This window comes from Silene latifolia, chromosome 10 (genome assembly GCF_048544455.1).
Source record: "Silene latifolia isolate original U9 population chromosome 10, ASM4854445v1, whole genome shotgun sequence".
NCBI lineage: Eukaryota > Viridiplantae > Streptophyta > Magnoliopsida > Caryophyllales > Caryophyllaceae > Silene > Silene latifolia.
Genome location: NC_133535.1, coordinates 125,583,538 through 125,655,626, shown reverse-complemented (window position 1 = coordinate 125,655,626; position 72,089 = coordinate 125,583,538). Strand labels below are relative to the sequence as shown.

At 36.3% G+C, this 72,089-nt stretch overlaps 2 protein-coding genes across 2 annotated transcripts; both read left to right on the top strand.

The window, feature by feature from the left end:
* The first annotated feature begins 25,054 nt into the window (after positions 1 to 25,054).
* On the top strand, positions 25,055 to 25,987 carry LOC141608165 (F-box protein CPR1-like). Its single transcript, XM_074427528.1, has one exon. The coding sequence runs from the start codon at positions 25,055 to 25,057 to the stop codon at positions 25,985 to 25,987; it is 933 nt and encodes a 310-aa protein (XP_074283629.1).
* A 5,580-nt stretch (positions 25,988 to 31,567) lies between these two features.
* LOC141605909 (auxin-responsive protein IAA27-like) lies at positions 31,568 to 35,176 on the top strand. Its single transcript, XM_074424837.1, has 5 exons — positions 31,568 to 32,342; positions 33,166 to 33,395; positions 34,008 to 34,149; positions 34,404 to 34,465; positions 34,808 to 35,176. Exons 1-5 carry the CDS (start codon positions 31,942 to 31,944, stop codon positions 34,828 to 34,830), a joined length of 858 nt encoding a protein of 285 aa, XP_074280938.1. The 5' UTR covers positions 31,568 to 31,941; the 3' UTR covers positions 34,831 to 35,176.
* The last annotated feature ends 36,913 nt before the right edge of the window (positions 35,177 to 72,089 follow it).

Here is a 72,089-nt window from a genome sequence, read left to right as displayed (position 1 = left end):
AAGCCGGGAAGAAGTTCAACTTGCGCAGAATACGCTCAACACGGCATCGAAGGTCCATACCACGGCATAGACTACGCTGGGGGCAAATTGATGGGGCATATTCTGCACCCGCTGACCGAGTCAACATATTGAGCAAGGTCAAAGATATCCACAACAAGTCAACATATCTGACAGACTAACCGACGCAGCCTGTCGGCCTGTCACTTGGGTCTCGGCTAGGCAAACCAGCCAGCCGGGAGACAAATCCGCGTACTCACATCCAGTCCCCTCGGCATGGAGTCAACCAGGCCAGCCGGCCTGCCATGGGTCCCTCGGCCGAGGGTAGAACAGCCTTTCCACCTGCTCTGCCACTTGGTCACTTGGCCACTACGTGACAAAAGGTGAAAGTCTATAAATACTCCACTTCTCTCATTGAGAAAAGGATCCAAAATATCATCCAATAATCCGCAATTCATCTCACAATACACTAATCTGGTATAAACTCCCTTATCTCTCTACAATATACTTCGCCAAGTAACACACAACTTAATCTCTTTAAGTTTACTGACTTGAGCGTCGGAGTGAGTACGCTCGGTACCAAGCCGAGCCCTCAGTTTGTTCATCTTAAACAGGAAAGAGCGAAAGGAAGAAACAAGTCAAAGACATCATTCAACAAGCTTATGTGGTCACAATAACTGCTTCGGAATTACACCCGGAACAAGAACTCTTGGTCGATAAAATTACATTAATATTTTATCTCTAGCCCGAAACACATCCGGAAATACGTCGTGAATACTTTCGTTGAGTTCAACCCAAATTTCGAATAAATGTGTCCGTAATCCAAACCCATATCAACTTAGGGCACGGTGTGCCGAAATACCCCTTATTAATATAAATTCGGTGGATAGACATTTATCACCCACTTCCCCTACGTAACTAGGTTTGTACCCCGGTGTGGCCGAGTGCACTCCCTCACGAAATAGGTTTTCATGGTTTCTACTATTTGGTAAGGCTATGTCTCAATTGATTGTTTTAGCGAGAGGTCATATCAATTTATTATTTATCACGTTTTAAGTGAACTAAAGCGGTGAACTACGATAATTGTAATTGACACGGTCGATAAACTCGATTAGATATGGATGCATGTTTTAGTTATGGCGATTTAGCGATGCATGCGACATATAAATAAAATGCAAAGCATAAAATAAATCCTAGTATGGCCTTCCTAAATTAGAAAAACTATTTAACTATTACATATTCGGAAACCAACTCCATTGGTCCCTTGAACTTCGGTTGTGGCACGCATCTCGAGGTAACACCGTCTTTTATGTATCACCATTCTTGAAGAAATCCGTCTTTGGGAACTTCGAGATAAATAAAATTACATAACAAATTACATAATTTCCTATTATACATTTGTAACTAAAATAAAATAATCTATTAAATTACAAAACGGTGATACGAGATCACAAAAAAAATTACAACCGAATCGATATTCCCATACATTTCGGGTAATACCAATTAAAAAACTAAGGCCATACTATATAAAATTACATAATTCAAAAATTACATAAATAAAATTATGACAATCATAAATAAAATGCAGCATTATAATATGTATGAACATGCTCAATTTTATGCTAAATCGCCTTTAAATAGCCAATATCGTATATTACTCGGTTTTTACGGATTTGCGTGATTTCAACATTTTATAATCACAAAATTACATAAATTCATATTTATGCATAAGTTAATTACCCTAACCTCTTAGGACTCAAAATTTAGTCTTCACTAATTATTTGACCATAATTAACTCATATTCAAAAATTGTTCATTAATGGACTTAAAATTATAAAAATAAGCTATATACTCCAAATAAATCACAAAATTTCAAATAAATTTGAAATTTGAAATTTAAACTCATGAACATTCTGGAAAAATACCATGACACTCATAATGTTCAAAAAAAAACTTAGGTTAAAAATTTCGAAATTTTTCCGGAAAAACAATGTTGCGGTTTATCGGTTTTTAACTAAAATAATCATAAAAACATGTGGAAAAATTATATTCATCAACTTTTCAACTTTAGATCCGAAAAAGATAATAAAATGCAACATATGATGTTTTTCCTTAGTCATAGATTATGTTTTATCAATATTTCACTAATAATGACACTATTTATGCTATTTTTCTTCAAAAAAATCATAAATCATGCACAAAGACTTCAATATAGCCTATTATTTTACACACATCTTGTAAAATTGCATGTGACAACATACTAAATTTCTATGACCAGATTCGAAATTTATCTCATATTAACCTATTTTTCACCTAAATCCGAATTTAATAATGAAAAAACCATTTTTCGAGCATAACATGTCCAAACATTATGAAAATTTACAGGTCATCTCAAAATAATATATGTGATAACATATCCAAAAATCACTGGAAAATTCAAAGTTTAGCTAATTTTAGTCCGAAAATGACATTTTTACTCATAAAATCATATTTAAATGCCATTATTGTATAATATGAACAATAAAAATCCGTAAATTAACCAAAATATCCTAAAAACATTTTAGGATCAGAAATTTTAACATGCATGGATTAATTTCGTGATATATCATAATAACACAAATTACACAAGTTTTATATGTTAATCTTTATAACTCGGAAAAACTTTTAACCGATTTGCATGCAAACAACCATGGCTCTTGATACCGATTGAAGGAAAAGTAGATCTATATACTAACATATTCATATATGTTCCATTTTAATTTGTCATAAAATTAACAAATGATCTTATGCATGCAAACTATTTAACAAAATAAAGAAGAAACATTCATCCTTACATTGGAATTTCGGTTCATATGGGCACAAAAGAGATCTCCTTCTCTTTTGTTCTTGAGCTTTCCTTTTGGATGAACAAAGACCCAAGTGTAGGATCTCTCCCAAGGATTTATACTCAAAGCACACTCTTAATTAAAATCAATATCATAAATACTAGTACAATATTAATTTTGTAAAGAAAAATGACCCAAAATAATTTGGTCTTAGCTCCTAAAACCGGGTAGGAGAAAGAGGAAGGAAGGAGAAAAATATTTTTATCTCTCTAAAAATATTTTGGTAAGATAATGAATGAAAATTTTCACACACACATGCATATGGTGAATGATCAATTTTTAAGCAAAAGAACCTTTGTTCTTTCCTAGGGGAAACCGGGTAGGAGGGTGTGGGATGGCCAATGCATGGGCTTGGTGCTCTTCCACAAAAGACACTAGGTATGCATGCCTATTATAGAGAAATAATCATGTATTCCACTAGTCTTAATTAACATTATATAAATTGTTAATCACACCCAATATTTCGGTCCATTTGAGGATAAAATGGATTCCATTTTATCTTTGTCAATTTGTCAATATGTCACATGTCACATAAAATTGCTATGTATTTTTAACATATTAAAAATCAACGTATTAATAAAAATACGTCATGTACAAAATCGACTTTAGTAATTCATAATTACTTGTACCAAAATATTTTACAAATCACAACAAATTGTATTTATAATAATTTGGGCAAAGGATGGTTCGTTCATCATCATCGGGAACATTTCTTCCAAAGATTTGGACACGCTCTATGAGATATCCATTGATGGTTTTGAGCTCAGCAACCTACTTCTTAAGGGTCTCATTATTGACAGCAAGCTTAGTCACAATGGTCAAAAGCTTGTCTAACTTCGCATTTACCGGACCCATTGCAACAGTTGATCCAACTGTCGCACCAGACTTAAGCTTCTTGGCCGCTTTGGGATTTGATCCTCATTTTCTTTTGGTAATGGGTTTGGGTTTTAAGTTTGGTTTTAGATGAGATTCAACAAGTGGTTCATCACCATTACCAAAAAATTCAGTGATTTTTTTTTTGGATTTGTGGGTTTCGGTAAAGAGGGGATCAAGACCTTCATCAAGTACCTTGTCATCATTGTTTGGTTCATCAATTTGTTCATCATTTAGGATGAACTCATCTTCATGCATGACCTCCTTTTCTGATTTTTCGACTGGAGTATCCATATTTTCAGCAACATCATCATTTTTCACACCTTCGGTTTCCTTTTTCGTTTTCAACTCCTTTTTTTTTACTCACTCCATCTTTCTCCTTTCCTTTTTCTTTTTCGACAACAACTTTCTTTTTAACAATACTTTCAGCTTCTTTTTCTTTCTCAACATCATCAACATTCTCCTTTTCTTTTCCTTTTTCGACAACAACCACTTCTTCAAAAACATCTTCAACGATCACTTTCTCTTTATTGATTTCACTTGCCAATTCATTAAGTGTAAGCTTATCTTTCTCAGAATCAATATCGACATTAGAATCCAACATCATTAAAATTGGGGGACTCCTCTTTAATCCACCACGACCTCGCTCTTTACATGTTATGGTTTTCTTTCATGCAACAGTGGCCTTGACTGTTGCAGGCTTGGTAGGGGACGGTTGGGTTTTGTCGGATTTTTCGATATATGCAGCGGATTGGGTGGCCATTTTTAATTTGGCAATGTATTCTGGGTTAAAGGAGTTAATAAGAGGGTCGTTTGGTTTAGTGAGGGTGTGGGTAATGAGTGGTAGTTGAGTGTAAGAGTGAAGAATTGATGCTCAAAAAGTGGGCTAGATGGAGGGATTATCTTGATTTGAAATAAGGTGAAGTTGAGAGGCTCAATGAAATAATTCACATGCAAGTGCAAGATTTTAATTGAAATTCTCGGTCCATTTTGCATGTTGGAGATTTTGACATTTTAAACTTTAGACATGTACATCCCTTTTTCTAGTCAATCATATAGGAAAAATAAATTCATTAGAGTCACATATCACCCAACAAACCAATTTCCAACCGAAGTTTTACGAATTGTTCTCTTTCCAACGATTTCGTAAAAATGTCCGCAATTTGATTTTCCGTTTTACAGAAATTAAGACTAATTGTTCCTTTTTAGACTTGATCACATAAGAAATGATGCCTAATCTCAATATGTTTAGTACGTGAATATTGTACTGGGTTCTTTGAAATGCTAATTGCACTAGTATTATCGCAAAATATCGGAGTTGTTTCGAAGATCATATCATAGTCGTGCAATTGTTGACGAACCCAAATGATTTGTGTGCAACAGAGCGCTGCACTGATGCAGTCACTTTCAGCCGTGGAGAATGATACCGTGTTTTGCTTCTTGGATGCCCAAGTGATTAAACAAGGGCCATGAATGTAGCAATTCCGGATGTGCTTTTTCTGTCCACCGTGCTTCCCGCGTAATCCGCATCAGAGAATCCTATAAGATCAAGTTCGTAATGAGATGGATACCAAAGATGCAAGTCTTGTGTTCCAAAAAAATACTTAAAAATCCGTTTGACAGTTTTAAAGTGTGATTCCTTAGGATTTGATTAGAAACGGGCACACAAACATACGCTAAATTGAATGTCGGGTCGACTAGCGGTTAAATAAAGCAATGAAGCAATCATACCTCGATACACCGTTTCACTAACGCTCTTACCATTTTGGTCTTGATCAAGTTTAATGTTAGATACCAATGGTGTAGCAACGGGTTTGGCATTAGTCAACCCAAACTTACTTAGCATTTCCTTCAAATACTTTTGTTGATGGATCATGGTGCCTTGTTCACTTTGTTTGATTTGGAGACCAAGGAAAAATTCTAGTTCTCCCATCATACTTATTTCAAATTCAGATTTCATCAGATCCAAAAAGTAATTGTAAAGAACTTCACTTGTTGTACTAAGAATAATGTCATCGACATACACTTGCACAAGCAACAGTTCATCGCACTGTGACTTGATAAATAATGTTTTATCAACCGACCCACGATTAAATCCATTTTTCAATAAAAACTTTGAAAGCCTATCATACCAAGCTCTAGGAGCCTGTTTTAAACCATAAAGTGCTTTATCAAGTTTATATACGTGGTTAGGAAAAACATATCTATGAAGCCCGATGGTTGTTCAACAAAAACTTCTTCATTTAGATAACCATTTAGGAAAGCGGTTTTTACATCCATTTGAAAAAGTTTAATACCATGATGTGGTGCAAAAGCTATGAGCATTCGTATGGCCTCAAACCTAGCTACCGGTGCAAATGTTTCATCATAATCGATTCCCTATTGTTGGTTATAACCTTGCACCACTAGTCTAGCTTTATTCCTTACGATTTCTCCATTATCATCAAGCTTATTGCGAAAGACCCATCTAGTAGAAATTACAGTACGATTAGACGGTCTAGAGACAAGATGTAATACCTCATTCCTCTTGAATTGATATAGATCCTCTTGCATAGCCATCACCCAACATGAGTCATTAAGAGCAATGGTGATGTGGCTAGGTTCGATTTGTGAGAGGTAGGCATTGTAGGCCTAAATGTTGTGGAGGGATGACCTGGTTTTTACTCCTGATTCAAGGTCACTAGTCAGATTTGTGAGAGGATGGGAGCTTTGGTGTTTCCATTTTCTTGGAACAATGATGTTGGAGGCTTCATTTGTTTCGTTTGGTTCTGATGCAACAGTTGCAGTGACTGTTGCATGAGGGTGATTTTGTGAGGGTGTTTGTGGATCAGTTTCTGTTTGAGTAATGAATGGTTCACTACCATCCGCATTCCCCCTGGATGAGTTAGGTCTATTTTGAGATGAGGAAGGGTTAGTTCCCCCTGAATTTTGGCCAGCTTCTTCATGCAACAGAGACTATGACTGTTGCACAGCTTCCTCAGCCTCTTCCACCATGTCCATGTCATGATGAATCATTCCAATCTCGAAATCATCATCCTCCTCTTCATCATCAGCCTGTTCATTGGACATAAAAAGACTAGATTCGTCAAATATTACATGAACGCTTTCTTCCATTTTCATAGTCCTTTTGTTGTAAACTTTGTAAGCTTTACTATGACTAGAATAACCAACAAAGACTCCTTCATCACTACGAGCATCAAATTTACCTAGGTTGTCTTTGCCATTGTTATGAACAAAGCATTTACTACCAAAGCATTTTAAATGTGAGATGTTAGGCTTTCTTCCTCGTAGTAATTTATAAGGTGTTTTGTTAATTATTTTCCTAATCATGACTAAATTGTAGATGTAACAAGATGTTTACGGCCTCGGCCCAAAAGCACTTTTAACATGACTTGACTCGTCGTTCAACATTTCAGCAATTTTGACAAGATCATCTTTTTGACTTTCGCATGTTGCAAGATCAATCAAGATTTTGTCACGTTCTTTTGTTAGTTAGGACATAATTTTGACGAGGGACTCATCTCCTTTGTTAGACACAGATGCAACAGTGCAGTGCTCTGTTGCATGCGTTTCATCAACCCTTTTAGCAAGAAACAAATTCTGTTTTTGGAGCTTTTTAATCTCCTTTTCAAGACTCAATGATGTACTAGGTTGATCAACCTCATTTAGACATTCTTTCAAACCAACATTTCTTCGGCTATGTTTTCAATTTCAGTTTGCATAGCCTCCAATTTATTGTTTTGGACACGACACTTATCAGTGAATTGGTCTAAGAGGAGACAAACTTTGTCTTTAGAGAAAGATCAAACCTTTTTCTTGAGCTTATTTACCGTATTGTCTGAATCTGAATCTGAGTCCACGGAGTGAGCCATAAGACATTTTACATTTTCTTTCTTTGTTGACTTTGGAACATCATTGATTGATTGAGAAGAGATGCACATTTTAGCGTCTAATTCTTCCTCAAGGATATCGTCCTCATCGAAATCGGACATGCCCCAAATGGCTGTCATTACTTTGTTCTTGTATTCTCTTTTAGCAAAATCACGCTTTTCTTTAGATTTGATGTCATTCCACTTAGGGCATTCTTTTATTTGGTGATCGTTTTCACCACATTTGAAGCAACCCATAGTGGAACTAGATCTTCTTTTGGGAAAACGTCTTTTGCTAGTATTGTTGTTGAACCTTTGAGATCCACGACCATTGATTATGCCCGCCATGTTTTTAGTGAACATAGCAAACTCGTCATCTCCATCCTCCTCATCACTTGAGAGAGCATTGAGAGCGACTCCCTTTCCCTTAGAACTTTCACTAGAGCATTTTGTGAGTGTAAGCTCATGAGCCATGAGTGAGCCCATAAGTTCATTAAGGGAAAGTAAGGCAAGGTCTTTAGCTTCCTCAATAGACGTCACCTTCGGTTTCCACTTTTCTGTTAAGCTTCGAAGAATCTTTCGGACTAAATCCTCGGACTCAAAACTTCTACCTAGACTCTTGAGATCATTAACAATACTAGAGAAACGTGAAGATAGACCATTGATTGACTCGTCTCTTCCCATGTTAAACATCTCATGTTGTTGCATGAGAAGGTCAACACGGTACTTCTTGACTTGTGAAGTTCCCTCATAAGCTAAGCTTAGGGTGTCCCGAATGTCTTTAGCCGAGGAGCATCCGGATATCCGATTTATCTCTTGTTCACCAATGCCATATTGAAGAATGGACATGGCTTTAGAGTTTTCTCGACTTTCCTATAATCGGCTTCAACATATTTGTCCTCACTTTTGAGGGACTTAGTGCCATCGGCATTAGTCACCTCAATTTTGAGGGGACCCTTTTGAATGATCAACCAACATTCATAGTCCGCACCTTTGACATAGTGTTCCATGCGGTGTTTCCATCAAGCATAGTTTTCTCCCTTAAACATGGGATACTTAGTATGTTTTGAATCGTCCATAACTATAGGATTAAATCTTTGGTTTTAACCAATATCAAGAGCACGAGGCTCTGATACCAATTGAAGAGTTAAGAAAGATTGAACACCTAAGAGGGGGAGGGGGTGAATTAGGTGTACCTTTTTTAAAAATTCTCGTTTACATAGTTAAAAATAAACATAAGTAAAAACTATTAAGTACTAACTTGAGAAACTTAATGGATAGTAAGTTCACAAGAGGTACAGCAGGTCTATGCAACAGTATGATGGACTGTTGCACAGCACTGGCAACGAGATAGGTAGATAAAAATGCAAAGGATAAACGAATGTAAAAGTAAATAAACAAACAAGACAATGTTTAAAAATTGGTTCAGCTCCTACTCCGGAGCCTACGTCCAACCGTTATTTTATTGTTTGTTTAGAAATTTACTAAAACATAACTAAACCCCTTACAATGAAAATAACTCGCCAACCTACTCCGGTTGCAATTGCTTGAAACTACTCCGCTTCAAGACTATCCCTTGCTCAAAGCTACTCCGCTTCAAGACTTAAAGTTCTATCTCAACGGTTTACAGAGTCAGAATCTCAGTGGTTCGCTTAAGAACGTGGAGATTGCAATTAAGACCTAAACACGAGAATCATTCAACATATTCTTTATGCAACAGTGAAGCGAACTGATACTTGGAGATTTTAGAGCTTTGAAAAACAAGTGAAGACTTTTGAAAACAGAAAACGGTTATGCAAATATTTGAGGAACAAAGCTTAAAATGCTGAAATGATTTTGCAAATGTTTTACAATGAGTGTTCTGAAAAGTCTTGCAATAAATGATAAAATGGGATGGCTATTTATAGAGGGAAGAAGTGTGTAAGAGAAGGATCTTAATACTTTTCACTCTAATGTCCATAGGTTTGTAAGTTGCATTATCATTTAAAATATAAAAGAACAATCAGATTTGTGAGGCTCAAGGTGGCTGAATATTTCCAAGGCAAGGAGTGTTTCCCATAAATTATGGGAACTCACAATTTCACCAAAAATGGAAAAGGCAAAAGACCTATTTTTAGTATGAAAAACCACTTGCATTAATTAGATTGTTATCTTTAATTTAACTTGCAAGCATATTCTTTTTGTTCTTCAGATTTGAAAAATTATATTCCTTTTGAACACAACCAAGCTTTTGAAAGGTTTTGAACACTTGTGAATTTTTCCGAAAATTCTCGATACGTTAGTACCAGAAACCATGGTGCAACAGTCACAGGAACTGTTGCATGATTTTACAATCACTTATGCTTAAAGAGGATATGTTTAACTACCTCGTTTACAACATTTATTCTAGGCAATGGGCTTTCTTGTCTTGCCTTCATCTTGATCATCTTGTTAATTTGATTAGCTTGTGGACTCGTTGATTGATCATCAATAGCTTCAATTTTGCTAAACAATTTAACTAAGAGGCAAACAATTAAATAACAAATGAAACTTGGCATCATCAACAAATGTGTTCTAACATACTCCTTTTCAAAAACCCCGTGGATTATCAAATTGCCACTTCCATACCCTCCTTAGCTTCCAAAACCAAACATAAGAGTCGATATGCCATTTCATAGCAGCTGCCAGCAGAGTAAAAAAAATCTTGCTTAAAGTAGTCGTTGCCCCTCTCCTTAAGGAATTTAACCTTAATCAAATGGGTTTCTTCCATTGGTAATAAAGAACTAAAAAGTAACCAGTCATCCTCCTTGAACTCACCATTTCTATGAGCAACATCAAAGTTCTTTAGAAAAATTGCATCTATAGAAATGGCAGCCATATCTTTTCACAAAACAACCCCTACTCGGAAAGCTAAGATAAAAAAACCTTTAAGAGGTGATTACTAATGCAAATACTCTTCTAAGAGTAAATTATTTTGAAAATTAGTAAACCAGAGATAAAAGCTTATAAACAAGAGCTATGAGACAAGTATTTCGGAAAAACCATCGGACCCGACCGAAACGATCAACACCGTTTAATCCCATTCTAAGCCCACCTAACTCCCACTCCTCTAGTAACTAAAGCTAGGCTACGACGACATAAACCCACGCCCAAACTACCAGCAGCACCACGTTCCCTTCAACACCAACCTCGGACAAGAAACTGTCAAGCACAAACAAAGTCTACCAACGAGAGCCAAACATCCTCCTCCGGCGACAAAAAACGAACTCGGACATATACACACAAACAAGACAAATTTGAAGGGGGAAGCCATACCTGGGAAAGGGGAACACCCACCAGGACGCAAACAAGACCAACCACAGCCATAACTACAAAACAGATGAACGAAGAAGAGGATGGTGAACCGTTTAGACAAACCAACATTGGAAACCGATCGAAAAACGAAGGGAACAATGGAAAGCAGAGAAAGGGTAACGGGTGAAAGGAACCGAAAAATCGAGTTTAATTAGATAAGAGTGAGAGGTCGCCGGAAAAAGAGCTTTAAAAACGGCCCCATCTCAGGCGATCGCGTGAGACTCAAGAGGGACGGTGGGCGGAAGGCAGTTGCAGCAGCTTCAAGATTAGGATTTTGGGGTTTTTTTAGGAGAGAGAGATAAAATGGGAATCGCGCTTCCGGAAAACCATATAGTACTACTACCTCATTAACCTGTTCTTTATTATTAACGCATTTATAAGTCATTTACGATAAAACGATCATTGTTGTCAGAATCCCGATTCGATCCTACGAATCTACCATTTTATGATCTGAAAATGCTTGGTCGATCCTAGATCTTATGATTCTATCCTAGTGGTAGAATCTTACAACCCTATATATTTGAAAATTTCTAGAGATAGAATCATAACACGATCATACGATCCGATTCCTTAATAAAAATATTAATATATATTTTTATGTTATGACATCGTAAAGCCCCAATTTCGTGTATGTTGTAGAAACATGTTCATACAATGATACTAAAATAATTAATTTTCAATATTTTATGGATAAATGTAATTAATAAGTGTTTTTTATCTTCAATTATATGTTTTACCAAATAAAAAACTATATTTAGTGAATTTGTAGGATTTTACGATTCTACGATCTGATTTTACCGATTTGATCTTACCTTCCCCATTGATCTAAAGTAAAATCTCGATCCTAACAACATTGATAAACGATATTTAAGTTTTTATAAAATATTTTGCAATGTATAAAGGATATAATTGGAAAGAAAACAATAATAGGCGTTACAAATAAAACACGGGCATGGATAAATGACGTATTTAAAGGATCGGTTTTTGAGTTTTCCTTAAAACTTGGTGGCGACTCATTTTCAAAAACCTCGTGGATTATCAAATTGCCACATCCACATTTTGGCGACTCCGTTGGGGACTAGTGTAACTTAAAAAGTTAAATGATGGCTAACCGAATGAATTAGTATTTGTTTCATATGCATGCATAACCCAATTGAGACTTTAGGATCGGACCATCTCCCCCTTGGATCGATTTCAAGGTAAAGAGATGACGTCCACTATGCCCGGTTTAAGTACCAAAGTAGTCCTCACTAAATCTTCGAGTACTTGTTCTACCATATGCTACGGGCTTATGGGGGGCTAGATTTATTTGCTGTGGTGGGATCATTGGCATAGACCGAATTTAGAAAACCGACCGAGACTTAGTCGAGTCTAGGCTCATGCATTCATGCTAGTATGCGAATGACTACTTGTTATGTGTTCCCGTGTCAATGAAGTTTTCGAAATTTTCAAATTCGTGTTTCAAACTAGCCTTTTTAAAAAAGTATTTTTTAAAGTCGGGATGCTTCCAAAGTTTGGGATTAGAATTTTCGACCAAAATGAGCCTTTTATAGTCGGCATGCTGCCCATTTAAAACCTCATTTTTAAATTCAAATCCTCTCATTTTCGAAAACCGTTTTCAAAACTGTCAAACCAAACCCAAACATGGAACATGTTTTGAGTCAATGTCTTAGCCATGTCCTAGGTTCAAGTGAACCATGTCTTAGGCTAGCACACGACCCATTTGGGTCACCCAAGCTCACTCTTGGGTTCGAGTCCTGTATGTCAACCACTTGGTCCGAGTCAAACCACGCAAAACGTCTCCCCTAAAACACATGGGACATTTTTATTTCATGAACCTGTAGTCGATGTTGGTCCAAGCATGGGTTAGTCACACTGAGTCTAGACTAGGTTGAGTCTGAGCCAAGTCTTTATATGAGTCAAAATGTAAGTTGAACCTATTGCCGAGTCAAGACCAAACCAAGTCAATGTCTTAGTCAAAACATGAGTCGAATCTGTTGTCAAGTCGATGTCTATTTGGGTTTAAGACCATGTTGTTCGTTCCAGAGTCTAATCATGTCCAATCTGGTCCGGTCCATTTGCATCCCGAGTTGTTAAATAGAGTGAAACCTTTGTTAGTTTACGAGTAGTATCGAAACGATGTCAACCCGAGTCACATAGTTTCTTCCCAAGTCAAGCCGAGTTGGGAAAGTGGGCCAATTTAATCATGATGATGATTTACTTCCTTGTGGACGACCCTTACTTATTAATGAAAAATTATATTGGCCTGCTTGTAGTGGCCCTGATGGTATTAGAATTGCTAGCTTTGATTTAGGGGTTGAGAGGTTTGACGTAGTTAAGGTCGACTTAGTTGGGACGGACTTGTTAGGAGTTATGGGAGGGTGTTTGAGCAAGTGTAACCATCATACACTTATGGGTGACAAGTTATTGCACATATTGGAACCTCCAGCGGTACTGAAATCTATTGGCCTGCCAGAGGGGTTGAGCCGTTGAGGTTAGACTTGGACTCTCAAATGATCGGATTTACAAGATCTGGAAAGGTTTTTGTGACAAGGCCATCTATTGACGAGCCAAGCGATGTGCAACGTAGTAGAACGTTGGGGATTTTTGACACAGACACACGCACGAAAACTGTCCAGTACACAATGCTTTTGGGGTTCGATAAATTGCTTGGGATTAATAGATATGTTACAAGCTTGGTTTCACCTTTTACCATTGAAGAGCCGTCGTAGGCATAGATATGATACATTGTTCAGAGTAGTATGATGTTTGTAGTAATCTTAGTATTGACAAGTAGTTCTTGACATTCGGTTTTATCTCATCATTTTCATGTACTAGGTCTCTTGTAAGGCAATTTAGCTATAATTAATTGCCAGGCCAAGCTAAGTGTAGTAGTGTACGAATGATAAAATGGTAGAAGAAGTAAATTTGTGTTTGTTTGAAATGTTAGGGTGAAGTAAGTGCGGCTATAAACGTCTTGAAGGATTCAGAGGCAGCTATCACTCATGGATCCGGATTCATCGATTAAATATTGAATTAATATGTAATGTACTCTTCTTCTAACTTAGGAACAAACTTATTATGGTTTTTTTGCTCTAGCTTAGGCCCTTTGTCCTTGGTTGGCGGGACATCAGGCTTCAGATCTAGCAGAGTTATCCGGATTCATCAATTAAACATTGATAGTAACTGATATGTAATGTACTTAGAGCTGGCAAGTCTGACCCGACCCGAGTGACCCGACCCGAAACCGAGCAAAACCGACCCGACCCGACCCGATAATATTGCGACCCGAAACCGAACCGACCCGACCCGATGACGACCCGTGACCCGACGTAACCCGATTATGACTAACCCGAAACCGGAACCGACCCGACCCGAGATGACCCGTGACCCGAGTCAACCCGGTTCGCATGATGACCCGACCCGACCCGACTATTGACCCGACCCGACCTAAAACCGAAGTTGACCCGAAAGCAACCAAAACTCCAAAAGATAACTTGCAAAAAGTAAGAAAATGAAAATAAAAATATTAAAATTCTCTTAAAAAAAGGACATTAGTCACCTTTGCAAATTGAAGATCTTATTGTTTGCCTTAGACGCTCACTCGGCCACTCCGCAATCTAAAACTCATTATATTCTTATATGATACACAAGGCCATAATCATTCAACCATAAGTCCATAACCACAAATTGAAAACACGTACAAATTCAAAAATGTCATACTCAAAAGTCTCAAATATCATTTAAAATTAACAATACACCATCTAAAAAATATCTAGTACATACTACGAAATAGTTTTGAACAAATTAAAATACACAAATATTACAATACTCGTCTTTAACGACTTAAATTAGAGTAAAGACTAAAGAAGTACACGCCTAGAACCGATAAAATACTCGTCTTTAGCCACTAACCCCGTCTACAACATCAAAGGAATAACCTTCTACAAGCTACACTAAACACACCCGACAACTCGAAGGACCACAACAAGGTCAAAAGACTTCCAGCACCCGAAAAGCAACTCGGGACAGCAAGCAACAAGATAACAGCAGCATCACACTTCCTCTAGCACAATCACAAATACCTCACTAACATTACCAATCTTCACCATCTTCACCGACTTCAACACCAAGTTGTTCCAACTCTACACAAAATACAAAAAAAAACATGATACCAAAAAAAAACATGATACCTAGTTTATAATTTGCTATGTAATAAAAACAAAAGCATCCAACTAGATTTTTACCTTCATATCCAAATAGCCAATTACGAGTTGTCACTAAAGCTTCAACATTCTGAGATAGAAGCGAACTCCTCCATTTGTTCAAGATTCTTCCACCCATACTAAAAGTTGATTCCGATGCAACAGTTGTTATGGGTATCGCCAATATGTCTTTTGCCATAGACGAAAGAATGGGAAATTTGTCAACATTTTTAGACCAAAAGCTTAAAACGTCAATTTGAGCTGTGCGAGGCTCTTTGTTATCCGATAAATATCTTTCAAGCTCAGTTACACCAGATCTATGAGAGGATCCATAACATGCATCAAAATCCTATTTGGAAACATAAAAGAAAACATTAGTTAATGATAATACGTATAAAAAAAACTTGTGACTAAATACAAAGTATACACTATAATGAAAAGGTCACAAAAAAAACAAAGCGAGAAAGTTTTGTTGATATAGAGAATAATGAAAAGGTCGGGGAATAACTAATAAGAACACAAAACAGAATAACGAAAAGTTCACTCCTAGTATGCAGAATATTAAGAAGAAAGAAAATTTCTATCGGGTAAAATTTCATGGAGATACTAAGTAATTAATGTCGATTACCTCTAGATCACCGCATCCAGAATCTTCATAGTTCTCAGTTACAGTAGAAGTAGGAGAAACTTTCTTTTCATAATCCTTGTACAACTCCATAAATTTCCCATAAATAATATTGGCTTTATTTAGTCCAGTTACATCACCATGCAACTTCTTAAGAGCATATAACACAAAATCATATTTGTAACGAGGATCTAGGATAACAGCAAAAGAAAGAATAGGAGAGAAATCATGCCAATACTTGTCAAACTTCTCGTACATTTGAGTAGCCATTTGTGAAATATTTGTATCCCCACCCTCTATTGCCGAGAGTAGAAGCCGCTGAATTTTCCATATGTTGTAGAAGTACAAGTTTGCGGTTGGATACTCAGTACCAGAAAAAGCATTAGTAATTTCATTAAAAGGCTCTAACAAGCCACAAATCTTCTCCACCTTTAACCATTCACTACTAGAAATACGGTGCTTGAAACCACTTTCATCCGAAGCATACATGTCTAAAGCCCTTTTATAAAAATTAGCTTTTCTCAACATTAAATAAGTGGAGTTCCACCTTGTTGCCACATCCATCCACAATTTTGTGTTAGTAGGTAAGGAGCATCGATGAGCACATTGATAAAATTTTATTATTCTTCCCTCAGAGGCATCTATATACTTCACTGTTTCCCTCACTTTGATACTATTCCTAGATATGGTTTGAACATTTTCATTTAAAAATAGATGAACCTTCCTTAAACCCCGATGCTCAACAATTGAAAAAGGATACCCATGCATCATGATTGCCTCAGCCATTAATTCAACATACACATTTTGGTCAAACACCTTAGGTATCTTACTGTCTTCACATGGTTCTTTTTTCTTCTCAACACAAGAAGCTATATGCCTCGTAGGATTAGAGGTGCCACACCTAGACTCCGCCCTATAAACAGCCTTACGACAATAAAGACAAACAGCATATAATTTCCCAGGCTTAGAAATCGGGATGCACTTGTAGAACTTAAAATGGTTCCATATGTCAGCCTGTCTTCTCCGTTTTTTACCAAAAATTTCCTCATAAACAACAGGAAATAATTTCTCACCGGTCTCGGGATGAATGATATGTTCATCAGGCTCTTGCAAAGGCACTCCTTGATTAGGTAAAATAGGTTCTGAATTGAGGAAGCTTGGAATAGCATGTTGAGACAAACCAGAATCTGACTCAGGTACCACAGTAGGCACAACAGTGGACTGAGGCATAATCACCTCAACATTTTCCGAGGAAATCATAATCATGTCCGGGTCATTGTAATGATCATCCAGTCGTGCTGTAAAATGAAATATAAGAGAATAAGAGTGGCATGATGAACTAATGACCTGCACATGGATTATTAAAAAATCGCATATAACATATAGTACCTCTTTTAGCAACATGATCGTCATCTAACTCCATTAAAATACTCTTGCAGAATTGATAAAAATTTATGTTACAACAAATCTTTAATTAAGCAAGTATATTGACAATTAATATACATAAACAATTACACCTATTTTCATCCACACCCAAAACAATTAAACGGAACTGGGATTCATATTGCTGCCAAAAATGAGACTTCTATAGTTGCAGCTACCTAGCAGATGCAAACGACATATTCAATCTGAGCAGATGCAAATCGGCATATTCAAATCGGTATATTCAAATCGGCATATTCAAATTAAGGGGTCATCATCACAACAATAAACATGCAAAAAACAGAGAAACTACCCATAATATAATACAAGTATAAAATCAACGGCTCCATAAATCTGATCAAACAATAAACAACAAACAAAAGCAATCATTTAAAATCAACAAATTAATAATAAAGAGAAAGTGAAAAATGAAACCTGATAAGAAAGAGGAAGGTAAGGTAGGATAAGGAAAAGGGGAAGTGGGATTGAGATAGATCGTCTAGATAGATCGTCTGGTTTCGACTACTCGAGTGCTGTGTTTTTAGTTTAGGTAAGGAAAAGGGAAAGGGAAAGTGGGATTAGAATATTAGATAGTCAGATAGATCGTCTCTATTAGGTTTCTTAGATTTTCATTTTTTTTTTTTCGCGCCATTTTGTTAATTTTTTGCGCCAATTTTTTCATTCTTTGCGGCACTTTTTCAATATTTTTTTTTAATAATTTGACCATCTATTCTTAATTCCTAAATACACTACTTCGTATATTTTAGTTTTTACCGCTTAATAATTTTCACTCAGTGTCGATTTTTGAAAAAACAGTTTTGTATGCGTCTAATTTACACATTTTTAATAAAAAGATAGAGAAAAAAATTAAATGACAATGTTAATCTATGCAATATTGTTAGGATTTAGGAACAGAATTATAATTTGGATTATAATTTGGATCGATGGGGATTCAAGAGGGTAAGTTCGAATCGGTAGGATTGCAAATCGTAGGATCGTATAATGATTCTATCTTTAGAAATTTTCCAATATATAAGATCGTAAGATTCATTCTACAGACTACAGCCGTGATAGAATCATAGAATTTTTGGATCGTAGAATTGTAAGATCGAATCGAATTGGGATTCTGATAGCAATGAATCTATGATTTAAAGAAATGTATATGCTTGCTAAGTTGTTATATTGAGAAAATGAGATAGTATGGATTCATCATTCGTAAAATACTATATTTGCAAAGTAAACGTTAGTGGAGATTTGATTGTAATATATGTCATGAACCAGTCTTGTAAGAATCGGGATTCTACTTTTAATCGATGGAGTGGATATGAATTCATATGATCGAATCGGTGTAATCGGATCGTAGGATTGAACCATTCTACAAACTCACTCAATATAGTTTTTTATGTGGTAAAAACAAATAAATGAGTACCGAAACACATATTTATTAATATTTATACATAAATATTGATAATCAATGATTTTAGTACAAAACTCTAGAACCAGATCGTTGAACCGCAAGATCGTAGGACGATTGTATTGTGAATTATGATCCAACCTCTAGAAATTTTCAAATAAATAGGATCGTATGATTCTACGCTATGAATAAAATTGTAGGATCGGACTCGGTCAATCGTTTTTGGATCGCAAAATTGTATAATCGTAGGATCGAATCGGAATTCTGATAAATGATATCAATGTCCCAACTATTTTTACTCATTAATAATTATTTAAGTAACAACCATTAACAAGTATTCGGGAAAAAAACGATGCGATAATAAATCGATAGGCCAAACTAGAAAAAACGTGAGTCAAAAGTCCAGATCCGATAATAACCCGACCCGAAATAAACCTAATATTAACCCGACCCGACAATGACCCGACCCGGCCAAAACCCGACCCTAACCCGATCTGACCCGGCACATCTGCTCCAGTAACCCGACCCGAAAACGAACCAGACCCGACCCGACCCGACCCGAAGAGAAAAATTCACTTGACTAACCCGACCCGTAAGCGACCCGAACCCGACCCGGGGATAATGCTGACCCGAAATGACCCGACCCGACAATGACCCGACCCGAGCTCACCCGACCCAAACCCGACCCGAACGACCCGATTGCCACCTCTAAATGTACTCGTCTATAATTTTGGAACAAAGCCATAGTAAGCTATGTTCAATTGTTCACCATTTTGTATCTGAGAGTCTGAGATTAACAAAATTATTAGGCTTGTGATTTGGTGTTTGCTGTCATTTAAATGCAGTCAGTCTGCTAAAAGTCCAAAACATTCGTAACATTGTCCGTATATGATGTTCAATCATTCGTAACAAAATGATTAGGCTTTAAAACAGCTTACACACTCAAACATTACAATGACATTATATTACCAATAAATGATCAAAACGTAATGCTTGAAATAATGATTAGCACTAAAGTGGAAACGCCTTTTATATCCACATAATAGACCAGAGCTATTTACGCATGCAGGTATAGATTCGTTTTTCAACGGATTGCGAGAACCATTCTCGCGAGACCCAAATTTACAAAATGTAAATGCAAAATTGGCTCTGATACCAATTGAAGAGACCGCGGTACATCACATGTAGCAGCGGAAGATAGAAACGCGGTCCTCCTGAGACCTATTGCATTTAAAAATTTGTAAAACCGAGTAAAGGGACACATACTTTATGTGTAGACAATAAATTGGTCTAACCCCGAAAAATACGGAGTCTCTAGTGTATCCACACCGGTAGATAGACAAACGTTCTCAACCCTTGAGACGACCTCGGAATATAGAGAAAACACTTTTCTCACTTTTTAGTATGTATGAGAGGAAGACGATATACGAACTTGTTCGCATGCCTTACAAAAATGCAAGGTCAAGTACTATTTATAGGAAACAATTTCTTAGTCTCCAAGAAATAAACTTGGCTAAGCAAACTAAGGATGAAAGGCACGTGGCATACTTGGAAAAAACATGGCATCCTATTATGCCATATTACACCCATAAGGCACGTGGCCTATAATGGCCATCCTTATCCTTTTCGGTCCGATCTCTCATACAATCGTCTTTTCGATATTAACTATATTACCGTGTTAGCGGACAATATAAAAATATGTCATATTGGTCATTTAATTTAATTATCTCATAATAAATTAAATAACCGTAAACGTTAAATATCGACCGTAAGTGTGTGACCACATAGGTTCATCGCTAAACTGGTAATAATTAATCTCATTAACTATTAATCGAGGTTGGCGTCTAACAACACTCCCCGACGGCCGAAAAGGATACTGTCATTATTTCCCTCCGTCATTCCAACTCCGGATCGTCCTAGGGTATGGTTTGACTGTCAAACCCCACTAGACGACCACTATGTTACATGCCAAACATTATTGGTCGTAAATGACTTTAAAAAACTCCTTTCCTAAATCATTCGTCTACCCTGGCCAAGGTTTTTATATGACCAATAAGATTAATGACAACATAGAGTTCAAACTCATTACCTTGAGCTGACGGATTCCATCTTGACTCACCACGACTCACCACTAATTACATAGGTACTTAATTATACCCAATGACCATTCAACTAGCATTTTTACATACTAGGTGTCCGGTATCTAAGTACAATAAGTAGTCTATTAACTACAATGATGATCTCAGATCAAAGGATAAAATATACAACTACTCCTTACGAGAATTTCCACATTGACAGCATAGGTAATAATAACCATTTGGGAAATCTCACTGTTGATCACGTTCAATAATCATATCTCCATATGCATTATCTATATTATAACTTAATGAATGAGATCCATTAATACTCATCCTATGAGTACCGTTATCAATATATTGGTGTATCCGGATTATCATAGTCCCGTTTTGACGATCCAACGACCAAGAACACTTTTAGGCTAAACTCTATAATACTCGACTCTCATTATCATAATCTCCATTATGATGTCAAGTATACCAGTTTAATCAAGGATTTATCATCGTATTGACACCTTAATAAGATAATAAGAAAATGTCATCTAATTATTAATCTCCATTAATAATTAAACTGTATGAAATTCGTTCAAAACGTTTCATAACGATTGCTCTGGGGCATAGTTCCAACAGCTTAGTGATGGACGCCGCTGGAGGCATTAATGATGGTGTTTGGTTGATGAATGGTGCTTGATAGTTGAGGATGGCGCGTGCCGGGTTTGTGTTGATAAATGTGCTCCGCGGTTTGGTTGATGATGTTGTTCTTATTGGTGGTGAACGGTGATGGTATTGAAGGTGTGGAGCGGAAGGGATGTAGTGCTGGTGGATGGTGGTCGACGATGGTAGAGTAGATGCGTTTGGTGTGGGAGTGGTGAGTATGGAAGTAAAGGTACGGTAGTAATGGTGGTGGTGGGATATGGTGGTGGCCGTGAGGTGGTCAGATATGGTTGTTATGATGTCTATTAAATGGTTGTTATGGTATAATGTAAGGTGGTGATGTACTGATGTTAATGGAGAGATTAATGCTCTTTAAATAAAAATTGAGACCCACAACGATTCTTATACCCTGCACCCAAGTGTAGGGTACTTCATACTCCCCTTATTAAAAAAAAAATATAAAAATAAAAATCCCTAACATCCCCACTATTAAGCAGTTACCATCTACAATAAATAACCATTCTTTTTACTATTTCAAATCTACAGCTTCTATATTCACCAAATAAATTATGCACAAATTTAATTTTTCATCCATCCTATTAGTTTTGTAATCTCGTTTTCTTTTTTGATCGATTATTTTATCAGGTAAGTGTTGAAATTACGTTAAAACTTTAAAAATCGTATATACTATTAATTGAATTGAATTTTTCCGTTTTCTCTTTCATTATTCATGGTTAAATTTGTGATTTCGGCGTGATATTTATCATATGATACTATCATATTCACTTACAATTTAGTATATGTTATCTAGTGTGATATTCATCATATGTAACTATTATATTCACTCTCAGTTTAGTGAATATGATAGTGTAACATAATGAATATGTATTAGGTACTATGATATTCATCATATAACACTATTATATTCATTTTGAGTTTAGTGAATATGATAGGGTAATTTGATGAATATATGTAACTTGGTGTGATATTTACCCTAAGACACAATTATATTCACTTTAACTTAAATGAATATGATGATTTATTTTGATGATTATGATTCATAAACTTGATAAATTTGAGTACAAATAGATTAAAATTATGAATTTCATGAATTTGATAAGATTTTAATAAACTTGTAAAATTTAAAAAAGAAGAACAAACGTAGTAACGTACTGTATGAAGATGTAGTGGGTAGTTATTTATTTTTTTTCCCTCTATAACCACCATGAGAGTATCCTGCTCCCTACTTCTGGGAGTAGGATATAATTTACCCATTTCAACCGGATTTAGCAGGTTAAAAATTAGCTAAGTGCAATACGAGAAGAGAGGAACAATAGTATTATTTACTGTGGGTTAAAATGGAGTTTGGAGTATTATGAGAAGACCATCAATAGTATGGATTATTGTTGTTAATTAATCCAAAATTATTTTGACCACCTGCCCATCTTTTAAAGAGACCTTAAAAAGCACTCAAAATTACAATTGCTTATTTTAATCACCCTCCCGATGGCATTTTCACGATTCTCTGCGAAGATTTATTAAGGACGATTGATATTCCTCGTTTAGTTCCTATTAAATTCTTTGTTTTGTATCTGGGCTTAGCCCCTCTTTCGCACAAAAAAAAAGACTTAAGAGGTAAGAGCACATGTATGAGTATTGAATTGTACCCTAAAAATGCACGGACACGAGTACATAATTTTTACCTGATATAATTGACTTGATTTGAAGGATTTGAACCATACCCAACCTGATTGCTAAACTAAGGACTTGAGATTGCCCTATCACTCGAATTGACATGATCAATATAACCCAAGCTGAATTTTAATTGATCCATATAGACAGATATAGTCCATCATCCGTAATAATTTATTGGGTTTTTTTTGTCAAAAACTACGTTATATTTAGGAGTATTTGTAAAAAGACTATCTTACATTATATTATTTTTGTTTTCTACTACCTTTGTTTTCTTTATTCTTGGTCAATAACTACATACGCTAAGAATTTAGACAAATTTGGTCAGTTTTCCGGCTTAAACCTATCTCCCTTGACTCTTTTATGTTTTAATCTTGCTTAGGCACAATTTTGGGAGGTCGTAATGTACATACGGTTAACTTCAGTAGATGTTCGTAGTTATTACTGAAATGTAAAAACATAAATTTTGCTTATATAAAGTTAAATTGGGGGGTTGGACGCAGTTGGTCATTGTTGTTTGATGTTATCAAAGTCATGTGGGATAGGTTAATGTCGCTAAATCGATCAAATCTCGCCATAGTTTCAGCACAGGTAGTTTTTGACCAAAAAAAGAGAAAACAAAAGTAGTCTAAAGCAAGAAAAATACACAAAAATGATTACGCATCTGAGTTAGTACCTCAGACCATGTAGTTTTTAAGCATATACACATTTTTTCTGAGCATATTACCATTTATAAATATAATTTTTGAACAATATTTATATTTTTCTAGTGTAATGTTTTAGTAAATGTGCTCAAAAACTTTATATTAAAACAGAACTCAAAAACTTTAAAATAAAACTTATAAAATAAACAATAAGAGATACTACCTCAAATATATAGTCTATAAACTGAGAAAAATAACATAAGGCAGTGTTTTCACAAAAAACCGGTAATATCCGAAAATAACTAAATCACATAACTCTAACATAAGAAACCAAACATTTGCTCTTCCTTGTACCACTCCAAAAGAAACACACAATTAAGTCTTAAAGCAACAAAATTTTCTCTCTCTAGTTTTCTCTCCCCCTTCTCTCTAACTCCCACCACCACCCATCAACCCCATACCATGTCGCCGGGGATGGGGTCTCTCAAGACCTTTCTCCGGCGACCCGTCTCCTCTCTTCCGATTAACCCTCATCCCCTTTCTTACCCACACCCGGTTCTGGATCGTACGGGTCTGCCCGTTTCTCTCGGTCTGCGTGGTGTATGTGGGTTGTTCGGGTCTTATCGGACGAGTTTGTTGAGGTGGTGTGGCAGGGTGGTGCTTGGATCTGGCGGTGTTGTGGGTTGGTAGGGAGACGGTGGTTTCCGTTTTTTTCCTGGGTTTCACTTTGTTTCCTTTATGTTTTTGTTTAATTTCCGCTTTCGTTTTTGTTTTGTCTCTCTTTCTGAGGGTTCTGTCCCCGTCTATCGGTGGTGTCCTTCTCTCAGTTTGAGAGCTTTCGTTTTTCAGTTCGTTTGCGGTTTTTAATAAGTCGAGAGAAGATCGGCGTTGTTATAGATCGTTATATGGTTTTACATATTTTGTCCGATTCATGGCTACAATCAATCACGTCAGAAGAAATGGATACTCGTCAAGGAAGATTCGGAGACCCTCTTATGGATGAAAGCCTTTTGCGGCGAATCGATGATAGAGAGCTACATTGCGAGTGTTTCATTCTTTGAACAAGAATTTATTTCCTATGGTTGTAATCGATTTGTATCCGATTGAGCTTGACATGTTGTAGATGTCATATGACTTTTTATTAATGATAATGATCTTTCTCAAAAAAAAAAAAAAAAAAAAAAAAAAAAAAAAAAAAAAAAAAAAAATCAATCAGACATCAGTACATCACAAACACTAGTAGGGTTCCTGCAACTGCTTTCAGGTTTCTACCGGATCTTCATCCTTTACTTTTATCTACTTAATTACTAGTTTAGATCTTCAATTTTGTGTCTTTACAGTTTCTATTAGTTTAATGTTTGAGAAAATGGGTGACAAATACCCAAATAATTCTGACAAGAAACAAGTAATTGAGCAACAAAGCTACCTCTTTGATGATTTAATATTTCAAGAAATACTTACAAGATTACCCATTAAATCCGTTATTCGATTTAAGTCAGTTTCGAAACATTGGTATTCTACTCTTTCTTCTTCCGATTTCGCCAATGCCCACCTTATCAAATCCCCCTTTCCTCACCCTTCCGTTCCTATTGATACCTTGTTTATTATGTGTCGTAAGAATTGTTACATTTTTTCTTACGATGATGATCAAATTGCTGGTAATTCTGAGGATAATTTGGTCAAACTAGACGTCGAGTTTGGCGTCGAGAAAGATGAACTTGAACTTACCGGGTGCTGCAATGGGTTGGTTTGTTTAACCTCAAAATCTGGTAAATACTTCATTTTATGGAACCCGGCTTCTCGTAAGCTGCACAAATACGAGTCAAATGGGTATTTAAAGCATTTTGATGAAGCTGATAGAGCCGTTGTAGCTTCTGGATTTGGGTATGCATCGTCTGTTGATGACCACAAATATATTGGAATTTGGTCAGTATATCAAGGAAACACAAATAGTCAGTCTGTTTGTATCTTCTCTCTAAGGGAAAATAGGTGGAGAAAAATTGATTTTGGTAATGATCCTCTCTTTCTTTTTGGACACGGAGTGCATGTTGGTGAAAAATTATATTGGCTAGCTTATTGTAGAGGAATTACTGATTGTTTACTTGTGAGCTTTGATTTATTGGTTCAGCGGTTTGATGTAGTTGATACCAATTGGGATGAGTTGGACTTGTTAGGAGTTATGAGTGGGTGTTTGAGCCAGTTAAACTCTAATAACACATTTATTGATGACCCAATAATGCACATATTGGAACCTCCTGCAATAGTGAAATCTATTGGTTTACCAGATGGGTTGAAATGAAACCCATTCTCTCAAATGATCGGGTTTACAAAGACTGGCAAGTTTTTTATGACGGGGCCATCTAGTTATGATGGAGTGAATTTCCTAAGTAGATCGTTGGGGATAGTTGATACATGTGCTAGACCTATGAAATACACAATGCTTTTGAGGGTCAATGAGTCTATTGAGATTGCAAGATATGTTCCAAGCCTACTTTCGCCCTTTCCCATTGAGGGGCCTTCAGATGGATGGATACAATAATAGTTTCCTTGCTCCTTGGCTTGTTTGAAGTCCTTGAAGCTATGTAATAATACTAGACATGAATGGGAGATAGATGCGCTACGTTGTTCCCGTGCTCCTTGGCTTGTCTGAAGACATTGTATGTTTTTCCTAAATCTAAATTGCGTACAGTATTTTGACGGACTGTGTTGTATTTCTTAGATCCCATCTTATACATTTTCTTGCACTAGGTCTCTAGTAATGCTGATTAACCATTAATTTATCACCAGACCAACAAAATATGGTTATTGTCAGATGCTTGTGCATACACATGAATGTGAACGTGTGTTGGTTTGGAATGTGTTGTTTTTATGGTCTCTTATATGCTCTACTGTCACGGAGCATCAACACCGAATGTAAATGAGGAGGTATTTTACTAATTTTGTTCTTTTCTAGTAAGACCACTTTACTTATCGTGTCGTAGACTACATCAAGTCATCAACTGTTCCACCAAACTTTCGGGTTTGCTCTTTCATGGCTGCCAGTCATCAAGGCAAATGCCCCAACGATGGCAATGAACTCTGAAAATGTTGCGCCTGGACTTGCCTCATTTTCAAGTGAGTAGTGAGTTGTTAGTGGCCTTAAATCCCTTACTAAGGAGAGTTTTTCCCATGAACTTTGTTTGAAATGTTGTGACCTTTACTTGTCAATTGTATGATTTGGTTTAGGTGAGTTAGTATATAGCTCAAATTTCTTATGTTTCAGTTTTGTCGCGATTATGCAATATCGGAGGTGATACTAAGACCATTAGATTGTGAAACTCATGAATCATGATGTCCTTTGAGGTAATGATGTAGTTGATGGTGCAACATTTGTAATTTCATTCTGTTTTGTTATCCTTTTTGCTTTTCTGCAGTGAATGACATTCAGCATGGCAAGCCTTTTGATGTTCGATGAGATGATTCATATTGTGAGATTTTGCTGTAGATGTCCAGAAATTGCTGTAGTATCTACTATGTACCATACTCTTTCTGATTCTCTGACAGTACATGCATTTGCTGTAGATGTCCAGAAATTGACTTTTGTAGTGTCAGTTCAGACAGTCCCTCAGTACTCACCAACATTCATCACATTTTACATATGTCCTCTAAACCTGGGTCTCTAAGATGGTTGAGATTCCATAGGGTGCATTCTTGTGTCCCACATTATTTGTGGATGTGTTCTGCTCAAAGACTTGAGCTTTCGGATTGTCAGATGTTACAACTCACCTGTAACCCAGATTAGCCAATGTAATATCATTATCCCGACAAGATCAAACCTTAAGTCTTGGAAGCAACTATTAATCCTGTTGTTTTAGAAGTCTGTAAGTTTCGGTAAACTGTCCAGCCTTAATGAATGGACGATCTTAACATCCAATTGTCCACTAGTATACCAGGCATTGCAATGCCAGGGTGTCTGCACAAGTCAACCCTTTGTAAGTCGAGTAGTTGAGCACTAGTGAAGACTTTAACCCGAGAGTGCTGAATGGAGAGGGAGTATCTGCACTGGGGTATTCCACTTGAGTCTGACTTCTTGATCATATTATGAGCAGGCTCAATTTTTCAATCTCTCATCATATCACACACTATCAGACTTGCTGCACTTTCAAAATTCATACATATCAGTAACTCTAATCTGAATATTCAAATTTTCTCAGTGTTGTGTCATTTTCTTCAAAAAGTTCATTTAGTGGGAAGTGCATCAAGTTTCTTGTAAAGCACCACCACAATATATGTACTGTCCTTGGTTTAGGAATTAGAATCATTATGCAGTGTCTGAGTGTATTATTAGGGCCGGGGTAAGAAGCTGTTTTTCTCTACTTCACTATGTTTTTAATGTTTTCTCCCAACTTTTGAAATTCTAATTACATCTTTTAAGAGGTAACAAGAAAATAATAAAATGAAAGTTTGTCACTTTGGGTTACCGGTTTCACTCGAATGTCGAGCGAACTTTGAATTTTTGAGCATATTTTGTCGTCGTATTTACCTAAAATCTACTCTGTTTATAACATATATGGAGTACTTTATAAGAGCGTATTATTTTGTCTATTGGATATACCGTGTTCAAAAATGAATTAGGTAACCTAGAATTTTTTGATGTTTCACAACTTTTGTTATGGGTCTCATGGAATTGTTGATAAATTTTATTTTTTTATTATTGCTATCAAATTATTTTCTTCGTTAAATCGCTTTAGAAAAACAAGTTTTTTTTTTTTTTTTTTTTCAGTTTATATCTTTTTATGGCTTTATTTAGGACGATTTTCTATCATGTTTCCTTTTCTTTTTTCCCTATTTTGTAACTTTCTGTTTTTAAATTTATTTATGCAATCGGTCATTGGTAGTTCCCAAGGTTGATTTGTCTTAATCGGCCCCAATTCGTTTTGAATCAAAGCTTTAATATTGTTTGGGAATCATCTCTATGTATTTTCAACATGTAAATTAAAATACGCTCCTTCACCCTCCTTCATGGCCTTTGAGACAAATGTAGCAACGACGATGCTGTTTTAGAGATTGGTTACCTTAAGGTTAAAGGAATTATGTTACTCTAGAAGCTTAACGTTGATGTGAAGAAGAATCAGTCTATTTAACTCGTTCTTCTACTACTTTTTGATGAAATGCATGCACGTCGTTTCGAAATGTCTTACTTCGTGTCCTTATAACTACCGTTGTTATTTGTCCTTAGATGATAATAGTCATGTTGGTCTTGTTGACAATGATATATTGTTCTTGAGGGGAGGCTGTCATATGATAATAGGCCTAAAGTATGTTAAGCTCTTTAACGTACATGCTATATGTTTCCTTCTTTTGGGCAACTGTTACCTGTGAGTGTCGTCTTACCAATAATTGTACTGCTAATCTTTATTTAATTTGTCCCCAATCTTGGTTCTATTTTTGTGTAAAACATTGCCCTCGTGACATATTTTGTGTATCGAATGGTGTTGATATCATTATTGTTGTAATATTGTATGAATAGCCTTAAACCCAATTTTACAATACGTTCATCAGCGATTGAAGGGGCTAACAAGGGTCGTAGCATGCTCGTGTTTAGTTGTGGATTTTAGTATACTAGTTTCGCTTGCTTGTTGGAGCCTGAGATGCTATGCATTATGCTCTAGTTAAGGATTCAACTTGTATGGGAACTCGAGTTTAAGTCTCCAAGACCTGAATTGAAAGTTTATTTCTTCTTTTCTTACCTATTTTAGTTCATTGTCGTGCTTATTTTGAACTCATTTACTGTTTTACCTTTAATTAGTAACCTAGAATAGCATTTCTACCCCACCACCACTCTTCATTCCTTGGCCATTGAAGAACAAAATCATCAACTTCATTCAAGAAAAGTGTCACACTTGTATATCACCAACATCATTACATGAAAAAGAAAAATAACAATCAGTAAAAGTAAATTATTTTGTTACGCTTCTTTTTTGTGCGTAGATACTTATTTGAACCTTTGATGGAGTCGTATAAATAACATTTGAGCTACACAGTGGCGGAGTCGGGATTTTAAGTTAAGGGGCGAACAATTGAAGCAGGGTTGAATAAGTAATGACAAAAGCGAAATTCGAAACAAGTTCAAAAATTCAACTAAAAACTTTGAAAATTTTGGTTTTTCAGCGGAGGCGAGCGTCCCTGTTAGCCCCTCCACGCTACACACTAGATGTAGATGAATAATGGTGGTAGGGCTCACAACAGTTGATAATGTAGGGTGTGAAGTGATGTGCTGAAATTGAAATGGTGATAATGTTACTATTAGGGTAATGATTCTACTTATAGTGATTTTATTATTGCTATCAAGTATCAACATACACCTTTGTGTTTAATCAATCTATTTGCCCAAGTGTGCAGTGCATATAAGAATAAAGCCATCTCCAACCCCGAAGAATATGGCTTTTATTTCTTATCCTTGTCATTCATTATCTTTATCTCCATCAAGGGTGCATCAAAAGTAGAGGGTATCATTTTAATTTGGGTTTAGTTTAGCTTCGATTAAAACCTAAAATAACTCGTGTTTACTAAGTAGTTTGAGTATATTACTATATTTTATACATAATACTCCCTCCACACAACTGTTTTTATCTCATTTTAATAAAATACTCCTCACATATATTAGAGAAATGGGGTGAAATAGTTGTGAAGGGTAGTACTGCTTATTGATCATTTAGGGAGAAATGGAATAAAGTTATTCATCTATATTATAGTTAATGTTATCAACGTTTTCTCACATGTCAATAACATAAGAGTATTAAGGTTAAGACGGAATGTGATGTCAATTGGCTTAGTTGGTAAAATCATGAGAGAATAATTATGATCTGGGTTCAAACACTGTCAGCATCAAAACCGCTCTTGTGGCTTGATATTTAGTCAATAAAGTTGTTATTAGTTGTGCTTGATTTAAAAAATCTAGTACAGCCATAATTATTTTTATAAAATATATGATAAATAAGTAGATTGAAGCCCTCATTAAGCTAAAATTCCCACAACAACTATTTTTTCAAATTCCCCAACATGGTGTTATTATTTTCCATTCGACAATCAAAATTTGAGTCACTACCATAAGACTATTAAGCAAATTGATTGTGGGTGAAGACTGAAGAGTGAAGAGACCCCAAATGAGGTGAAAGTAGGAAACCCCACCACAACTTTTGGGACACTGCTCAAGGACACTTATCCTTTCTGTAGGCCATATATCAGTAGAAATCAGATTACTATGTTTTGTTGGCCTGGACCTATCTCCTTTTGACATTTTTTCTTTTAATTCTTAGATCTTGTATAACAAGAGTGAGTGTCGATCCTCTCCATTTTTTTTTTACCCCGAGGGTAGGAACTAGCAATGTATGAGTACTAGAAATTAGAGTTACACTCCATTTGAAGTGGATCATGCTCACCTTAGTTGTGCTGACAAGTGGTAAAAGAAAATTAATCAGAGTAACTCTTCATTTGAAGCGGATCTATCAATGAGATTAATCTTTGGTTTTAGAGGTAGATTTATGAAAGAAGTAATACTGAACAATGAACATGACCTCTATCAATCAAACATTTTCATAATAAACTTGTTACTTCTTATTTTTGACGAATGACATTAGTTTTCATTCATTTTCAGATGCAGAATTACCAATTATTAGTCCACTTACCTGTTTTAGTTCATTGTCTGTGATATTTTTTTATGTTTCTGATATATTTAGTAAATTTTGTTACTCTCTGCACATGAAGTTGTAACAATAAATTTCAGAAGAAAAAAAAGGAGTATTTTTAAGTGTTTCTTTTAAAAGAGAAATGTTGATTAAAAAAAAAAAAAAAAAAAAAAAAACAAATTTTTAAGTCTTATGACCGGGGTGGATGTAGCACACGCTCTATATCCCAAAAAAATAGTTAAAATTATTGATTTCTACTACCCAAAAATCTCTGAATGTAAGACTTTAACAAAGATAGTAAACTGCAAAAAGAAACTTTGTTATCCCAAACTTTCATTTCTAGCTCCACCCGTACTTAAGAGTCTTATCTACATAAGCAACTAACTCCTCCAAAAAATATGACAAAATATTTAGAATTTTGAATCAATTTGCTCTTCTCATACTGTCGTCACTCAGACTGCACAACACATCAGAAAAACATTCCTGAGCAACAGCAACCTACTAATTACTGTTAACTACCCATCCATCCAAACATTCCCATAAGTTTCTTTTTATCTTACTCAGACCAATTTAGCTGATATTTTTAATGTCTATGCCCTTGGAAGAACATGGTTACAGAGGTTTCACAGAGGTTTCTTCAGCTGAATTAGCCTCTGAAAAAACCAAAACGTCACAATTAAGTGAGAAAAATGCAAGCAAAGGCCTAAACTTTAAGGCAACTGAGCTAAGGCTTGGGTTACCAGGCTCAGAATCTCCTGAAAGGGTAAAAGTTAATGATGGTTATGTTGGTAATGATGACTTTAGTGGTGTTAACCACGCAGTTAAACATATGGTTTCAGGGGCAAAAAGGGGATTCTCTGTAGCCATCAATGGAGCTTCCAGCAACTGGGTTTTGCTTAATACTACTGCATCTGAAGTAGCTGCTGATAATAAGATGCAGAGTTCTCCTGTTTCTGTTCAGAGGACTGCTCCTCCTGCTTCTTCAAAGTAATCGTCTCGTCTTTCTGTTTGTTTGTTTATTTATTTATTTATTTATTTATTTATTTATTTATGTAATAATTTTAACTCGGTACCAAATTTATTGTTCCGACTTAACTTTATTGGTCAACTGATGTCCGGTTAGATTTATGGTAATCCCAAAATTATGGTCTCGTTTTGACTTTGATAGTCAACTTTGAATATTAATCTCTCCAAAATTAGTCAAGTAACATTACCACATTTGTCATGTTTAATTTTTCAGAACAACCATTCTCATACTCCCACTGTCCCAATTATTTGTTGTGTAGTTTATTCTTTGGGAGAGTTTTTTAATTACAGGTAACAAATGATTGAGACAGAGCGAATATTATTTTTTCAAAGTGGTAGCTATGGTATACAGAGATAATAGTCGATATTTCCATATTTTTGCATATGCCTTAGAATTTTATGTGATTGGGCCGAGTAAATAATACGTTCTTGCTTTTATCACGTCCCTTTAAAATTTTAGAATAGTACTTGAATTTTTTTGACTATAATATCTCTAATTGTTCGTTGGGGACATCAGACATGATATAATTAAGTTTGATTTATCAGATAATTATGCTATTACACATTATAATTTTGAAAATGTTATCAGAAGTGTATATTGTGAGCCAATACCTGAATTTGACTTTCTATGACTTAAAGAATAATGATGCATACATTGAGTTTAAATTTTTAACATTTTTGTTCTCAACTTTGTCCAATGAGGTCAGAAGGGAGTGTATTTTCTGTTTCCTATTCTACATTTGATGAAAATTTACTTCAATTGATGGTTATTATTGTTTATCAGGGCGCAAGTGGTAGGATGGCCACCAATCAGATCATTTCGAAAGAATTCTATGGCCATTACTGCACCAAAAACTGAAGGCAGCCAAGACTGCAAATTGGAATCTGAGTGTCATTACATAAAGGTTAGCATGGATGGCGCTCCTTACCTCCGGAAAATCGATCTGAAAACATATGGAAGCTATGTAGGTCTCTCCTCTGCTCTCGAAAAAATGTTCAGCGGCTTTACAATGGGTAAGATTCCTATGCATTAGCTTTCAGAAAGCTGCATCAAAGTTGCTCATTAGTTCTCTATCATTGTCAGTGTACGATTTTCTGATTGATCGGAGACTATCTAAAGATTCTTTTGAAACTTGGTGTTTTCAGCTTTAGGCACTGCAATAAATAGTTTCAAGGTGGAAAGAGTTCCCCCCTCAGCTTTTAGTTTACAAAATTTTGTAATTTTTGGTATTTTGCTCTGGAGAAAGTGTTCAAAATTTCTTGTCTAGGCCGAGACACCTACTCGCTACTCTCCACCAGTGTTGTCAAACCTTATTGTGGTGGTACACATCACATAGATGTGTCCTAAGTTTCCTTATCACTGTCTTTCAAATACCATGTTGAGAATTTCTGATGTCAGTTACATTATCAAGTGTTGAAATTACCTCGATATGGAAATGATTAATTAAAATTCTAATCATAGTCTCAGAAACATTCATCAAAAATTGTAGTTTACGACTTCACCTTAATATGGGCATGAGGCACTGGTCTAATTAACAAGAACAATTATTTCTCATCACCATGTGTGAGCAACTGGTGTTATAACTCTCTTAACTTATTTTGTGGGAATGTGGGGGTTTTATATAGGTCAATCTGGTAACAAAGGTCTCCCCTGCCTCGATGAAAGTAGTGAAGGTAGATTAATCAATAAACTTCAGCGTTCTGAGTATGTTCTCACGTATGAAGACAAAGATGGTGACTGGATGTTAGTCGGTGATGTTCCATGGAAGTAAGTATTTCTTTGATATCTTCCAATTTTTCTTTTCGGTCTGTTTATTTGATACCTACCTTTCTGTTCTGCCTGCTCATTCTTTCTGCTCACTACTTTTTCAATGTTTTTGTTTTTGATAAATATTGTGTCATGGTTGAAAGGGGACGACCTGTATGACATGGAGTGCATTCCCTTTAATCTATTATGTCTTGTCTTTATGACTTTGTTGCATGTTGTAGCATTTCTTAACATCGTCAATTATCTCCCTGCAGAATGTTCATAGATACTTGTAGGAGGCTGAGAATCATGAAGAGTTCCGATGCAGTTGGGTTAGGTATGTTTTCATCCCCTGCTGATTTAACAGAGTTATGCTTCTTCAGTTCTTTGTCCTCTTTTTTTGACATTACCGAACCTTATCATTTATCCCGGTGTTTCAAAGGCTCTTGTCAATTACCAATTAAGTGGTTCGATATATTTAGTCTTACTATTGTGGGAACTTTAGAAGCTATCACTGAGCTACTTCCTAATATAAGAAACACAAACGGTACAGTCAGTCAGTTCAAAACTTTTAGGTCACATGAAAATTATACTTTAGTGCAAGATTTTCTATTTTCAGAATTGTGTGCATGATGGTTAAAATTAATAAAACACTAATTGTATATTCTACTTAATGCAGCGTCAAGATCTAGCGACGACTAACTGAAATGAGTCATTTAACGTGAAACACAACCAGCCAACGATCACTTTCTCGAAGGACAATACAGATGTAGTTCAAGGTATGCAAGCTGTATGATGTAGTTCAAGGTATGCAAGCTGCTGATGCTTCGCGGTTGCCTAGCTATTTGGAAAATTCGTTCTCAAAGTTTGGGACTGAATTGTATGTACAAAACATAACTCTTGGGTATGTGTATCCAGTTGTACCTTTGGTGTTTTAGACTTGAGTATGTATGGTAATGCTCTTATTTGACTGTAATATAGTGAAAACAAGTTTGTTAACTCAGAAGGTTTGTAATAGCAGATATAATACTTCATCTTGTTTAAAGACATCTTTAATGTCTGAAGTTGATAGATTGTTAGGTTCATATACCTATGATTAGACTCTTCTAATGGTGAACTAATTAACATATTAATTAGAGTTCCTTAGATCTAGTGCATGTATAACTAATTAAGAAATTAAATAAGAAAAACAATGTTCCTTACATTGTTATATGGCTCGAAATAAGGGCACAAATAAGGTCACCTTCCTTATTTGTTCTTGAGCTTAAATGTAATGGATGATCCTCCTTAATCCCAAATGTAGAGATCTCCTCTTGTTGCACCCAAAACAAATCCCTTAAAATAATATACTAATTAACTAGATTAGTGTAATTAAAGAAAGTTATACAAATTAATCTATATATATATATAAAAGAGAGTTTTTTCGAGCGATCTGAGAGCGTCCACATCATCAAAAATCAATTTAGGAAAGTATAATTTTTGATGTAAAAAATAAAGTGGAAAATCTTTTAATTATTATAATATGTATATTTCCTAAATTATATTCAAGTGATATTTCCAATTTTTATATCAAACTTTTACATTTCATTTTGCAAAAAAAATATCGTTAAAAAAATTATGAAAATAATATAATTAGCTTTGTGGAAAAAAATGCTATCATTAGAGTATAGATTTTATATTATTTGCACATATTAAAGATGGTGTACTTCTTAATACGTAAAATTGTGTACTTTTTAGTATGTTTTGTCCCACATTGGAAAATAAGTAGGAGTGGTGAATATACTACATATAAATAGTAGAATTGTCCCACATCGAAAGATTCGTATAAGGTGATGTGATCCTATGATTATAAATAGGAGGCATATTTGGAACTTATGTATCCACCAAAAAAAAAATTGAGTCTCATAAATATTGTTTTAAAGAGCTCTTAAGATTTTCTATCATTATCTACGATATGATATAAAAAATAAAGTGGAAATCGTTGCAGGGAACTACCCGGGAAAGAGTTAAGAACATGAACAAGAAAATCAAAAAATACAAAACTAAAGGTTTTACTAATGGTAGTCTCCTGACACAGTACAAAACTAAAGATTTTACTAATGGTTGTCTTCTGAATGCAGTAATAGAGCGTTAATGAGTCGTTATATGTACGATGTAGAGATCCATATCTAATGATCGAGACTAAGTGGTTTTACCTTCAAAGAAAAAAAAATATGTATACAATAGTAGCTTTTTTAAGAAGAGACATGTATTTCTTGGTATGTTATATCTTTCACATTGAAAAATAATGTAGGCATGATGAACATACTACGTCTAAATAATTAAATTATGTATCTCACATTGAAATAATAGTATACGGTAGGGTGATTCTATAAATATAAATAGGAGGCAACCTTGAAACTTAGGTATTAACCCAAAAATTTTTGATATAAAAGATATGTACTTTTTAGTATGTTATATGTCCCACATTGAAAAATAATGTATGTGTGATGAATATATTATGTATAAATAATAGAACTGCCCCATGTATATATATTTTCTATATTATATTAAAGTGATGTTTATAATTTTGATATAAAAACTTTATATTTCATTTGACAAAAAAGTATCGTATGAAAATTATATAATTAGATTGTGACAAAAAATGCTATCATTAGAGTGTAGATTGTATTGTATTGTATTTTCTCATTATTAAATCGGGTTGATGTCAAAGTAGGTGCAAAAAAAAATGGTGTACTTAGTATGTTATTTGCCCTACATTGAAAAGTAATGTAAGTCTGGTGAATATACTATGTATAAATATTAGAATTGTCCCACATCGGAAGATTATCATAAGGCAGGGTGATCTTATGATTATAAATAGAAGTCATAACCCAAAATCTTTTGATTCTCTTAAGTATTGTCAGAGAGAGCTCTTAAAGAGTTTGTATTACTGTCTCTACAATAATGATTTCTAACCTAAGTTAATCTTTGGAAAATCTTTTAGTTATTATAATATATACTCTGTATTTCTTATTTTATATTCAAGTGATGTTTCTAATTTTTATATAAAAACTTTTACATTTCATTTGGCAAAATAATGTCGGTAAAAAATTATGAAAATAATATTATTAGATTCATGGTAAGAAATGATATCATTAGAGTATATATAGATTTCATATAATTTGCACATATTAAAGATGATGTATTTCATAGTATGTTATATGTCCCACATTGAAAAATAATATAGGTGTGACAAATAATATACTACATATAAAAATAAAATTTCCCACATCGAAATATAGCATAAGGTGGGTGATTCTATGATTATAAATAGGAGGCATTCTTGAAACTTAGGCATCAACCCAAAATCTTTTGAGTCTCTTAAGTATTGTCTTGGAGAACTCTTAAAAGTTCATATCATTATATTTTCTACCTATAGATTTTATATGTCCCATATTGAAAAATAATGTAGGTGTGGTATGTCCCATATTGAAAAATAATGTAGGTGTGGTAAATATACTACGTTTAAATAATATAATTAGAATTGTGTTAAAAAATATTCTATCATTAGAGTATAGGTTCCTATCATTTGCACATATTTTAATTATGATAAAAAAATAAATAGAAAACAAACGTCCATGGTAGCATGTGTAATCTATCAAAGAGGTTACCATGAGAAATTTCCAATATTATAATGATATAGTTAATTAAATTTTCATTTAAAAGAGAGAGATATCCGTACCAATAAAACAATAAAGGGGGTATTATTTTTTAATTGTTATTTTATTGTCACGCCATCAAACTTAACGTCCATTTAACAACCTTTATATTAGGAGGTACCATGGGCAAAAAAATGGAACCTCAAAGGTACCATAGGCAGATTCTTAAAAGTAGGGGTAACATAGAAAATCTGACAAAATAAAGGAGTACCACGGGAAATTTCCGTATCTAAATTATGTTAATTTTTTTTTGAAGAAAAACAATGTACAAATATTAATGGAGAGTACTTGATCATATTATTAAATTTAAATATAACTATTAGATATAATGAGTAGCAATTGTCTGTATTCGGTATTCGAGATCTGGTTGGATGTCGAACTAAGTGCAAAAAAGATGGTGTAATTCTGAGTATTTTATTTGTCCCACATTGAAAAACAATGCAGGTTTGATGAATATATATTACGTATAAATAGTAGAATTGTCCCACATCAGAAAAAATCCAAGTTTGGTGAATATATTACTTATAAATAGTAGAATTGTCCCACATTGAAAGATTAGTATAAGGTGGGGTGATTATATGATTATAAATAAGAGTTAACCCACGTTTTTTTTTTTGCATTATAAATAAGTTAATTACCCCGTTGCAACGCACGGGTATTCAAACTAGTTAATACTATATCGTTTTAAATCACTAGCACCGTGTGATGGACCCGATTAAGAGATCTCAATGCAAATATTATATAGTCTGGGTTAAAATTAAATTATATAGAAATTTGATAATTTTCCTAAACATTTATAAGAGACTAAAACATGGTCAATTTCCTTAAAATAAAATAATTAATTAAGATGGTCAATTTCCTTAAAATAAAATAATTAATTAAGATGGTCAATTTCAAGGAGTCTAAAAGGAAGAAGATGCTTAGTAATTTTCTTAAATATTTATAGAAGACTAGAAGATGGTAAATTTTCTTAAATAAAATAATTAATTAGTATAAATATGCACACTTATGGTATTAATTATTATCATCATAAAATTATATATTAAATTTAAAATCTATGCAATTTTATTAAAACTTTATAGTTTATTAGATGTGTAGAGATATTAATTATTTAACATACAAAAATATAATATAAGTAGATTATAAATAATTTAAGTTAGATTACATAATATAAGTTGTTTCGTTATAAGAAGGTATGGTGCTTAGGTTGAATTTAATTGGGATTATTGATAGAATAAAGTGATTATTGCAGACCACCAATAAGATGGATTATTGTTATGAAATAACCCTATATAATATTGCATAATTCTTTCGATTTGATTTAATGCATATATGTAATATATTTATATAAATATATAATCCTCTTAAAATTGCATGCCTAAGTAGTAAAAGTAATTTCGTTAATAAAGAAAAGAATTGTAGTAACATTGGATATAGTTATATGATAGTAATCACTCATTTAAATAGTAAAAGTAACAACATTATCAGCGAGATTAGTGAAAGTGGTAGAAACAACAACGGGAGTAGTGAGATAATCAATATTAATGCGACAATAGTGGAAATAACAATAATTACGGCGGGAGTAGTGAAATTATCAATATTAATGTGGCAGTAGTGACAGTAACAATAATTACGCCGGAAGTAGTGAAAGTAACAATGATTACGGGCAAGTAGTGAAATGTTATTACTATTATTTCATTAATAAGAGTAAAATATTAATAGCGGAAGTAATGAATTTGTCTTAAAATTTATTTTATCGTAATTTTAGGATATGTCATAGAAAAATATATTAATGATAAATTTATGCGTTATGCAACTTTAAGTAATTTTATTTAATGAAAAAAAAAATTAATGGTAAGTAGAGGTAGCCCCGGGGAAGTCGGGCACCAATACTAGTTATACCTTAAAATAGATTCTAATATTATCACTATTACTACACTAGTAATCTAATATTTTTGATAATATTAGATGAACAAATTTCTATTTCTAAAAGCTTGTTTTAGAGAGAGGTAGTGGAGAAAATATAAGATGAATGCATGAGAATATGGATAAGAGAAATGAGAACAAAATTCTCTTCATAAAAGGAGGAAGGGGCCAGGTAGGGTGAAGGCTAAATGGCAAAGCGTGGCATCTCCTTTTACTTTTACTCTTCTCCAAATAGTAGGTATGTAAGGCTAGTGTAGGATAGGTATAATTATATGCATTTTATCACATAAAATAAATCACCCACTAACACCTTCATCCTCCATTTTTTTCGGTCCATATGTAAAATGGACTTCCATTTTATTTTGTCAATTTGTCACTTGTCACACAATATGTCACATGTAGTATGTAACATGTTATTAGTTAATTTAATGCATATTTATCAAATAAATATCATTATATACATTAATTAAATTACATATAACAAATTGTCTAGTGATTCTTGATCACATAAATAAAATGGGTCATATAATTATAATTCACAATATATTGTAATTATAATTAACCATTCATTCTTATCTCAATTGTTTCATAAACAATAATCAATTTTAGTAATAAAATATTTTAATTACTAAAATAAATCTTATTTAATCAAATTACAATAAGATATAAATATTCTCTCTCACAAATGAATTGTTCAATTTTAAGGAATTGATTAACTTGTATCGACATATAATTAATCAACTTGTCTATTAAGGAAAATGTCCTATAGGTGTGACCTTAAGGGATCAACTGATCACCATCGTCAAACGACTGTAATGTCAAACTCTAGTTAGCCAATCATTACTGATTAATGTTGATCAGTTGACTATATAAATGAACCATCCCTTATGTATTCTTAATTTGAGATTTAAACATGTGATCGCACTATTGTTGAGGACACATACTCCAACAATCTCCCACTTGTACGAGACAAGTGTGCGTCACCAATTCTCTTGTCCTATTACAATCTCTCACTCAATGCAAGGTGTCTTGCAGGTCGTACTTGCATTTGATCATATCTTGAGTGGTTTTCTCGATCTGAAGAGTAACTGTCTGACCGGAATTATCTACCATAGATACCTTCCGAGCGTGGCCACGCATTTTCAGTTCACTACTCCTCAAGTGGCCCTGAGATTTTAAACAACCCTGACAAGGGGGTGGACGATTCCTATCGCACTATTCCCTTCGTATAGCCACAGTTCATCATGACCCAAAATATACTCATTTGACTTCAGTTACGACAGTCGTAGAGTATAAATCAAAGCCACTCATAAATTTGTGCCAACTTGGGCGAATAGTCTCTAGTCAAAAGAATCGACTCATAAGAATACTATAGTAGCTCTTGCCACGACCAGGCTTTATGAATTTGCAGAACTCTATAAGCGGTCACTGCCCGACAGAGTGTCTCATGCAGTCTGTCTATGTGATCGACCAGTCATCCCATATAACCCTATGGCACTTGAACTTGCCATCAATCGCATCACACTCTAGTAACTTCGAGACGTCAACTTCTTTAAGTAACTAGGGGTGAATACTATATTAATCCAGTTTACTTCAATGGGGTACAATATTGTCTCAACAACCCATTTGGATATAACATAGTAATGGATGAGTTTAAAGAAACTCAGACGATAAATGCGATTATCATATATGAATAGTCAATACCCTATTACTACTTCATATCTTATAATCTATAGTGTATCTTTTACACTAATTAAAATGTAATAAAAGCTTGGTAAGTGGATATACCATGTATCCATTCATTCCAACTTTATGAATTGTTATTTCCTTCTATTCAATGTTATTTCTAATGACATGAATTTATCTAAGTAGATGTCTAGTCATCTTACTAGATATGGGCTCCTATACTTGGAAGATGCTCCCACTGTTATCATATAACTTGTGATAAGGTCTTTGGTAGAGGGGTCTACTCTCATTCCCTATGTTGACCATCTTATCACAATGTACTTAGATTCTGTTTGTAGAACTTGCAATGGTTGAAACTAAAACATTTCTCTAATCTTATACTCCTAAGTCAATAAAATCAGCCTAGGATTTCGATAAATCCTTATAGGTTTGGAAACTACAGTTTGTGTAACCCTTCAATACACAACTTAGTATATCATCCAAACATAAGAACAAATCCCCAATTCTTCTCAAAAATCTTAAAGGATGTTCTTTAAGGCTTTCAAAAGACCATCTGTAACACCCCCATATCCAGAGGAGCCTTAACTAGGCCTTCCTTAGCATATAAGGGCGTTACCATCTCGGTTGCCCGAGGAAAGTAATTATCAAACGTCAATAAAAGAACTATTAAGTTATATTACAAGTGATTTAAACCAAAATACGATACAAAGGTACAACTCAAAGACTACTCGCTAAGACCATCATATCTCGTGAAGACTCATCCCTGCCCGGACTTCAGCTATCAACATCATCAACACCTGCTAAGACCGACTGCTCACCATAAGGGATCACGGCAGACACATAACAAACAAACAACCACACAAGGTCAGTACCGAGATAAGACAAAACAACGGCAACTACAATTATCAATACAACACCACTATCAGTCCCAAATGCAACCACCATAATCCAACCAATTCCCATCATCTCAACACTGACTGTCCACTGGACCAGCCCTGCCAGTGGGGGACCGCAGCCGTTCCCACCTAAGCCCCGCTCATCATACCGAGCGATAACCCTGTCCATTAATGTGCACATCCCCTTCCGTGGCGGGTTCCACGAAGGGCGAAACTAGGGCGTGAAGTCACTCCCGCAAGTGACCCCACTCAGCCGAGAACGCATCTCGAGAACCATCAACAACGATCACAACCATCACAATACAATAATTATAGCAAACAACCAAACACAACACAGCCACAATAACCGACACACTAGACCATCTACAGAAACTGAGTAGGCGAACCTACCTTTAAGCAACCGCAACCAATCCACGCCGACGGATAACATATCCAGCGACCAAGCAAAGCCTATAACCACCATACAAATATCTATTACTAACAAGCAAACCCTAACTATAGAGACAAAGGCACGGATGATGATTGTGACATACCTATTAGGGGGAAACTCAGCAAAAGACCGCTACCCGACTCAAGAGACGCTCTCCTAAGGCACAAGAATCTTCAAAAGGCTTCCATGGAGGTTTTGAGGTGAAGGGAAGGGAAAGGGGCGACTGAAGGATAGGAGGAAAGTGGCGGAAGTGATTTGCGGATTTAACAAAACGCGATATAAAACCCTCGCTGAAAACCCGGTACTCGATCGAGTACCCAACCTACTCGATCGAGTGGCCCCCTACTCGATCGAGTACCCTAGCATACTCGATCGAGTAGCCCCTACTCTATCGAGTACCACTCTTAACACGCAGCTCAAACAGGTTTTGGCATACTTTCCCTAAGACTACTTCCGCTCCCAAGGTCGGTCAACGATGGTCAAAGGGTCCCTAAAAGGGCGGGTATTACAGTCTTCCCCCCTTAAAAAGAACTTCGTCCCCGAAGTTCACCTCACCCATCTCCCGCTCGAGACACGAGAACAACACGTCCTCACTCATCTTCCCGCTCAACCGATTACTCCCTGGAAATATCATTCCCCCCCATGTCATCATCATCACCGTCTATACTTATATCTAATGACTTTTACTACTATCATTCCAGCACTATTACCTGTTAACCGTTACTTTATATACATATAAACATCAAACCCGCAATGCGAATCACCACTCACGATCTCCCAACATACAATAATTACTATCCAACCATCAATCTAGAACATGTCTCATATCAACTTTCATGTGGTACCACTAATGCCACCATGTTATTCGGCAACGTGATTCAAATACGATCACACTCACTTTAAAGAACTAAAGAAAGTAAGTCGTTATACTTCAGAAAGTTTTTTTTTTTTTTTACATGATACCAACCACATTATAAACAATTACCAATAACATTATAAACGAGCAAAACATTATTCAAAACAACCTTTTTATTTCGCGACATTACTCTTCCCCTCTAAAAAGGAACTTCGTCCCCGAAGTTCACCACCCAAATATCAACGCGTATTACTTATTATTTGATTCATGACATGGTTTAAAACATGTTATCTATCGCGGACATTACTCATTAAGCACGAACTCATTAAATTAGAAATCATACGCAAGTCACCGGAATAACTAGTTACCGTTGACAACATACGTTAAAATGGTATGCACAAACATAGGCGAAGTTACAACTCCGATAAATAGATCGTAATGAGGCGTATGCAATGTTAAAGTAACCAGAAATCATTACCGCTTCACTAATTGTGACAAATACGCTTATAACACTTCAATCACGACTTGTAACATATGAAATTAACGGTTCAAAGACGTTACTACGCACTCACAACTACTTTAAACATTAAACTCGCAATTATTAAATAATTGAACATTTTTAATTTTCAAAAACCTCCTGTAACAGTGCTACTCGATCGAGTATGTAGCGGTACTCGATCGAGTGCCATGCTACTCGATCGAGTGTCTTGGCTACTCGATCGAGTAGCCCGAGATCAGAATGTTTCCTTTCTTCCTTTCCTGCAGCTACTCGATAGAGTGTGGGGTACTCTGTCGAGTACCTGCAGGTCAAGTACCTTACATAACCCGTCATAGACCAACATACATAAACATGACTGTCACATAAATTGAGTCGGGATGATGCCCCGACTCTCAATTATCCTGCAAAAGGTTAAAGTAGCAATTCCGGCCTTATGGCCTAACGATACAAGTTCATGAATAAAAGTTTAACTAAAACAACCGAAAGTCTAACCACACTACCAACAACAACTACTACTAGCAATCATGAACGAAGATAGAAACAAGGAGTATCACTCCTGCTGCTGCTGCTGCTGCTCAAACATCACCTCATCATCACCACCACCCGACGTACCTGCTCCTGCCGACCCGATCCCCGCATCCACTCCTGCTCCTGCTCCTGCTCCTGGGCCCACGTACCATGGGGTCAAGCCACCGTAAGGGAAGGACTGAGGTGCCCCCTATGTCGACTGATCCACCCCGTAGGAATGGAAAACCCCCGTGTAGTCCCCAACTCCACTCCACCAAATTGGATGCGGTCCCTCGGTCCCTATCCCCTGAGCGTACGCCATCTCGTGCATGTTCCGGAGTGTCAAAGTGGATGACACTCTCTCCGCCAGGTAACTGGATCGCGTCTCCGGGGTGTCGAGGTAAGGGTAGCATGGAAAAGACTGCTGCTGCTGCGGTGCTCTGGGCCGTGGCCTAGTCTCCGAGGCCCTCTCCCTCACTCGACGGGGTCCCCTCACCACTCTGGGTCTCTCTACCACCTGAACTCCCGCATTCTCGCCCTTCGTCGGCTCCGGCATCTCCTCAAGGATGGTACCGTCGATGAGATAGGTCTGTAGCTGGCGGGGTCCGTCATCATCCTCCTCCTCCTCGTCATCGGAGTCCACCGTCACTACGGTCGGCTCCAAGGGCTCCGTGGGTGGGAGGTGCTCAGGAGCTGGAATCTTCATCCAACTCATCCCATACACCCTCCATGCTAGGCTACCGTCAGCCAAGGTCCTCAACCATTTCAGGTCGAGATAGTACTCGCGATCCATGGTAGGCACTGGGGTAGCTAGAGGCACGTACGCCGAGGAAGCCTCAAAGGAGGTTAGCTTTTCAGCTAACCGAGTGGCAATAGCACCACAACTCAGGTACCGGGAAGGGGAAGAAGCCATCAAGGCAAGGGCAGCACAAACTATAGAAGGAGCATTAAAGACCACTTTCCTGGCCCGCTCCGGGTTGAGGTACGACATCAAAAGTAAGACCTCATGATTGTTCAATTTACTGATATCCTTTCGGTCATAGAGGAGGTTCGAGAGAGAACGGAGAAAGACCCTCAAGGTAATATGCTGAACATCATTAATCAGCATGTTGCTCGAGGTGGGGGCTTGCTTCCCAGTCAAGCAAGGCATTAGGCGGCAAACGCCGCACTCAGCTGGAATATCAGTTTTGGAATCCTTGGGAGGCTTGGCCAACCCAAGGTGAGAGGCAAACAAATCCATGGTCAACAGAAAACTGGTATTCATCAATCTAAACTCAACAGTCTGACCCGCTGGGTCATAGCTAAAAGAGCTCATGAACTCTAGGGTAAGAAAAGGGTAAGTGTGCTTCCTCAGCCTGCAAACCCGTAAACCCCAAGGTCTCGAAAATGTGACGGACATCCGTCTCTATCTCCAACTCCTCTAACACACTGGTGTCTATACACTTTGTAGGTCTCATTTTGCGTTTTTGTAAGGCTACAAAACGCTCCCTTTGCTTGAAGTCAACAAAAACAACTGTAGGGTATTCGGGGACTGCGGGTACCACAGGTCCACTCCCCTCTCCCGTCTCAGGTGGGTTACCCCTCCCCCGCTTACTTTGGCGGAGTCCAAGGTTCAGTCTCGGCATCTGCTTAAGGCATATGGTCAAACAATTTGTATAAAACATGTAGGCATATACTTCATACAATTTGAGTTCTATATACTTAGCAAGTTCACTAACTCATCAACCAGATCAATATTTGAAGCACATAAATCATGCCATTAAACTTAGATACTCAGCTAGGTACACGCATTTCATTAATAGTTTCCTCAATTTTAACATATAGTCTCAGTTTGTAGCCACTTATAAACCGCAATTATGAAAATTTGGCATGTGAACACATATACTCAGCAATTCGAATATCCTAGCATGCTTCTAAGGTTATTCCAACCACATTCTAATCACATGTTACTAATTCAAGAGAAAGAATAATTTATGGCATATCATCATCACTTTCATATTATGTTCAACAACTCAACTAAAATTTTCAGACGGTCTTTACAGCTGAGACAATTTTGGCATATTTTCATCAAGCATCGTTTCTATTACTATATTGAAGTTCAACTCATGCTTGTACTGTCAATTACAACATCAATTTTTCAGTTATAAATCACGAATTTCCATTTAAGGCACTTTTAAGACAGAGTTTTAAGGCAACTTTCTAAGGTAAAATCACCAAAATCTATCCTCCAACATGATATAAACAATACTTAAGGCTCAATTCTACCATCTAACCATTGTAAAACAACCAAAAATCGATTTCAATTTTGGAAACCCTAGAAATTTCGGGTTCAATTTTGCAATTTCTAATCTAATTTACAGCAATTAACCACCAACAAACATGGAAAGAAGGCATGTGAATCATGTTTCAACAATTAAAAGCACCAAATTGGTCATTATAATCGAAAATTTCAGATTGTTTTACTTTCCTAGCACATTCAAAGCAATAAACCATGTACATTAGGAAGAATAGCATACCTTGATTGATGAACAAAGTAGAGAAACGAAATTAAACTAAGAAATCAACCCCAAGAATCACTACTAACCCAAGAGAAAGAGAGGATTTGAGAGGAAATAAGGAATTGAGAGTGATCTAGGTGTAGGTGTGTCGAAATATAGAGGAATAAGAAGAAGGAATAGAAAGATTAGGGGTTTTAAGAAAACCCGTAGGATTCGCTGTACAGTAACCTACTCGATCGAGTGCCTGGGGTACTCGATCGAGTACCACCCTACTCGATCGAGTAGGAGCTAAATCATCGAGTAACTGCAGGAATTTTCCCACATCCCGACATCATAGCTTCCTAATTAGATCGAGTGAGGTCTACTCGGTCAAGTAAGCACTCGCACTCGGTCAAGTATAGTTAAGTACTCGATCATAAGTACGAAGTAACTTGAAGATTCCTGCAAAAACAACACCGCGTGTCGATTCCAACTAAGTTTGGAATTCGGCACTCATTATCAAGTTCATTCACGCATTACTATTATTAACAAAGCCTACCATATTGTCAAACAAATGAAGTTTATTCCACTTACATTACACCCATTACCCTACTCGGCTTACCTGCTACCGAATATTCCATAAACATAATCACGTCATCGTATTACATTTAAGCTTACTTTATATATTACCACTAAGTTGAAACATTTAAATTAACATTAGTTCATTCTTTCATTTGACATGTAATTGCGTAATTTTCATAATAAATTAATCTATCACTTCTCGCATAAATGCATACTTTTAAACAACTTATTCAATCGTGTCTTACATTCTATCATAAGCAATTCACCTTGCACGAATCAAATTTTACGCAGCGGAAAAATTTCGACCATTCTATAAGGCAATAACGCCTTACCATATGCTATGTCTCGAATTATAACTCACTATACTATAATTATCTTCATAGCAACTACATAAACTTTCGTCACATATCTCATAACCGTCATATAAGCTCACTAATCATCCGACGAGCTTCAATAATCTCATCAACAATTACCATACACGGTCTAATATATCACTAATACACCCCTATCAATTCTAACAAAGACTTAACCGGAGGTAGCTCCGGCACAATTAACATACATAGCACACCTAGACACACGGACTCCACATTCCCATCCCATGTGACTGGCTTAAGTGTCATGGGGCCAAGATTTTGAAATGAGGGCGCCTACTCACCCAAAATCTAGCATCAGCTGGGGCTCCCATTACACATACACCAGGTTCATTTTATTAGACTCTCTACGTTCATTATGTTCATTTGTTACAGGTTCCAAAATCGTCGCTCTGATACCACTTTGTAACACCCCCATATCCAGAGGAGTCTTAACTAGGCCTTCCTTAGCATATAAGGGCGTTACCATCTCGTTGTTGAGGAAAGTAATTATCAAACGTCAATAAAAGAACTATTAAGTTATATTACAAGTGATTTAAACCAAAATACGATACAAAGGTACAACTCAAAGACTACTCGCTAAGACCATCATATCTCGTGAAGACTCATCCCTGCCCGGACTTCAGCTATCAACATCATCAACACCTGCTAAGACCGACTGCTCACCATAAGGGATCACGGCAGACACATAACAAACAAACAACCACACAAGGTCAGTACCGAGATAAGACAAAACAACGGCAACTACAATTATCAATACAACACCACTATCAGTCCCAAATGCAACCACCATAATCCAACCAATTCCCATCATCTCAACACCGATCGTCCACTTTGGACCATTACGCGAGTGGGGGACCGCAGCCGTTCCCACCTAAGCCCCGCTCATCATACCGAGCGATAACCCTGTCCATTAATGTGCACATCCCCTTCCGTGGCGGGTTCCACGAAGGGCGAAACTAGGGCGTGAAGTCACTCCCGCAAGTGACCCCACTCAGCCGAGAACGCATCTCGAGAACCATCAACAACGATCACAACCATCACAATACAATAATTATAGCAAACAACCAAACACAACACAACCACAATATCCGACACACTAGACCATCTCTAAACCGAGTAGGCGAACCTACCTTTAAGCAACCGCAACCAATCCACGCCGACGGATAACATATCCAGCGACCAAGCAAAGCCTATAACCACCATACAAATATCTATTACTAACAAGCAAACCCTAACTATAGAGACAAAGGCACGGATGATGATTGTGACATACCTATTAGGGGGAAACTCAGCAAAAGACCGCTACCCGACTCAAGAGACGCTCTCCTAAGGCACAAGAATCTTCAAAAGGCTTCCATGGAGGTTTTGAGGTGAAGGGAAGGGAAAGGGGCGACTGAAGGATAGGAGGAAAGTGGCGGAAGTGATTTGCGGATTTAACAAAACGCGATATAAAACCCTCGCTGAAAACCCGGTACTCGATCGAGTACCCAACCTACTCGATCGAGTGGCCCCCTACTCGATCGAGTACCCTAGCATACTCGATCGAGTAGCCCCTACTCTATCGAGTACCACTCTTAACACGCAGCTCAAACAGGTTTTGGCATACTTTCCCTAAGACTACTTCCGCTCCCAAGGTCGGTCAACGATGGTCAAAGGGTCCCTAAAAGGGCAGGTATTACACCATCATTCGAATTAACTTGTTATTAACTTATTATGCTCCAAGCATATGATTCATCACGGCATGTGCATATAATGGCATACACGATCGTTCTAATGGCGGAAACATTAGCAATCGATTTCATGTAATCAACAACTTATTAGGTTTAGTGAATGACTATGACTCTATCGTAGTAATTCCACTTTCATCAATATGAATAACCTACTCAACCTTGTTGATGTAGAACAGATATGAAAGAACTTATCATCATAAGGCTCTCAACTCTATGCCAATATTCTCTCAAATTTAACACATAGATTCGAAAATCTAGAATACATTGCACCTTTTCCTAGTCTCCCAATCACTCTTTCATAGAGGAGAGCATTGGTACATTATTCTCAATAAGCAATATGTTATCAACATATAAGACATGGAAAAAATAATTCTGGCTCCCACTTAACTTCATGTATAAACATGATTCTTCAACAATGTGAATGAAACCATTCTCAATTATCACATGAACGAAAAGTATAATCCTTTGATGCTTGCTTAAGACCATTCTAGAATTGCTTAAGTAAGCTTTGCATAATATGTTAGGATTCTTAGATTTTTATCTAAGGTCTTGTATTCCATACACATCCTTCTCTAAATTCTCATTTTAGAAAAGCGAATTTTTAATATCATTTACCATTTTTCATCAAAATGAAATGTGGCAATTCCTAACATGACTTTTCTTGATTAACATCTTTATGTCAATCTATGCTTTTACTTTAAAGAGACCATCGCCTTAAAGTAAATCTACTCTTAAGTAAAAATTTTGGATTGAAATGATATGGCTTGTATGCAAAAAAGTCGATTTGGGACTAGGTCATAGTTCCATTACTTTCAAAAAGTAACTTATTAACAATAAGACATGTGTGCTTTACTTCTACTCTATATCAATTGATTATAGTTCCATTACTTTTAAAAATTAACACATTAACTATAAGACATGTTTGTGACGATCTACTCCCACTCTATCTCTTAGAACTACATATATCTTCTTAAGAGATAGCTTGGTGAGTTACAAACATATATGGTGAAGTAATAGAAGTTTGTCTCGAATGACGTGTTATCTCATAAAAAGACTAGCTCTATTATGGCAGCTTGATTCATGTAATAAGCGAATCTGATACATGTCATTTGTTAAATAGATTTGCTATTTTAGGTATCTCCTGGTTGACCATTCATTTTTTATAACGTGTCCGTTTTGGATTGCAAATTTCCCAAAAGTGAGTTCGATAACTCAAACCGACTTATGTCCATGTTATGTACAAACTTGAAGTCTTAAGTGTGAACCCCCGCGGTTATACAAAAACATACGCACATAATTAGTAGTGGAAAATACGTAAGTTTTTAAAACTTCGTGGCATTGTCGCGGAGTTTACTGAAAACCTTTGAAAACTAGACCTAATTACTAATTTTACAAAATAAACACATAATACAAAAACAAATATACAAGGGATCTTGGATCCCTTCAAACTTCCAAAATTTCAAAAACGGACGATAATCAAAAGGGTATATTGTTGCCTCGACAACGCTCGCTAGCCACTCGTCCCGTAACCCCTAGCATATACCACCGACCTATCACCTGTCATTCATAAAAATGAATGTCAGAGTCACTGGGGAGTAACATAAGTACAATACAAAACATATACAACATAGAAAAGATAAATAGGATAAATAAATCATGTCATAACAGAACTGAAACAACCAAAATGTGTCTCACTTTACTACGACCAAAAACGACATTGTAATAAAGGAAGCACCTGCTGACCAAAGACGACATAGTGGACCTGCAGTGTCAAATGTACAAATGCTAAATCAACCATAAAGAGTAAACCACGATCTCCTGGTAGGACAGCGAAATAACATCACGCTCTCGGGATACAACACATACCCCGACAATCATCGGACTACAACACATAGCCGATATAAGCAGTCCTAGCTTAAGTACAGTACCGACCTTTCGGTAACCCGACACTATACTCTCGAAATACAACACGTATCCGATTCAACGGCTACAGTAACTTCCCGTAACCCCGAGACTCGTAACCAGGCTACACCACATAACCACGGCCGAGTAACTTCAATCCGGCCACCTAGTCCACGACACATGAACTAGGATCCGAATTAAAACGATCGTAACAAATGAGATTGATTACCACTAGTATATAATGACAAACACACTTAGACCCACTGTACTTACATATCTAGCATGGACTAACCATACAATCCAAAGGTGGAAACAACCACGCAATACGGGAATGAGAATAAACACACTTAAATATGAAAATACCACCATGTATTGGCCGACCAATCTATCTAGCATCTCGTACCTGTTCCAACATAATTAAAATACATATACGGCCCATAATGCTTACCATCTCACCTGCAACAAAGTACAAATATAGCCAGACAAGTCCACAAAATAATATTCCATTTTATTTTATCAAAACCGCATCCAAAACAATCCCTACCTGTATATACGCCGTCTCAACTATACAATACTCTAACTAGTATCCAACAATCTCTACATGTAAATATAAACCGTCTCAACTATACAACAGACTAAATAGTATCCAAAACCGATCCTTACACGCCAGTATACACCGTCTTAAATATACCACAAAATAAACAGGATCCCAAATAGCATCCCAAAACAATCCCTACATGTCAGTATACACCGTCTCAACTATAAAACACACCAATTAGCACCCAAGACAATCCATACATGTCAGCATACACCGTCTTAAATATACCACTTACTAGCTAGCATCCCAAATGATCCCTACAGGTTTGTATACATCGTCTCAATCATCTCCACATACCAGTATACACCGTCTCAACTATATAACAAACTAATTAACATCCATAATGATCCCTATATATAATTATACACCGTCTCAATTATAAAATAGACTAACCAGCATTCGAAATAAACATATTTTACAAGTAATACTGAGTAACCTGTCATTGTTACCTTTCTCCGAGCAAACTAGTCCTCCATGACGTAAAAGTCTTGTACCGGACTGTCTATCTCAGCCCAACGGATTGACGGAAACGATAAGAGGACCACTGTGGAATGAAAACTATTGAAAACGGATGACAAACGGAGCACCGGGACGGATTATAGACAAAAATTGAAGAAGGAACAGACAGAAGGAAAAAGAAAGACGAAGAAAAGGAAAAGAAGAAAAGAGACATGGGAAATGCGTGGAAATGAGAGAGGAGTCTGCTTGCCTGCTATTTATTATACGTACGTTTCTTCATCATTAAGAATTCTAGCTAGTTTCTAAAAATCGGCTCAAGTTAAATTAAACTGGTTTTAGTAACGCTTTTATAAACGACACGTAATCAATAATGAATAAAGTTAGTGAGTGAAAATAAAATAAACTCAGCTAGTTAACGTAAATAATACAATATCAGCTCGAATCGGAATTATTAGCGATTTTTACTAAACTAACGGATGTTAATAAAAAAATTGCTAATTTAGTGAAATAAACTCAAAATACCTAATTGGACGGTTTTGTTCCCAAAATCCGTCTCGGGTGCACTTAAAACAACTTTCATAAGGACTTGTAAAGAAACGGAAATTATTAAATAAATAAACTCGAACTAACTTAAATAAACTCGAACGAACATTAAATAAACTAATTAATGATTATTAAAATTAACGTATCGAATTATGATGAAATTAATTAATTAACTAAGAATATATATATATATATATATATATATATATATATATATATATATATATATATATCGTTAAATGATGTAATAAATTCAAAATAGTAATTAATAGAATTTTATCCAACTTAATAAAATACGGGGTGTTACAATCACCCCACCTTCAAAAAGTTTCGTCCTCGAAACTTGAAACAAAACGGAAAAATCAAAAGTTGAGAACAATATTTGATTAATTAGTGACAAACAAAAGTCGAAAAAATATAGAGCAAGTTTTAACAGAAACCTTTCAAGCATGTTTTAAGGACTAACATAAATTTACATCTTCCACACCGGAATGGAAGAGTTCTCGCCGCGGACAAGAACTCTATCGTTCCAACTCAATTACAAGCCGAAACAAAACTCAAAAACATACGTTAGCAAGTGATGATCCAGTTATTAGACGTCTCCAATAACAGGTCCAAGCATCAAACCAACGTTAAAACAAGTGAAACTTCGAATAAAATTTCAAACGTATTACGTATAGGAAAAGTTTTTAATTGGTAGACATAATTTACAAAAAGAGAGTAAAATACGTTATAAAATCTAAAGATAGATAGATTTTTTTTTTCTTTCAAGGAAACGAGTTTTCAAACTGAGAATGATTAATGAAAAATAATTTTGCTCAAAAGAGGAAAAATCAAGGAACATAGAACAACTAGATGGTAGGCTATTGAGAAAGGCATACACAAGACGAGTACGTAACGGATTCCGAAAGGACTACGGAGGCTAAACTTCTAGCACAAAGCGGAGGAGTATTAAGAAGAAATGAAGAAAAATGAGGACTGAATCCCGGACAAAAATCACCTAATATCAAAGTTTCACTTAAGGATTAGAATAACAACACATGACAGAAAACAGAAGGTTAACAACTTACTGATAACCCGATGTTTTCGGGGCAATGAGAAAAGTAAAATAAAACTATATAACAGAGATAAACGAATTAGTGGAGCTGGTAAGTGTCACACACGAGAGATGATATGGGATATCCAAGACCAAAATCCATAAGCTGGAAACAAATGGTACTACAAATTTAATGATACTCACTCAGTTTTCTGTTTTCTGTTACTCACTAATCCACAGTTTATGCAAACGGTCAAAACCGCGCTATCATCTACCAAATCCCATTCCAATATCAATATTACTATGAGTAGTCTAACTCCAACATCAGTCATCAAATAATCGCCATTGAAATTTTTAGTTTCTCTGCTGCAACACATTCCATCTAGGGAATCTTAAAATAATTTATTCCAATTCATCTCCATATACCTCCAATAGAATCTCACTAAATTCAACAGAAATAATATCATATCCTCGATAAACCTAACACTCAATCGAAGGTCTAGTCTCATAAGTTTGATCCTGTCCAAAATATACACTTCTACTACCATTTCATAATATCATAACACTAATCATACTCGCTCGACTTCTAGCATGGCCTTTTCCATTCAACTTACTATTAAGCATCAAAATACAATATTTCAGACATCATTACCCACACAATCCCTAAGTCTATCCAAGTGGGGAACGGTCACTCGAAACCTAGGATGGTCTCTAATTTATAAACCTCTACTCATAGAATTCCACAACACTTGAGAAAAAAAAGAGCATTTGGCATCTAAAATTCCAAAATAGCCAGATTCGGTACAATTGGTTCTCTAAGCATCCACGAGCTCGTCTCTCACATTCTCAAGGATTTTCCTCAAAATTCTCGAAATCAAATTCTACTCACTAGCCAAATCATAAAAGTGGGTCCTTAAGGTCACTAATATCCCAAAAGATCATTGCGTAGGTTGTCTAAGCTACCTAGCACACCATACGTGAACTCGATCAACATTCTCCAAATAGAGTGTCATACTCTCCCCTTCTCACTAAGCATTATCTAGCAAACATCTAATAACTCTCATCCCAAATCCACTAGTCTCACTCTTGGCACGGTTTCCAAAGTACCTCACAATCATTGTTTTCACAACCTTACCTTGCATAGACATTCAATCACGCAAGTTTATAGTTAAATCCAAATTCAACTCTATCTCTCAAGGTCGAGTTAAACAAAAACACGCTCAATCCAAATAAGAGTGACATATATCAAGGGTCCTCTAATAATAGTCCATCAAGAAAAGGTAAGGTATCTACGAACTAGGCGGCAATAAAATAATTCTCAAGGGTAGTACAACTCAGGTCAAGAAATTACTAGGAACGGATAGAGGCTCAGAATGAGGGAAAGCTAAGTCAACCTTCAAATTTAAAATTAAGTCTAAACCAAGATAACGCACAAAGACAGGAACGATCGATGACACGATATAAGAGCATAAGCACGAAATGGAGCATGATGGAGAGAATAACTTGGAATATTATGAGAGGTTGAGATATGACTATCAAATAGAAGTTCTCGAAGAGCGAGGTTAGTCTGAACACACTAGAAGCAAACGATATATGGACAAGAAATGGAACTAATCATGAAAGAATATGACCCTAGATAATTCCACTAATGTTTTCCCAAAGGGTACATGCTTACTTACCCAACTAGCCAAAACACTGAATCTAAAACCATAAAATTAGGTAAAAGATAATCCGTACTAATAATCTCAGTGAATTTAACTTTCCACAAGATGGTTCACCGGTTATCAACTCACAAACCTGAAACCAGAAAGGTTGCCAACAATAAGTATCAAAGTTTAGTCCTAAACATAAGCTCATCCTTGCACAATCGATTCCTTGCAGTAAATACACTCACCCTTTATCGCGCATCTAAGTTCCAAGATCTTTAGAACACCATTCACCCACCATTCACCTGAATTCTCTAAGCTTACCAAACAATTCCAATATTCCAAAAGTCCAAGGCAAGTTTCGACAAGCTAGGGCAGAGAAAAGAATAAGACACGAAGGATAAGTCGGAAAAATGATTCCCAACCAAGAACAAAGAGTGTTTCTGAAAAGTAACAAAGAATAATACCTTCATTTTAGCAAATCCCCAAGCCAAATATAGGGAAAATTATTCCTCTAAATCTAACGTGGTTTCATTCAAAACAAAACTATATCCATCCAAGATCAAGTCCAACTTCCGAGAACAAAACCTATGAAAAACTCTAGGTTCGAGTATTCCCAAAATACTTCTCACAAAGCTTTTCAGGCTCACCCCAACCCCAACACTGAAGTAATCAGTCCACCTAAGGGTAAAGTAAGGGAAAGTACTTAAAAGATGTAGAAGGTATGTGAACAAACCACGAAAGAGAAGCCGAAAGAAGCATTCTTAAACATAGATTTCAAATGTCCTTAATAAGAAGGAATAAAAGTACGATCCATAGCAAAGAAAAGGAATGGGACAAAGAAGATGTATCAAAATTAAAAGAATAAAGTAAGGAGCACCAAGAATGGGGAGAAAATACGAGGAAATAGAAGCACCCCTTGTTTTAGTCTAACAAATCGTCATATAGTACAACGGCCATTTTCTCTCTTTTTCTTTACACGTCGACAATTTGGTAGTCGATTCCAAGTTGTCTATAGACCTTTTACCAAAACCAACAAACAAATTAGTACTTAACAAGTAGCAAACACACAAAGACTACCAAATTTGGTCCTTATTTCTACCTAGTCTCACCTATTCTAGGTCAATTTCACGGGGTTACACGAATGTGCGTCGGGAGTGTTATGCTCTGATACCAACTGTGAACCCCCGCGGTTATACAAAAACATACGCACATAATTAGCAGTGGAAAATACGTAAGTTTTTAAAACTTCGTGGCATTGTCGCGGAGTTCACTGAAAACCTTTGAAAACTAGACCTAATTACTAATTTTACAAAATAAATACATAATACAAACACAAATATACAAGGGATCTCGGATCCCTTCAAATTACCAAAATTTCAAAAACGGACGATAATCAAAAGGGTATATTGTTGCCTCGGCAACGCTCGCTAGCCACTCGTCCCGTAACCCCTAGCATATACCACCGACCTATCACCTGTCATTCATAAAAATGAATGTCACAGTCACTGGGGAGTAACATAAGTACAATACAAAACATATACAACATAGAAAAGATAAATAGGATAAATAAATCATGTCATAACGGAACTGAAACAACCAAAATGTGTCCCACTTTACTACGACCAAAAATGACATTGTAGTAAAGGAAGCACCTGCTGACCAAAGACGACATAGTGGACCTGCAGTGTCAAATGTACAAATGCTAAATCAACCATAAAGAGTAAACCACGATCTCCTGGTAGGACAGCGAAATAGCATCACGCTCTCGGGATACAACACATACCCCGACAATCATCGGACTACAACACATAGCCGATATAAGCAGTCCTAGCTTAAGTACAGTACCAGCCTTTCGGTAACCTGACACTATACTCTCGGAATACAACATGTATCCGATTCAACGGCTACGTTAACTTCCCGTAACCCCGAGACTCGTAACCAGGCTACACCACATAACCACGGCCGAGTAACTTCAATCCGGTCACCTAGTCCACGACACATGAACTAGGATCCGAATTAAAACGATCGTAACAAATGAGATTGATTACCACTAGTATATAATGACAAACACACTTAGACCCACTGTACTTACATATCTAGCATGGACTAACCATAGAATCCAAAGGTGGAAACAACCACGCAATACGGGAATGAGAATAAACACACTTAAATATGAAAATACCACCATGTATTGGCCGACCAATCTATCTAGCATCTCGTACCTGTTCCAACATAATTAAAATACATATACGGCCCATAATGCTTACCATCTCACCTGCAACCAAGTACAAATATAGCCAGACAAGTCCACAAAATAATATACCATTTTATTTTATCAAAACCGCATCCAAAACAATCCCTACCTGTATATACGCCGTCTCAACTATACAATACTCTAACTAGTATCCAACAATCTCTACATGTAAATATAAACCGTCTCAACTATACAACAGACTAAATAGTATCCAAAACCGATCCTTACACGCCAGTATACACCGTCTTAAATATACCAGAAAATAAACAGGATCCCAAATAGCATCCCAAAACAATCCCTACATGTCAGTATACACCGTCTCAACTATAAAACACACCAATTAGCACCCAAGACAATCCATACATGTCAGCATACACCGTCTTAAATATACCACTTACTAGCTAGCATCCCAAATGATCCCTACAGGTCAGTATACACCGTCTCAATCATCTCCACATATCAGTATACACCGTTTCAACTATACAACAAACTAATTAATATCCATAATGTGACACCCCGCGATAACGCGGAAAACATAACTTATAAATTCAAGCGGAAATTAGGAAATATTTGAAACTTTTAAAATTTAAAGCGCGGGTTCATTAAAATACAAAACACAAATAAAGAATGCGGAAATAAAGTTTAAATTATACAAACGTGATAGTCAAGGTGAGGGAAAATATATCCCTCGAATGACAAAACAATAAAAGGTGTGTTTAAACAATCCTAAAAAACCAACTACTAGGCCAAAGTGCTCTCTAGCTCACACATGTCTTCACCCCATAGATGCACCAACTAATACCTGTCATTCATGTAAACATGAACGCCACAGTCAGTGGGGAGTAACTCAAGGTTCTCCCAGCCACAAAATGTCGAAACGAACATAACAAAGAACTAAAACAGGTAAGTCATATAAGATACTTTCAAAAGATGTGAACGTCAAGTTTAATTTTAAACACGACGAATAAAAGAGATGGAACAGGATAAATCATCATTAGCATAATAAAGATTCAACTGTTCATGTGAGAAAATTAAATGATATGAAAGATAAGAATACGACCATTTATGCAAAAGCACGCATTTCAAGGAATCACAACATAGATATGAGATTAGAATCCGAATCATGTGAAACAGTTAAGTAAGGGATCAACCAATGCAAATTACAAGAATAGAAACCGTAGCCATTACTTGGAAAACCACTTAGCAGACATTGCACGGGACGTGGCTACTAATGTCACGTTCATACTTACGGCTTGCATCTCACCATAAGAACGGATGAGAACATCAATCCCGATGATCGTATCACGACTAGAGGGCTTATAGCTCACCCCTAGTATCCGATAGGACCAAGACAAACAACACATGAAAGACAAATACCAATATCTATAACCAAGCAAGACCTTTACTACTCATATATCAAAATATAATTCCCCTGGTAGGACGACAATGGTACTCCCAAGACTCAGTCCTAGTCTAAATCTGGCCAGACTCTCGGGACAGCACAGTTCCCGATTCGACACGCGGCAGGACAGTCTGCATCCAAGACCCGAACCCTAAATCGGAAATCGAGAACCCACAATCGGCAGGACAGTCCGAAAGAAGCGGAAGATATGAGTGATACCTGTCGAAGTGAGTATCAAAAATAATATTTATAATTCCGAATTACTACTAGCAAGCGGTAGTAGGGGTCGATCCGCAGGGAGGTAGGGAGATAATAGTTGCTATATATTTCAGTCTGTCGGGTAACAGTTGTGGGGGGTTTTGATGTGAATAAATTCTAAAATTAATAACATAAATTGAATAAATAAATAAAAGTCGCAAAAGGTGTAAACTATGATAAAAGAAATGCTAAGACGGTCGGTTCACTATAGCTGCGATGGCACATAATCCTAGGTAACTTCGAAATACGGTCGCGAAGGATGGGGAAAACAAGTCCTCTCGGTCCATGTTAAATAGTAGCTACCTCTCGGCCTATGCTACTAATCCCTAAGTCTCATTAATACTAACTCTCATTCTTGATTAATGATTCCTAATGCAAACTAAATCACGTTATCTCTCGATCTTAGCAACTTAGTCGTTTTAATTCGTTAATTATTGTCCATTCCTATCTCTCGATCTACGGGATGGTCAAGTTTAAGCATCTATCAAGTCTCCTCTCGGTCTCATTGAAAGATAAAGCACTTAACGAAACAAACAAAGCAAAACCAGACGCGAAGTCAGTCGATCGACCAGCTACCTCAGTCGATCGACCAACCGGCTCAGTCGACCGACTGGTTAAGCCAGTCGATCGACCAAGCCCTAATGCGAGGTCATCTATTCTAATGCCATCTACGCCATAGATCCCCTACACCTTAGCGGGGTTGATTTAGCTAGACATAACAACGATAATAACAACAATGAAATTCGTAATTAAAGCATAAGAATTCATAATTGAAATATTAGAATAATTAAAGTGCATAAAACTAAATCTAGGGTTCCGGGATTCTAACTACACAATTCTAATACTAACAATGAAATAAAGCAATACTGAAAATAAAGAGCAAGAAAATACCGAATTGAATAGCAAGAAGGCAAATCCGAGAGCCAAACAAGAACTTTATTTAACAAACTAAAATAAAGAATGTATATGAAAACCTAAAGCAACGTCGTCTGAAAACTAGATGAAACTAAGCTAATGAATAGATAGATCCTAAAGAAACAGGAAGAGTTACGTTATATAGAAGAATAACGTAACCTAAACCAAAAACTAATTACAATATGGGCTTCCTCGTATTTTAATTTGCGTATCAGCTCGCGTGGTGGTCGATCGACCACTGAGGTCAGCCGATCGACCACAGGCGTTGTACGGAATTGCATTCTGACGATTCCTGCAGCGCGCACCGATCTTAAAACAGCTGTCATTTCTTCGTTACTTGGTCAAATCAGGCGTTCTACGCGGCGTTGGAAAGCTAAGAGGATAAGCTTTCACCTCCAATTGGAATCAGTCGATTATCTGCTCTAGAACTCGAGATATAGCCATCTGAAGCAGGCTGCAATATCGTGAAGTGCTTTTTTGCTTGTTAAACTCGTACGCACCTATGCTTTTGCTATCTTTAGGCCTTGAAACGCGTACCAAGCTTATTCCTCGAGTCAATACTTCATGTCAAATCCTATGCTAAACACTCCGGGGCAGATTTGGTCCATTTTCCGCCATATTCTTCACATTCCTACAAAATCACACGAAAAGGAAGAAATACACGAAACAAGGGAAATAGTAGCATAAACTACTTAATTGAGCTCTGAAATGCGTGTGAAATGAGGTGCAAAACATCATATATTAGACACGCATCAAACTTCCCCAAACCAAACCCTTGCTTGTCCCCAAGCAAGAACTAGACTCGATCTTAAAACCTAATGGAACGAGTTCAATCTCAGAGCGAAATGCAATAAGCAAAGCCTTAACCAATTTAATGCACAACTAACAATCAATTAGCATATGAATCATGCAAACGAGTTATGAAGTCGTTAAAAACTGCTGAACCGTCAACTATAGAGACTTATCAAATTGGACTCTCACGGGTCGCTCAAATCACTTAAATAAGCACAGGTGAATATATGTAAAGATAGAAAGAAGTAATTTTGTAGTGACTCTCACCTAACTACGACCTATAAGAACATGCCTGCAATATAATATGAAAATAATCTCTACAACCGTACATATGCATTCCAACCAATCAAATGACCATGACACATGCCGAAGTAAATATGGATATGTGAGGTAATGGGTAAGAAGGGCAACACAATTATGGGAATGTGGAGGTATAGGCGGCCAAGCTAGTACCCGAACAAAACCATATGACAACATCCACTTCCTTACTCAAAATTAATTCGATGAAACGGTGCAAATGTAGCACAAATCTCACAAACTCCGATATAATTGTAATTCCCCAAATGATGATAATAAAGCATGGGAATAAAATCACCAACTAATCAAAACTCCAACCATGTGATTTATTTTCTTTTCTCGGGCTTCAGTCGATCGACCAATGAGTCCAGTCGATCGATCATGTATCGAACTTGTTTCTCTTTTTTTCTTTTCGAATCATTTTTCTTCTCTTTTCTTTTCTATTTTTTTTCTTTTTTTTCAACTTTCTCAAATCCTTTTCCTCCTTCATTCTTTCATCCAACATCATCTCAATGAGAGCATATAACCAAACCGCAATAAACATATTCTCAAAAACTAAGACTACTAGCTTGACAAAGGCAGGCTGAATATAGGATGTAGTAAAAGGGACAAAAGGCTATTTTTGGCTATGAGGGGTTTATGGGTAAAATGAATAAAGGGAAACCTCTACCACATGTGTCAACAAACCACAAACCGAATGCATACAGGTATTAAGCAGATTAAGTTCATATTTATGCATATTAATGTAACATGTCTCATAAGGAGTAACTACTCACAATCCTAGATAAACCGGTCATGAATGTCACCAGTTATAAGCTCTAAACCTCAGAAATATGATGTAGTTTGCCAAAAATCTAAGTCAAGTCTCAAGCTCAGCAAGATAAATTAACGAAAACTCGTAGACTATGCATATATGATTCTACTAATAACATGTCAATTAAGCACGGCTTAGGCATAAACAGCTGAAAATGCAATGTCATCATTGAAATACTACCGTTCCGACTCAACCTATATGCTAAAAATAAACGTGCAATTTTTTGAATTTTTGAAATTTTCCAATTTTTTTTTGGAATTTTGTATAAATATATATGAAATGAAATAACAAATGCAAACTGAAATGCAATAAACGTGAAACAGAAATGCAATAGAACATGTGAATGCAATGCAAAACCCTTCCCCAAACCAAATCACACAATGTCCCCATTGTGCAAAATCATGTAAAAGAAACAAAAGGGAAATGGGATTTTGCGATAAAAAACTAAAATTGACATAAAATAAGGACTCGGAAACTCACAAGACTTTAAGCGCAGCAAAAGGAAACCTCCCCAAACCAGCGTGAGCTAGGAGGTTTCAGTAGCCAGCAGTGCTACCAAAGGTACCTGAAAAGACAAACAATACCACGCGTAAAACGAGAAAACAATTATAAAACGCAAAATTATGTGCAAAAATGAGAAAACGGAAGAAATCAGAAATTAAGCGGAGAATAATGTGAAGGGAATACTCCCTTAACTCCACAAATCGATCAAACACAGCAGGGAAATGATCGATAACAGGTACAACAGTGTAAGGCGGTCGATCGACCATAGCAGGCAGTCGATCGACCAAGTTGACACGAACGAAGCTCTCAGAATCGTAGCGATCGGTCGATCGACCAAGTAGGCGTCGATCGACTGAAAATCTCTTTGTAAGTTCGATTCTTGAATTAGCTCAATAAATTGAGCTAATATGGTCTATAAACCTGCGAATGCACATAATAACGCGCCCAAAAATTGCGCAAACCCAAAAACACAGTCTAAAGTTTATAAAAATCCGAAGCAAACCAAACTAAGCGAAGTCTCGCGCACACGAAAAACGTAAAATAGTCTAAAAAGCAATAAATTGTCTTAAAAAGGTCTAAGAAACGAATCAACGGAAACTGCGGAAAATCTCCGACCAAGGCTTCTGTCTACATGAAGTAGCTTCCGCAGTGCTCATCTCGGAAAATTTGGACTCCACTCTACTCCGACTGGGATACTCAATGGATCATCTCTAGCATCTTCCCAAGCATGACCATCATCTTCTAGCTCTTCACACTCAAGGTCCGACTCCGAAATTTTGACTGGCTCCTTCTTCTTGGGCTCCTCATCTGGCTCCTCATCAGTTGCATAGCTAAGACATCCTAGACCGCCTCTCTGAACAATGGGCTCCTTCACAGCTGGGGCGATTAGCGGTTCTTTCTTCCCCAAACAGGTTCCTGCAACATCCAAAACAGAAGAATTGTCCTCCAATTTACTCCCAATCTGGGGCGGAGGTGTCATAACAGGAATAGGCACAGGTACTGAAGTAGGCATATCAGAAAGCACAAAATAAGATTTCTTTTCAGAAATCATATTACAGTCATGGGCCACATGGGGTCTTTCTTCCTAGGGACTGGGCAAACATAATAGAGTGCTTCCCTACCTTAAATCTCAAAGTTCTTTCCCCTACATCAATTTTGCACACAAAGATGATCTAAAAACGGTCTTCCCAAAATAATTGGGGTGTTGACATCTTCGGGAATGTCCAAAACAACAAAGTCAACAGGAAAAAAAACTTTTCAATTTGAACAGGCACATTCTCTAAGACCCCTCTTGGTGAATGAGCAAACGATCGACCATTTGTCTGATCATATCGAGAATGATAAATCTAGTTAATTTCAACTTCTTAGCCGGACTCAAAGGCATAACACCGACACTAGCCCCTAGATCACATAATGCCTTCTCAATTGAGAAGGTACCAATACTACATGGGACGAGAAAAACTACCGGGTCGGACGGTTTATGAGTAGCGAGTGTGAGTTAAGTACGAACTAGACTCTTGATTAAATGCACCGACTCCACAACATTCAAAGACTTTTTCTTAGCTAGCTGTGTTTGTTTCATGAACTTCATATACGCAGGTACTTGATTAACTAGCTCTAAGAAAGGAATTTGCACGTTAAGACTACGCACGACATCTTTGAATTTACCGAATGTTACCTCATCTGTGGTTGGCACTAGTCTTTCTGGATAAGGGGTTGTCAGAAGTAGCTTTGCCCTCTCCTCTAGGTCTCTCATACCGGCATCAGTGGACTTAGGCTGAAAATCCACTACTTTGTCTTTGTTGTAACTTGACCCTTCTTCAGACCGTCTCAGAAATGACCCATTAATCGACATCGGGTCATACTTCGGAACCGGGACTGACCCATCAGCATTCGGGTCTTACCTCAATATTGTCGGAGTCGTCGTACCCCGAAACAAGTGGTCCCTCAAGTTGTTAGGCATTGGAGGACGAAAAGACTCACCATCAGCAGCGCAGTCAGTCGATCGACCAAGTATGTCAGTCGATCGATCGATCGACTTCTACGAGAAACGATGAGTTGTTTCTTTTCGCGGACTGGTCGATCGACTGGGTGATGGGGTCGATCGACCGTGATTACTGCTAATCGTCTTTTTCTCGCCCTTTTTCTTCTTCCCTTTTTCAGCAACTTTCTCGGGTCCATTGAGAGCAGACCCGCTCCTCAGCGTCATTGCATGTACGGTCTCAATACGCTGATTCAGAGAGTGAAATTGACTCGGTATCTCAGCTACATTTTTATCTAATGTAGCAATTTGAGATATCAGCTTCGTGATTAAGACCTCATTCGCCGCATTGCTTTTCTGTACCTCCGCCATAAGCAGCTGCACTAGACTCGTCAACTCTGCAACTTCGTTTTTCAACTCTTGCTGTAACGGAGTGGATGGTGGTGGGGCTTCATAAGGAGGCTCATATGGTTGATGTGGTGAAGTAGGAGCGTAATTATACGAATTGTCGAGCTGAAGTTGATGAAAAGCAAACATCTTCTCCTTAGGGTGCCTGCATGCCTCAGATGTGTGTCCCATTCCGCCACATCTCCCACAAATCGGCACCTGCTGCTCCTGAGAATGGAACATGGGTGCACCCTTTTAAAGTACTGTAGATAGGACCTGTAGGACCTAACAAAACAACACTAAAGAAGATGGTAAGAACTGCCTCAAGGTACTCAGTCTTCCCTTGAGGCGAAAAACAGACTAAAATGAAAAACAACTAAAACTAGCGCTGCCTCCCCGGCAACGGCGCCAAAATTTGATACCTGTCGAAGTGAGTATCAAAAATAATATTTATAATTCTGAACTACTACTAGCAAGCGGTAGTAGGGGTCGATCCGCAGGGAGGTAGGGAGATAATAGTTGCTATATATTTCAGTCTGTCGGGTAACAGTTGTGGGGGGTTTTGATGTGAATAAATTCTAAAATTAATAACATAAATTGAATAAATAAATAAAAGTCGCAAAAGGTGTAAAATATGATAAAAGAAATGCTAAGACGGTCGGTTCACTATAGCTGCGATGGCACATAATCCTAGGTAACTTCGAAATACGGTCGCGAAGGATGGGGAAAACAAGTCCTCTCGGTCCATGTTAAATAGTAGCTACCTCTCGGCCTATGCTACTAATCCCTAAGTCTCATTAATACTAACTCTCATTCTTGATTAATGATTCCTAATGCAAACTAAATCACGTTATCTCTCGATCTTAGCAACTTAGTCGTTTTAATTCGTTAATTATTGTCCATTCCTATCTCTCGATCTACGGGATGGTCAAGTTTAAGCATCTATCAAGTCTCCTCTCGGTCTCATTGAAAGATAAAGCACTTAACGAAACAAACAAAGCAAAACCAGACGCTGAAGTCGATCGATCGACCAGCTATCCCGATCGATCGACCAACGGCGGCTCGATCGACCGTTGGTTAAGCGATCGATCGACCAAGCCCTAATGCGAGGTCACCTATTCTAATGCCATCTACGCCATAGATCCTCTACACCTTAGCGGGGTTGATTTAGCTAGACATAACAACGATAATAACAACAATGAAATTCATAATTAAAGCATAAGAATTCATAATTGAAATACTAGAATAATTAAAGTGCATAAAACTAAATCTAGGGTTCCGGGATTCTAACTACACAATTCTAATACTAACAATTAAATAAAGCAATACTGAAAATAAAGAGCAAGAAAATACCGAATTGAATAGCAAGAAGGCAAATCCGAGAGCCAAACAAGAACTTTATTTAACAAACTAAAATAAAGAATGTATATGAAAACCTAAAGCAACGTCGTCTGAAAACTAGATGAAACTAAGCTAATGAATAGATAGATCCTAAAGAAACAGGAAGAGTTACGTTATATAGAAGAATAACGTAACCTAAACCAAAACCTAATTACAATATGGGCTTCCTCGTATTTTAATTTGCGTATCAGCTCGCGTGGTGGTCGATCGACCACTGAGTTCAGCCGATCGACCACAGGCGCTGTACAGAATTGCATTCTGACGATTCCTGCAGCGCGCACCGATCTTAAACCAGCTGCCATTTCTTCGTTACTTGGTCAAATCAGGCGTTCTACGCGCCGTTGGTAAGCTAAGAAGATAAGATTTCACCTCCAATTGGAATCACTCGATTATCTGCTCTAGACCTCGAGATATAGCCATCTGAAGCAGGCTGCAATATCGTGAAGTGCTTTTTTGCTTGTTAAACTCGTACGCACCCATGCTTTTGCTATCTTTAGGCCTTGAAACGCGCACCAAGCTCATTCCTCGAGTCAATACTTCATGTCAAATCCTATGCTAAACACTCTGGGACAGATTTGGTCCATTTTGCGCCATATTCTTCACATTCCTACAAAATCACACGAAAAGGAAGAAATACACGAAACAAGGGAAATAGTAGCATAAACTACTTAATTGAGCTCTGAAATGCGTGTGAAATGAGGTGCAAAACATCATATATTAGACACGCATCAATGAGCTAAACCCACAATCGACCGGACAGTTCGAAAGAGGCATAAAGATAAGTCAAGAAAAAGGTATAGTATAAAGGCATTATCATAAGAATACGACTCAACCAAGCGATACGAATCAACTTGGAAAGAGACTGAAACATATAATGAGCGAATGATGAATCAAGTAAGACAATCCAAGTCCAATTATACTCGTAAACATGGATTAGTGACTCATTTCTTAAATACTTGTCACTTGAATAAAAATGTAAATAAACGGAAATAAACCATTTATAATAAGCAAAACAAGCATTAATTATAAATGACTCAATTTAATTAAACAAGTAGAATAATTCACTCGTATTTGAGATACGATAAATAAATGAGAATGAACGGATTAAAAATTCATATTAGGTAAATAAGACATTTCATCAAATTTTGACTTGAATAAATAATAAATTCCACATTTACGATTCATGTGAGAAATATATAAATAAACGGCAAATAATGAATTTAAGATACATGAATCATGTGACGGAAATTCAAATTAATTAAACCCGGACAAAATATTTCACAGATACAAAATTAACCCAAATGGGGCTACGGCCTAGCCATGAACAACATACTATAAAGTATAACCAGGAGAAAGGAAAGCATAAATTTCTAGCATCAGCTAGCTAGGACACATATCAGTGATCAGAGGTCTATGTTCAAAACATAAATACATATATTACCACATGGACATGGGAACTACTTCCAACATAAGAGGACATTTCTATCATGCTTAGGGCATTAGCAATAGACAAACCTCTAAGAGGTTTGTTTTCATGCCACATAAGCTAATATAGAAACTCATTTACCTACAAACCTCCTACCAACAACAAATAAACTTCTTCAAGGTTTATATCATGGCCCACTATACTTTTTCTCCTCTCACATTCTCTTTCCACAAACCCGGTTACTAATTTGTAACCCCTCTCATCCATGAACCTCAACACTCATCACCAACAATAGAAGGTTTTTTGACAAACCTCTAAAATGATGGACATGTCATCCTACAAACCTCTTGATGAACCTCTATTGCTAATGCTCTTACTAATGTCACTTCTTATACTGAACTCAACAGAAATATCTTTCATGGACAGAGGGATATCATATCGTATTCTCAGTTAACCACTATGGGAAAAACAGCTACACTAGATTGATAAGAAATTTAGTTTAACATATGTCACAAGTTCATACAACTGGAATACTAAATACCACCACCAGACAAATAACTCACAGTCAGCCCTTTTTTTACGGCTAAAACAGACCCACACCGTCCAAGAACAACCTGTAAAACGACCACCGAAACAGAGCCCAAACCAGGCCGTGACAGGCCATCCAACGACCACCAGTTCGACCACCTAAGATAGAGTATAAAATGTACCAAAGCCATCACTACAAACACCACATTTACGTGTCCAAATCAGTCCACCAACAGCCTGCTCAACACATTATAACAATACAAAAAAAGGCATAAAAACCCCTTCCCGCATCAGACTCTAACACAGTCCCAAAACAGCATTATACAATCCATGAGTACATGGTAACCTGCACAAAGCGACTCAAAACAGTCCTAAAAATGCATACAACCAGTACCCAGAACTCAACATGTATCCGTCTATTTCAGCTGTCCATATCATTACACAAACCGGACCAAAGATGGTAACCAAAACAGTCCTTAAAAGAGTCCTAAAACAGCCTACTCAACACGCTGCGACAGTCCCAAAATGTCCCCAAGTACCTGCAAAAAATTGACTCAAAACCGTCCCAATTTCTGTCTTTAAGACAGACCAATTTCAACTCCTATAACTTCTATGGAACCGTGCCGAAAACAGAATTTAAACACCCCAGGTCAGCATCATTTTGAGACGGAAAATTTACATACAAATGAGAAAAAAACATAAAGGTTCAAACTTTATCAAACAAGAGAATAAAAACGACACAAAAGACGGAAATTTCGACATTTGTCGAGTAACCTATCACCGTTACCTTATTGCCCTTCAAAACTCCGAGGAAAACGTCTGAAAACTATGAGCGTCCCACCGGGTCTTCAGTTTCTTCAACTAAGAGAAAGAAAACGAAATAAAGGAGGTAAAAATCGGAACTTTCATGAGGCGGGTTAAACTGAAATCACCAAAAAAAAAAAAACAAGACTTTCTTACCTAGAAAGTTGAAGGACGGATAGAGGAAGAGATTGGTACAAAAATTAAGGAAAACGGTTGAGACACGGAGGCGGGATCTGAGGTTGGAAGTGACGGGTTTCAATGGAGTTGTGGTCTGTGTGTTTTGGGTTGTTTGCAGGTGATTCGAAAGGAGAAAGGGGAATGAAGGGGGGAGGGGATGGGAGTTAATAATAATAATAATAATAATAATAATAATAATAATAATAATAATAATAATAATAATAATAATAATAATAATAATAATAATAATATTAATAATAATAATAATAATGTTAGAGATAAGGTGAATGTGAGAATGTGTAGTAGAAAACGGATTGATCCGAATAAATTAGTCTCAAAATGAAAATGTGACGGTCATATGCTAGACGGGAATACGTCTCAAACGTATTATAATTTAAGACGAAACTTTATTATTGTCGCTATTAATATTATCCGATAAAAATATTTATTTTATATAAATTAAGCTTTACAATATTACTTTTATATAAATCACGTTCGAAATAAAGTTAATTAAATTAAATAATTTTAAAATATAAAATAAAGTAATTGAATGGTTAAGTAAATTATAAATGTCGAAATGAGAAATTTGCGGGTGTTACACATAATGATCCCTATATATAATTATACACCGTCTCAACTATAAAATAGACTAACCAGCATTCGAAATAAACATATTTTACAAGTAATATTGAGTAACCTGTCATTGTTACCTTTCTACGAGCTAACTAGTCCTCCATGACGTAAAAGTCTTGTACCGGACTGTTTATCTCAACCCAACGGATTGACGGAAACGATAAGAGGACCACTGTGGAACGAAAACTGTTGAAAACGGATGACAAACGGAGCACCAAGACAGATTATAGACAAAAATTGAAGAAGGAACAGACAGAAGGAAAAAGAAGGACGAAGAAGAGGAAAAGAAGAAAAGAGACGTGGGAAATGCGTGGAAATGAGAGAGGAGCCTGCTTGCCTGCTATTTATTATACGTACGTTTCTTCATCGTTAAGAATTCTAGCTAGTTTCTAAAAATCAACTCAAGTTAAATTAAACTTGTTTTAGTAACGCTTTCATAAACGACACGTAATCAATAATGAATAAGTTAGTGAGTGAAAATAAAATAAACTCAGCTAGTTAACGTAAATAATACAATATCAGCTCGAATCAGAATTATTAGCGATTTTTACTAAACTAACGGATGTTAATAAAAAAATTGCTAATTTAGTGAAATAAACTCAAAATAGCTAATTGGACGGTTTTGTTCCCAAAATCCGTCTCGGGTGCACTTAAAACAACTTTCATAAGGACTTGTAAAGAAACGGAAATTATTAAATAAATAAACTCGAACGAACATTAAATAAACTAATTAATGATTATTAAAATTAACGTATCGAATTATGATGAAATTAATTAATTAACTAAGCATATATATATATAAATATATATATATATATATATATATATATATATATATATATATATATATATATATATATATATATATATATATATCGTTAAATGATGTAATAAATTCAAAATAGCAATTAAAATAATTTTATCCAACTTAATAAAATACGGGGTGTTACATTAAGCCCTCCCATAGCTTGTATGGAGTCTTATAAATGGCGTAGCCAATTGGTTTATCAAATTTCCCCTTTTAGAGTTTAAATAACTCTTTTGACTTTATAATCATTCTTTTTTACATCAAACTAGTTTTGGGACCCGTGGGAATCACGGGTCTTGTTGTTTTTAGTTTCTGTGTTTGGTTATTTCCGTATGCCTTTGTTGCGGTTTTGTGTTTGTTCTGTTTTGGGCCAATTTTGAAGCCCAACTCGGGTTTTTTTTTGTATTATTTTTTGCCGCCTTCTCCTTTGTGTTTACTTAACCCAATTATAATCTACTGCACAAAACATCTTTAAAATAAATTTTTCTGTAGAGCACAAATACCTTATACTATATCAAATCAGATCCAATTATAGTTTACCATCATTATTCATGGAAAAGAGTAAATTCTTGTCCCGAATTCAAATGATAAACCCAAAACTGTTAGGAAATAACAAATCAACACAATTAACATCCGGAAGAAGGAAAAAAAGGAAATTGGAGAGGCATTTGGTGAAAGTCCTTAGTGAGTTTAATCTGATCTTGTAGCTCTTGAAATTGATTGTTTAGT

Excerpts from the sequence above, each read along its gene's own strand:
- LOC141605909 (XM_074424837.1), top strand. The coding sequence starts at position 31,942 with ATGTCTATGCCCTTGGAAGAACATGGTTACAGAGGTTTCACAGAGGTT. Across the intron at positions 33,396-34,007 it reads GTTCAGCGGCTTTACAATGG|GTCAATCTGGTAACAAAGGT; the intron begins GTAAGATTCCTA and ends GGTTTTATATAG. Across the intron at positions 34,150-34,403 it reads GTCGGTGATGTTCCATGGAA|AATGTTCATAGATACTTGTA; the intron begins GTAAGTATTTCT and ends ATCTCCCTGCAG.
- LOC141608165 (XM_074427528.1), top strand. The coding sequence starts at position 25,055 with ATGGGTGACAAATACCCAAATAATTCTGACAAGAAACAAGTAATTGAG.